We start from the raw sequence: 60,644 nt of genomic DNA on the forward strand, positions 1-60,644 counted from the left end.
TACTCTGCCCAGATCCATCAGAGCAATCAGTGTGTATGGCAGCTATAGCTTCGTGAAATGTATTTCTTTTTTTTTTTTTTTAAGTTTATTTATTTTGAGAGAGAGGGATCACAAGCAGGGGAGGGGCAGAGAGAGAGGGAGAGAGAGAGAATCCCAGGCCCCGTGCTTTCAGTGTGGAGAGCCTGATGTGGGGCTTGAACCCATGAATCGTGAGATCATGACCTGAGCTGAGACCAAGAGCCAGACACTCAAACCACTGAGCCACCCAGGTGCCCCTATTAAATGTATTTCTTTTAAAGAAAATTTTTTAACGTTTATTCATTTTTGAGAGACAGAGCGTGAGTGGGGGAAGGGCAGAGAGAGAGAGGGAGACACAGAATCCGAAGCAGGCTCCAGGCTCTGAGCTGTCTGCACAGAGCCCAACGCAGGGCTCGAACCCACAAACTGCGAGATCATGACCTGAGCTGAAGTTGGACGCTCAACCGACTGAGCCACCCAGGCGCCCCGAAATGAATTTCTTAAATAATGTCTTGAAAGTTGAAATTACTCCTAGGGGTAATCTATGGGTTGCATAATGGATGTTGTGTTAGCAGGCATGAAAATATTAATCTTGTATGTCTCTATGAGGGTGCTTGCGTGACCAGGTGCACTGTCAAGAAGCAGTTATATTTTGAAAAAAATCTTTTTTTCCTAAGTATGTCTGAATCTTGAGCTTAAAATATTCACTAACTCCCACTGTAACAGATATGCTGTCATCCAGGCTTTGTTCCATTTATAGAGCACAGGCAGGGTAGATTTAGCATAATTCCTAAGGGCCCTAGGGTTTGGGGGGATGGTCAATGAGCATTGGCTTCAACTGAAAGTCACCAGCTACCTTAGCCTCTAACGAGAAAGTCAGCCTGTCCTTTGAAGCTTTGAAGTTAGGCATTGACTTCTTTCTAGGGATGAAAGTCCTAGACAGCATTTTTCAATATAAGACTGTTTCATCCAAATTGAAATCTGTTCAGTGTGAGCACCTTCATGAGTCCTCTCGGTCAGATCTTCTGGATAATTCCGGCAGCTTCTGTGTCAGCACGTGCTGCCTCACCTTGCACTTGGATGTTACAGAGACAGCTTCCTTCCCAAAACCTCCTGAACCAACCTCTGCTAGCTCCTACCTCTTCTGCTGCTTCCTCACCTCCTCAGCCTTCCCAGAATCGAAGAGTCAGGGCCTTGCTCTGGGTGAGGCTTTGGCACACTTACCAGTTAAATTCACTGTCTTATATGGGCGTGGCTCGTGGTGCCTCAACTTACATGGTAGCATCAAAGATCACATATCACCATAACAAATATAATTATGAAAAAGTTTGAAACAGAGCAAGGATTACCAAAATGTGACACAGGGACACACAGTGAGCAGATGCTGTTGGCACTCATAGATGCTCGATGCAGTGTTGACACAATTCTTCCATTTGTAGAGGAGAAAGAAAGGGTCAATGTCAGTGAGGCATAATAAAACGGAACGCAATAAAATGAGGTATGCTTGTGTAGACTTAGGAAGGACATTGCTAGGTCATTGGATCATGCCTGTTTCAGCTTTATGAAAATGCCAAATACTTTGTTACAAACCAAATGTGTCAATTTGTATCTTCCCATAAGCAATATATGAGAGTTTTCCTTGGCTCTTCATTCCTTTGTTCCACATAATTATTTCTATTCTGTCGGTTGTACTGGCATCTCACCGTGCCTTGCTTTAATTTTTTTTTTTTTTCTTTTTTTATTGAACACTAACATAAGGAGAAGTAAATACAAACGTCATGAGTGTGTAGCTTGTGAGTTTTCACAAACTGGATCTCTGGTACCATCACCCAAACCAAATGGAATATTAACCAGTGTACTTTCTCATGCTGACTTCCAGTCACCTCCCACCCCTCTGTCCCTCAGAGTTAACCTGTTCTGACATCATAGTTTTCAAACTTCGTGGATAAATGGAATCATACACTGTATCCTTTTTTTGTGTCTAGTGCCTTTCTCTTAACATTCTGTTTCAGTGTCCTCAGGGTTGCTGCATTTACTTGAAACTCAATACATTTTCATTGCTGTGTGTTGTTCTCTGTTATTTGTAAATACCATATTCTGATACTGGCAGGCATTTGGTTTCGATCCTTTGATTATTATGAAGAGTGTTCCTGTGAGCACTGATGTCTTTGGGTGGACTTACGTATGCTTTTCTCTTGTGTAATGTATGCCTGTGGCGGAATTGCTGGTCATAGAGTATGGATATGGTCAGCTTTAGTAGGTAGTGACCAACTGTTTTCCAAAGTGGTTGCACCAATTTATATTTTCATCAGCTTGTTTAAGAATTCTAGTTGTTTCAGGGACGCCTGGGTGGCACAGTCGGTTAAGTGTCCAACTTCGGCTCAGGTCATGATCTCACAGTTGGTGAGTTCAAGCCCCGCATCGGGCTCTGTGCTGACAGTGCAGAGCCTGGAACCTGCTTCAGATTCTGTCTCCCTCTCTGCCCCTCCCCTACTCACGCTCTGTCTCTCTCTCTCTCTCTCTCTCTCTCAAAAATAAACATTAAAAAAAAAATTCTAGTTGTTTCACATCCTTACCGACATTTGGTATAATTGGGCTTTTTAATTTGTCATTCTGGCAAATGTATAGTGGTATCTAATTTTGGTTTCAATTGACATTCCCTGATGACTAATGAGAACCTTTTCGTGTGTTTATTGGAAAAAATGTATCCTTTGTAAAGTGTCTGCTTGAGTCAGTCAGATAATATTGGGTTGTATGACTTTCTTTTCTTAATACTGTAGATGGTGTCTTCAGATAAATACAAGTTCTGAATTTTAATATAAATTTGTCAACTTTGTTTTATTCCCTGTTCCTTGTATTCTTGTCTTCCACTATTCTTTATAATGTTTTATTTCTTAACCATAGTGATAGGTGCATATATTTTTGTTATTTTTAAATCTTTAATTAAAGATTAATTAAAGTCTGAAGTATTTAAATTTTTTTGTTGTTATTTTAAAGAAAGCACACGAGCAGAGGAGAGGGGCAGAGAGAAAGAGAGAGAGAGAGAGAGAGAGAGAGAGAGAGAGAGAGAATCTTAAGCAGGCTCCATGCTCAGCACAGAGCCCAAAAAGGGGCTCAATCCCAGAACCTGAGCCAAAATCAAGAGTCAGATGCTCTGGGGTGCTTGGATGGCTCAGTTGGTTCAGTGTCTAACTTCAGCTCAGGTCATGATCTCACTGCTCGTGGGTTCGAGCCCCGCGTCAGGCTCTATGCTGAAAGCTCAGAGCCTGGAGCCTGCTTCAGATTCTGTGTCTCCCTCTCTCTCTGCACCTTCTGCACCTCCCCACCCCCACCCCACCACCCCCCACTCATTCTCTGTCTCTCTCTCAAAAATAAATAAACATTTAAAAAATTAAATTGGTTCCTAAGACTTTTTGTCAATTAAAGACAATTGCTTTTAAGTATGCCCCAACTTTCTGGTATATCATGTTCTTGCGGCTTATTTTATACAGTTTCTGTTCTTGTCCTCAATTCACCATTTCCATTTATTCAAGGAGCCCTACTTTCTTTAAGCAGGAAATAGCATTTACAGATTACAGTCTGTATGGTGTAGGTGCTTGGTACTTTGGGGTTGGTCATAATTTCTTGGCTTTTTTTTTATTTTGTGAATAAAACTAGGTAATATAGATTTCTTTAAAGGAGAAGTACTTTGAGTTCAAATTGACATTTCTGATTCAGGTTTGGAATATGGAGCTTTACTTAATTTTGTGATTACATATCCCTCTTTTTTTCTTACACTGAAATTTGGTTGCTATTTCATTGTCATAATTACTTATTTGCTTTGCTATTTTAAATATGTATACATTTTTTCCAGTTCTGTTCATCTTTAGGGCATGTTCCCACTCAGTATGTGGGTATATTCATTTGTTTCATTTTGCTTTTTAGTTTTAGGGCTTGTTTTTAGTATTTTAATTTAATTTTACAATTATTTGAAACATCTACAAGGTTCCAAAGTCCAGTCTACAAAATAAGGTATATACAGAGAAATCTAGTTTCTGTTACTGTCCCCATACTTACTTTCCTCCCTCTCCCATAGACAAACTTATTTTGTGTTTCTAATATTTTTCCTTTAATTTAAGCAAATGTGTGTGTATGTGCACATGTATGTCTGTATACTCTTATTCTCCTTTTTCTTAGAAAATGGTACTGTAATATACATACTTATCTCCACCTTGCTTTTCTTACACACACACACACACACACACACACACACACACACACACACACACACACAGAGGAAATAAACCTTTAGCACTATATAAAGGTGTAACTCACTTCTATTTGAGTATCGTAGTACTCCATGGTGAGGATTTGGCATAATTCATGCAACAAATCCTCTGTCATGAAAATGTGAGTTGTTTTCAACATTTTGTTAATGTGCAGGTAGTGCTAAAGTGAATAGCTCTGTGTATATCTTTTCTTACTTTTGCCAGCGCATCTTTGAGACAGACTCTGAAAAGAGGACTTATTGGATCAAAGGGTAAATGCATATGTCATTTTACTAGATACTGCCAAATTGCCCTCTGTAGGGGTACTGTGCCTTCATCCATTTCCACCCACAATGTACCAGAGTGTCTATTATGCCGACCAACAGAGTATGCTATCGAGCCTCTGGTCTTTGCTAATAAATTGTGGTACACACGTCTATATATCCATGAACTCATCACCACAAGCGAGGTAATGAACATATCACTCCCAAAAGCTTTGAAGGCCCCCTTTGTAATACCTGTTTCCCATTACTCTTCCACCTTCCCCTTCCCGTCAAGCAATCACTAAACTGTTTTGTGTCACTGTATATTAGAATTTTGGATAAACAGAATAATAACAGTACGTATTTATAACAAAGACATTACCCTGGCCCGTGCACAAAAGCCTGCATCCTGGCCCCATCCGCAACCACAATAAAAGCCCGAACCAGTCACCCATCACTGAACTCCCAAACAATCTTTGGAGCTAGTTGGAGCCTACCTTGTTCCCCCCAGAAAGCCTGATGATATGACTAATCAATCTCTTCACACTCCCTTTATGTGTGTGTGGCAACATCAGTCTTGACATCCAAATAAAAGCTGGGGTGGGGGTCTGTCCTGCTCTAGAATGAGCACAACAATTAACTGGTGCTTTGACCAGGATGTATAGATGGTGGCCACCACCACTGAGATCTTTCTTCTGCTGCTCTGGCTTGCCGCCCACTCTCAAGCTTGCACACTGAATTGTTGTTTGCCAGCTCACATGCTCTTTGAGCTGTACTGCTGCCTGCTACCTCGCTTGCACTTTGACTTGAGCAATCCTTTGCTACATTTGCCAACTCCTATGAACGTCTGTCATATATGTAACCTACCAAAGTCCCAAGTTATAGCTGGCATTTAGGAACCTGTGTAAGGGACTGGGCCCTCCTTAAAATGACTCTGGGTCACATGTCTCTCAGCCTAGACCTCCTGGTGTGTCTCAGATTGAACTATGTTGCTTCTGTGGCATTAACTGTGACTGATGGTCAGTGGAAAGACTCTCACCCTGTCACGTACCATTGGCTGTAGTCTCCAGCAGACTCTGGCTTATGTTGGATAGACTACTCAGGGGGAAGACTGATGGCTGGTGCAACATATGAACGAAATAGCTGATTGCTCCTGTGGAAGAAGAAGGTGGCTATGTAGCAGGTTTGCTATTGCTGCATATGCCTGTGTCATCAAAAACGATCCTGATCCTGGGTCATAGGGAAAAACACTCAGTAAGCCCAGGGCTTAATTCAACCATTGCCATGGGAGAGTGCCCTAACACTGACAATTCGTATTTGGGACTCTTAAAAAGGAAGAAACAGAAATAGAAGCAGAGTGGAGAACCCCACCACCACCCTACCAAAGTATATATTCAGTAGCAAAAAAAAAAAAAAAAGGAAAAAAAAGGACGAAGTAAACCTGGATTATGTGGAGAGGAAGCAAAACACTGAAACAAGTCCATATTTTGATCCAGTTAGAAATCCAAATTTACTAAAAGAGTTTATACAAGAAAAAGAAGAGTGTTAATAGACTTTTACACCTTCACAACTTTAACATCTGCCGAAATGCACCAGCTGGCAATTTCTTATGTCCTTACTGCTAGGGTTCATTACACTTGGGGCTCCCTCTGAATTAAAACAGGGTACTTTATATAAGTTTAGGGGGGTTATTGAACATAACATAGAAGACAAAGAGGTATATACAGCAGCTTAACCATCAAAAGTTTGCCTTTTTAATTCCTCATGGTCATTGCTTCACTACCCTAAAATATCCCATAATGGGCATAGGTGTTCTAACCCAATAAGTAGTAAATTTAAATTGCCATTTATAATAATGGAAATCCACATAATTTTTCTCTCCAGTTAAGACAGTTAATACAGCTGTATTAGTTTCCTATTACTGTTGTGACAAATTACTGCAAACGTAGTGGCTAAAAACAATACGAGTTTACTATCTCTTCTGGACATGAGAAGTCCTAAATGACAGGCCTGCATCACCTCTGGAGGCTCCAGGAGAAAATCGTTTTCCTTTCTTTTTCTGTCTTCTGGTGGCTGTCCATAGTGTTCTGCTCATGGTCCCTCCCTTCTCCCTGACTGTCTTACCTCCCTCTCTTATAAAGGCCTAGAGATTGATTACATTGGGTCCATCCAGATAATCCAGGATAATCTTTCCATCTCAAGTCCTAATTTAATAACAGCTGCAAAGCTCCCTTTTGTGATATAGTATATTCACAGCTTCCAGGGATTAGGATGTGGACATCTGTAGGTGGCATTATTCTACCCATCACAATGATCCACTGTAAGTTAAAAAGGGCCGTCAAGGATTAAAACTCATTATATAAAAACTATTTAGAGAAGGGGCAATGCCCCTCCCCCATACTTCTCTGTTTTCTAATTTGGCCTGCTCTCAAACCAGGAAAATGGTGAAATACCTCAGCTTCAGCTCTGGACCCATCCACTAAGGCTCCCAAACCCAATATAATTGAAATGGCAGCCATCCAGGCAGCAACTGGTCAATATTTCACTGTTATACATTTGACTAATACGTTCTGTTTAGTGCCTGTTTCATTAGCCTCTGAGGTACACTTTGCCTTTACCTCCAGGGACATGATACACCTTAACCAGGCTACTCTTGGTGTACCTCAGTAGTCTTGACTTCATGCACAATCTTTCTAGGCAGGATCAACTGCATCCGGCTTTCTCCAGGAACACAAGTACGGCATCACATTGAAGCCATCCTCCAAGGAGACTCATTAGACACACATTCATGACACACAAATAGTCACAAAGGAGCTCAGGGAAAGGGAATGGGCCATTGTCTACACGTAATAGCAGACCCAGCTACCTCCATTAAGTTCCTAAAATTGTTTGGCAACCCACATGCTTCTCCATCCCTGACACTGTGAAGACACAGCTATTTATTTTCAGCACCCACAACGTTAAAACAAGCCAAATATCTTTTACGTCTCCTCGTGTTCTGGAGGCAACATATTCCCCATTTTACTTAAGTCCATTTACACTGTTACTTGCTGATCAGTGCAACTGAATGGGGTGCCAACCAATAAAAGACTCTAAAATCTGCTAAAATTCCAGTACAAGGGCACTTCCATTAAGTACCTGAAGAGAGTCTTCCACTGTTGAGTTTGAGCAACCTCTTCTCATGCCTTTTAGTTTCTGGACTACCATAATGACCGTAAGTTGCCCATTAGCTTGTGATGCAAGACACTGCCCTCCTTAGCCCCACACCACATACCATTGGAGTGGCAATTGCTGGTCACATCTGGGCTCTTTGGGAAATAGAGGCTCTCACAAAGAGTCTTTGACCCTTTCTGCCCAAATGGGTTGCATTGTGAAAAGAGCATTTACAGAATGTGGCACCATCAAGGCCTCCTTACTGTAATAGGAGCCAGGCTTGGGACCTCTGGCATACCCCCTGCAGCAGGGGTGGCCTCCTCATCCTCAGTTTCTTTCCAGATATGGTGCTGGAGGACGTCACCCCTTGTCTAGATCCCTTGACTACCTGGGGACCTGCTTAGGACTACCTGACTACACAGCAAAGTAAGTTTGTGCACTTCATGGATGTCACTATGATCACAGGTGTGCAGTTTGCTGGAGAGATGAGGCTTTTCATTACTTAACCCAAACGTTCATGATCAAAGACGGACCCAAGTGTCAGCACAATTAGCTAAACCTCAGGCAGTCATTTTAGGATTGAATGGCTTGGCTAACGATTGGACCCCAAATGCACATTTTTTATGGACTCTTGGGCCATTGACAAAGGTCTGGCCATCTGGTCCAGTCAATGCAGTAACAATACTTAACACATAGTTGTCCTCTTTGGGGTAATAAATTCTGGGAATCTCTTGCCTCACAGATACCCAAAATATAAATGAAGGTCACACATGTCTCTGTACATGCTAAAGCCACAAGATAAGGCCTCACCAAGACACTCTTTACACCCTTCAGAGTTCTGCATATTTATAGTGACTAAGGAATTTATTCACTTTTCAAAATACACCATACTGAGCTTCCTATAAGGCATTTATTGGGATTTTCACCTCCCTTACAGATCTCAGGCTCTTACCATTAAAAAAAAAAAATAGTATGGGGGCACCTGGGTGGCTCAGTCAGTTAAGACTCCGACTTCGGCTCAGGTCATGATCTCACTGTCCCCACGTCAGGCTCTGTGCTCAGCTCAGAGCCTGGAGCCTGCTTTAGATTCTGTCTCCCTCTCTCTCTCTCTCTGCCCCTCCCCTGCTCATACTCAGTCTCTCTCTCACACACAAAAATAAATAAAAGATTGTTTTAAAAAACAGTATGAGAATTCCCATGTACCCTTCACCCAGCTGCACTAATGTTCACATGTTATATGATGCATGCTATCACAACCCGGAAAATAACATCGATAGAATATGAAAACCCATTTTATAAACCTTACTCCAATTTCGCCAATTTTTCTGCCAATGTAATTTGCTGGTAACCTAATCCACAATCACACATTGCATTCAGTTGTCCTGTCTCAGTCTCCTCAAATCTGTGACAGTTTCTCAGTCTTTGTTTTAATGACCTTGACACTTTTGAAGAGAACTTCCAAGAACTTATAGAATGGCCCAGGTCTTAGGTTGAGGCTCTGCATTTTGGCAAGTGTACCACAGAAGTGATGTGCCATTTGAGAAGCATCTCATGGGAGGAGGGTGCGTGATATGGATATGATGATCTGTCTAATCACTGGCAACAGCAATGTTAACCTGCAATACTTGGTTAAGGTTTGGCTGTCTGCCTGGTTTCCTCATGGTAAATTTACTATCCATTCCCTTTGTAATTCTTAAGTATACTGTGAAGAGAGAATTTGAGACTATCCAAATACCTTGTTTCTCATCATACGTTAGCCCACTAATTTTAGCTTCAAACAATGCTTGTCGGCAACAATTTTTGCAGTGGTATTTGCCTAATGGCATTTTCCCCTATTTTTTTTTTCTGTTTATTCATTGAAATTCAACTTACGATTTTCCCTGTTTATTAACTTATTTATTTACATTAGTACAGATTCATATTTATTTATTTTGTTGCTCAAATTGTCCCAGCTTTGTTGATTGGGAGCTCTACCCAAATTAGGTCATGTGTACCTTCGATGCCTCTATTATTTTTTGACCACTTCTTTATTTTCTGGCACCCACAAGATGCTCCAGGCCCATCATGTATTTTCCTAGCCCTGCATTCAACATTTTTCTAAAGAACTCCGTTTCTTTTCATTAAAGATAGTATTTAGAAAACAAGATATAGATATCAGGTGTGATTGTTGCATCTGGGTATCATTCCTTTTAACAGATAGAGGTAGGAAACATGCATATGCATATTGACACACATTCACCCATATCCACATTTGTATATTCATTTCGCTAAGTATTAAAAACCATGAGTTACTACTGGTGTCTCTGATTCTAGTCTAACACCATGAGGTTCACTCTAGCTGCCCCCCTTTTCCTTATATGTAACCATATATTAAAATATAAAGCTCTAAGACAACTTTATCAGCCATCTTCCTGAAGTCTCCAATTATTTATGAGTTATAGTTTTTATAACAGATAGTTAAAATGGAATACTCTCTGTTTCATTTTTTGCGTGAGACTCTAGAGATGGAAAGCAATAGGTGTCAAAGTTTTAAGATTTGGTCATGTGATGTAATATTATACAGCCAGTAAAAATGGTGTTTACTAAACAAGTACCAAAACAAGGAAAACTTTTTATTTATATGACAGTGTGGTATAAGAATATGTGATTTGTTAAATTTTTCTCTATTATGTGCACATTCTATTTTCTAAACTAGAGCCTATTAAAACAAAAACACAGGGCACCTGGCTGACTCAGTCAGCTAAGTGTCTGACTCTTGATTTCAGCTCATGATCTCACAGTTCCTGGGATCAAGCCCTAAGTAGGGCTCTGTGCTGACAGCGTGGAGCCTACTTGGGACTCTTTCTCTTTTCTCTCTCTGCCTCTCTCCCACTTGAATGCACACACTCTCTCTTAAAATAAATAAACATTAAAAAAAAAAAAACAAAAAAACAGAGCCCTGCTATATGACACAGTCTCCCTGCCAAGGGTGGCACCTCAGCTCTTTTACCTGGTGCTTCTGATATTTACCTTTATATTCCTAATTAACATTCTTAGCCTGGTACTTCTTAATATTAGATATTACCTGCTGAATTCCATATGGGTTTTAGAATTCCCATGCCACACCCCCACTTCTCTTTCCCCCCGTAAGTTATTGCTTAAACCCAGCCATATACACATAATAATGATGCTAAACTGCTATGACAAGTGACACATGAAATTCAGTGTTTGAAGTAGAACTTTTTCCTGGATTTAATTGCCATGTTTTGTGAAAAATCCTTCCATGCATTTATCATTTCATTTTACTAAGAGTCCAACAATACTGTCCATGCCTATCAATAATGTTTCCCATATGGCCACATAATTAGTTTTATCTTTTCTCTCCTGAGACCTTTCCTATAGAGCCTTGTGCCCTGATCCAAAATGGAGTGATTTACTGACGTTTGACTGCTGTGAGTTTTTTTTAAATCTAGATGTCACTTTTGCATATTATACTAGGACTTTGCTTCAATAACCCCTTTAGGGGAGAGTAAGGGAGTCCTATGTTTTCACATACATTCTCATTACCTCCAGCTTGTACTCTACAAGCTTTATTTAGAAAAAAAAAAAGTGCAGATGCATTTGAAAATGATGTGTGTGGTTTTTTTTTTTCAGTCATAGCTAGAAGTGTCTTTATTCATACACACACTAGGTTGATGTTTGGGCATAGAATTTAGGTCAGTGTTGGTTTTTCTTAGGGTGCTGGAAGAACTGCTTCCGCCCGCGTCTCCCTCCTTCTAGGAAGCTCCTTGTTGGGAAGCTCGTTTTCATATTACCCCTGCACCTGTCATTGGAGCTGCTTTTTCTAACTGAAAGTTTTAGGATTTTGTCTTTATATCAGGTATTATAAAATGTTACTCTTAATGTAGTTCATAACTCATTTTGTAAGGAATCTCAGGATTCCTCCTTTCTATGGCTTAGAGAAGGGAAAAGAAACATTTATTAAGATTTGCTCTTCCAGGGACACCTGGCTGGCACAGTCAGTAGAGCATGCAACTCTTGATCTTGAGGTCCTGAGTTCGAGCCCTACGTTAGGTGTAGGTTACTTTAAATAAATAAATAAATAAATAAATAAATAAGAGTTGCTCTTCCAGGAAATGTGTTGAGTGTGAGCATATATGCTATTTCTTTTAATTATGAGATTCCACACAGTTTGCTTTTGTACATACCCATCACAGAATCACAGAAATGCCCATTTTATATGTGAAACTCTTCATGGAGAAAATGGAATGTTTCAGAATGTGAAGACCATTTGCTTCCGTCACACATTTCCTTAGAATTCTCCATCCCAAGGTTGATGGCACACAATAGCTCCCCTTTTATACAGAACTACTTCCTTGTCTGTGCTCACCTCTGTTTCCTTCTGCCTCTCCATGTGTCTGTTTCAGAGGGTGGTGGTGTTCAGTGATGTGACTGTAGATTTCTCCCAAGAGGAATGGAAGTGTCTGAACTCTGTGCAGAGAGCTTATACAGAGACACGATGTTGGAAAACTACAGTAACTTGGTCTCTGTGGGTAAGTACATCTGTCCTCTAAATTTCAAAATCTGCTCTTAAGAATCTGCTTCCTACATTGTGAGTTATTTAATTACCTTTCAAATAACCAGCTGAATTTCTGCTTTCTGTTCATAGAGTTTGAATTTTGTGAGATAGAAATAGGTGACATCATAGATTATGGTGGAAACATAATTTTATTCATTTTTCATGATATATGCTTTTCTCTGGTTGGTCCTTCTTATAATCCTATTTCTTTCTTGACCAAAGGACTGGATGAATTCTGGGATATCCCAGACCTTTTTTTCTCATGAGCAGGACTTTCCATTTCTAATCCAGCTGTAATCTTACTGGAGCAAGGGCAGGAGGCCTGGACAGATGACAGAGCACCAACCACAAGCCAGTGCTCAGTAAGTGAGGGAATATTGGAAATGTTGAAGGGGAGTATCAGGTAGCGATCCACCTGTAGTGAGGAAGTGACACCCTTGAGTCTGGAAGATGGTTTTTTTAGGCCTTGTGGAGACAGTGATGCATTGGGTCTCTTTTTGTTCTTCCTCTCCCTCGACATACCCAATCCAATTTACCTCCTTTTTTATCATCTAACACTTCTTCCTCACCCATGAAAGTAATTGTGTGTGTATTTTGTATTTAAATTCTTCTTGGCTTATTTATTTGTAATTTAGACTTGTATAAGTGATGCTCTTTATCACAAAATTGTGCGTGTGATGTGCATGTGGTGTTTGTGTGTATGTGTGGGGGGTGTGTGTGTGTGTATTATATTTCTATTTTGGCCTTCACTTAATGATCTGCCTATGTTTGCTTCTGTTTAACCAGTTTCACTTGTTTGCACATTCATTAATTTATTGTTTTAACCTATACATAATAAACTTGTAAATTGCACAAGGCAAACTCTTGGGTGCAAGACTTTCCAAAAATGTGTAAAATGTTAAGGATTTCATAGTTTAATAATGGCTGAGAATATGTACATAAATAACTTCTACAAGGTAGAATTTACCACAGGAGAATTTTCACATTAAGAGTCGAGAGGAGGCCAGGACTGGAGGAAATGAGTGGAAGTAAGTAAGAGTTGAAGTGAGTGCAATTGTCTGCAGTGAGGGCATTGGGAATATAGTCTTGCGTGGGGAGGAGAGAAGGGAGAGAAGATTGAAAAAAGGGAGGCCCAGGAGAGCACATTTTTTATTCAACAGGTATTTACTGGGTAACTATTGTATTCCAGGTCACAGCAGTGAACAAAATATTCAGAGTTCCCATTCCCTGAAAGTGTACATTTTAATTAGAGGAAATAAATAATAAACAATTGAATACATAACATATCAGATGGTGTTAAGTGCTGTGAAGATTTTTTTAAGCAAGGGTAATAGTGTGGTGTAATAAAGAATTTAACCTCGCCCAGAGACAGGTGTGTCTTTGCCATTGGCTTCTGGTGGGGAGAGGGGGAGGTAATTTCTAAGACTTTGGACTGTCATACCTGACTGTCTCTGGGTTGGGAGCTGCCCAAAAGTTCAACCCAAAAGTTTAACAATGTGATTTATTGTGGGGACTTTAAGTCATGCATTATCAGTTTGACCTCCAGAAGAGCTGTACACAGGTTAGCCACATGGAGAGTTGAACATAGAATCCAAATAAACGCTCTGGACAGCAAGGCTCTGGTGGCCTCCCTGGTTGGCAACACTATGTGCATATTGTCACAAACATTGCCAAGAGGAGTTAATGCTGTTTGTGATTCCACAAAGAGAAGCTCTGAGATTAGAACTCTCCTTGAGTGGGTTCTGTAAGTCCTGCTAGTGAATTATTGAAACTAAGGGTGGTTTTGAGGACCACCCCCACAAAATTTACAAATGGTGTCAGAAGTGAAGAGAGTCTTTTGGACTGTGTTGTAACTCTGCAGTTGGTGTCAGAAGTTGGAATTACTAGGATGACCCTGACAAAGTGAAATGTGTTGTTTGAGATGAGAAAGGATGAAGGATGAAAAATGATAAACTTTTGATTCCTGGGTGACCATAGGTTCGCCTATAGTATGGAACTACAGCTGTACTGCAGTCAGTTACAGGAGACGAATTATCAGTGGAATTTAGAAATGACGGATCTAAGTCTGAAGGAGTTGGCTCCCTGGATGCATAAAGAAATGCAAAGTAGCAAGAAATAAGCCAAATATATAGTCCCTTGGTTATCGTGGCCTGTAATAGTTAAAACAAAAGTAAAGAAGAATGTTGAGATAAGTCCTGATGCTGGGTCAGCCTTAAATTGTGGCAGGACCAAGCTACATCCTCTAGTCTCAGAGCTGCTATTGATGGGAAAAGTTAAAATGAAAATAAGAAAAGTGTGGGCCAAACTCAAAATCTGCTGGTCCAAGCTATAGCTGTTTACCTCAGGGCTGCTACCAAAGAGAAAGTTATGGTGACAACAGAAAATTGTGAAAGAGTGATTTTTTATGAGAAAGGGGAGAACTAGTAGTCCTGGTGGGGTAGAAACCTTTAAATAGTTGTTAAGAAATGAGATGACCAAAAACCATAAAATACCTAGGAATAAACCTAACCAAACAGGTGAAAAATCTATACACTGAAAACTATAGAAAGCTTATGAAAGAAATTGAAGACGACACAAAAAAAGTGGGAAAATATCCCATGCTCATGGATTGGAAGAACAAATATTATTAAAATGTCAATCCTACCCAAAGCAATCTACATATTCAATGCAATACCTATCAAAATAACACCAGCATTCCTCACAGAGCTAGAACAAATAATCCTAAAACTTGTATGGAACCAGAAAAGACCCCGAATAGCCAAAGCAATCTTGAAAAAGAAAACCAAAGCTGGAGGCATCACAATCCCAGACTTCAAGCTATACTACAAAGTTGTCATCATCAAGACAGTACGGTACTGGAACAAGAACAGACACTCAGATCAATGGAACAGAATAGAGAACCCAGAAATGGACCCACAGACGTACGGCCAACTAATCTTTGACAAAGTAGGAAAGAATATCCAATGGAATAAGGTCAGTCTCTTCAGCAAGTGGTGCTGGGAAAACTGGACAGCGACATGCAGAAGAATGAACCTGGACCACTTTCTTATACCATGCACAAAAATAAACTCAAAATGGATGGAAGACCTAAATGTAAGACAGGAAGCCATCAAAATCCTCGAGGAGAAAACAGGCAAAAACCTCTTTGATCTTGGCTGCAGCAACCCTTACTCAACACATCTCTGGAGGCAAGGGAAACAAAAGCAAAAATGAACTATTGGGACCTCAACAAAATAAAAGGCTTCTGCACAGCAAAGGAAACAATCAGCAAAACTAAAAGGCAATCAACGGAATGGGAGAAGATAATTGCAAACGACACATCAGATAAAGGGTTAATATCCAAAATTTATAGAGAACTTATCAAACTCAACACCCAAAAAGTAAATAATCCAATGAATAAATGGGCAAAAGACATGAATAGACACTTCTCCAAAGAAGACATCCAGATGGCCAACCGACACATGAAAAAATGCTCAACACCACTCATCATCAGGGAAATACAAATCAAAACCACAATGAGATACCACCTCACACCTGTCAGACTAGCTAACATTAACAGATGTTGGCGACAACAGGCAACAATAGATGTTGGCGAGGATGTGGAGGAGGAGGATATCTTTTGCACTGCTGGTGGGAATACAAACTGATGCAGCCACTCTGGAAACAGTATGGAGGTTCCTCAAAAAATTAGAAATAAAAGCCACCCTGGAAATAATATGAAGGTTCCTCAAAAATTTAAAAATAAAACTATCCTATGACCCAGCAATTGTACTACTAGGTGTTTACCCAAGGGATACAGGTATGCTGTTTCAAAGGGGCACATGCACCCCAATGTTTATAGCAGCACTATCAATAATAACCAAAGTATGGAAAGAGCCCAAATGTCCATTGATGAATGAATGGATAAAGAAGATGTGGTATATATATACAATTGAGTATTACTTGGCAATCAAAAAGAATGAAGTCTTGCCATTTGCAACACATGGATGGAACTAGAGGGTATTATGCTAAGTGAAATTAGAGAAAGACAAATATCATATGACTACCCTCATATGAGAACTTTAAGAGACAAAACAGATGAACATAAGGGAAGCGAAGCAAAAATAATATAAAAACAGGGAGGGGGACAAAACATAAGAGACTTTTAAATATAGAGAACAGAGGGTTGCTGGAGGGTCTGTAGGAGGTGGGATGGGCTAAATGAGTATGGGGCTTAAGGAATCTACTCCTGAAATCATTGCTGCACCATGTGCTGACTAACTTGGATGTAAATTACAAAAAATAAATAAATTATAGGAAGTAAAAAAATAAACAAACAGACATTAAAATAAATGAAAGAAAGGAGGGAAGGAAGAAAGAAAGGAAAAGAAAAGAAGGAAAGGAAGAAAAAGGGAGGGAGGAAGATCATTTTTCAGTAATATTCCTGTATATCAGGCAATGAAGAACAGTGATTCATGAGGTGAGGGACAGGAAGCAAAACCCTATTATTCCCCCCCATTTTACTGCCTTACGACAGATTATAGTACACCGCACAGAAAATAAGTGAGATAGAGCTTGACAGACTCCTTGAGTTGAGGCGATATCGCTGACACTCAGGGGTAATCAAGGCAACAACTGTCCAAAGGAGTACTAAAGAAGAAAGAGACCTAGAATGAGGGAATTCTAACATCTTCAGAGGTCACCTATGAGTATTCAGCAGAGTACTAATCACACATGGGAAATTACTGGATGCTAGCAAAACAAAACAAAAACCATTCAAAGTTTTGAAGGGAACCATGTGCAGCACTCACACAAGGCAAGGAACAATACCTGCTCCCACCAGTCAGATTGAAAGAGCTCACAATTCACTGGGTGTTGTATGGAAACCAATTTGACAATAAATTTCATATATTGAAAAAAAAAAAAGAAAAAAAAAAAAAAGAAAGAGCTCACAATTCATGATGTTTTGGTTAGGCTATTCAGCAATGTCTTGCTTTAATAGTGGGGATGGGACTGGTCAGTAAAAACAGTAGTAATGTTCTGGATTCTCCTAACAAATCATAAAAAGAAGACCTGAAAGGATCAAACTATTTTCAAGTAACTTAATTAATCCCAGAACAAAGCTCAAGAATATTTAGAGGAATACAAAATCCAGCGATCAAGGTAAAACACAATGTGTAGTGTTCAATCAAAGATTACTACACATGGAAAGAAGTGGGGGCGGGGGGACGGAGCACAATGATGAGAATTTTTTTAATCAAAATTAACCCAGAAATGACAATATTAGTATTAGCAGAAAATATTAAGCAAATGATAACTATATTCCAAATGTTCAAAACTTAAGTAGAGACAGACATACAATACATTTTTAGGTACTCAAATTCAATTTCCAGAGTTGTAAACTAAAATGTTTGAGTTGAAAAATACAATTGATGAAGTTAATGGCAGATTAGACACTGTAGATGAAAACATTAGTGAACCTGAAAGCAAAGAAATGGAAACTTATCTAATATGAAAGAGAAAGATTCTATTAAAAAAAAAGAGCATTAAAAAAAAAAAAAAAAAGAGGTTAGAGTGGGAGAGAGCCAAAGCATAAGAGACTCTTGAAAACTGAGAACAAACTGAGGGTTGATGGGGGGTGGGAGGGAGGGGAGGGTGGGTGATGGGTATTGAGGAGGGCACCTTTTGGGATGAGCACTGGGTGTTGTATGGAAACCAATTTGACAATAAATTTCATATATTGGAAAAAAATAAATAAATACATTCTAAAAAAAAAAGAGCATTAGTGAGCCATGAGATAACTTCAAGCAGCCTAAAATATGAGTATTTGGAGCCCCCCCCCCAAAAAAAAGGGTAGAAGCAGAAATTTTTTTGAATAATGACAATTTACAAAAATAGATCCAACAATCTTCATGAGCTGATAGCACAAGAAACACTTTTTTAAAAATCAGTATACATCATAATCAAATTGCTCAAAGGCATTATGAATATTTCAGGATTCAAGAGTTTTATTTTCTTTAGTCATAGGGTAAGTTTTAGTACAGCAAGCTAGTAAGAGTCTCTCAAATGATGTATCTTGTATTACAGTATCTGGAAATGTTCTCATACAAAACCTGACTGCTTGCTACTGGGTGGTTCTCAATGGCTTTAAAATAAGGCATAGTCTATGATCCACACAGAGCTTTAGAAAGAATCTGTTAGTACCACCACTCCAGCTTCTAACAGGGCATCAAAGTGGTAATCTCTTTTTGTCCACCAGGTTATCTATTTCAAATTAACAACCTATTTCAGCTTTGGCACTTCTGTTGGTTTCCATTTAGAATGTCTACTCAATATTGGCTAAACAGTCCTTATATACCTTCTCTTTTACAATAGGTAAGGGAAGTATTCCTAGACAAATATAATGTCCATTCTTGTCATACATTCAGGTAGAGGAGTTATAACCACTTAACATAAATTTTGTTCATTCAAATTTTCATCCAAACTTTCAAATTAATTCTATCAACTATTTCATCCTAATATTTTCTCAATCTAAATATCCCCAATAGGACTTCACCTAATGTAAAGATTTTCTAATGGCACATTGGGTTCCCATATCAGAGTCTCAGAACTAAGTTTCTTCTTCATCCATTGGGCATTGAACCCAGACATTTTCATGTGTCTTTGCACTTCCTTGGCCCTTTTGTCAATTCTATTTTTTTTAATGTTTATTTATTTTTGAGAGAGAGAGAGAGAGAGAGAGAGAGAGAGAGAGCATGAGAGGGGAAGGGGCAGCGAGAGAGGGAGACACAGAATCCGAAGCAGGCTCCAGGCTCTGAGCTGTCAGCACAGAGCACGACGCGGGGCTCGAACTCACAGACCGAGAGATCATGACCTAAGCCGAAGTCGATGCTCAACTGACTGAGCCACCCAGACTCCCATACTGATTAGTTTGATGTTCCCAGGCAATTCAAAGACAGGTTTCCCACTGTTATCTTTGCCTTGCAGTTTTTTAGGTTCTTTTGAAACAGGATAAATGCAGCAGATTTGTTAAGTGTCCTTCAGTGTTGAGAGACAGCACAGTCTTCTGCTAATCCACCCCACCTACAATACTGCTGCATTAAGACCTTTGTTTTGCTTCTGTCATTTTTCTGCTTTATTCTTATTTCTTAAAAATTGTTTAAAGATTTATACCCTGATATGAGTCCCTTGACTCTTAATTTTTACCTTTCCTCACTCTCCTATAACTCACTGTAATGATCTTAGCTATCTATTATTTCAGCATAATTTTTTCCTTTGGTAGCAGCCCTGTGACTGTACATCAGAATGGATGAAATACAAGCTTAGCCCAGATTGCAGATAACAATAACCAATGAATTGTGTATTTAGCTTGTTTCTTTTTTATTGTTTATTTATTTTTGAGGGAGAGAGAGAGCCCAAGTGGGGAGGGAGGGAGAGAGAGGGAGGGAGGGAGGGAGGGAGGGAAAATCCCAACCAGGCTCCATGCTGTCAGCACAGAGCCCAATGTGGAGGCTCAAACTCATGAACTGTGAGATCATGACCTGAGCTGAAATCAAGAGTCAGATGCTTAACCGAGTCGCCCAGGCATCCCTAGAGCTTGTTTATTTTTATTTTGTTTTTTCTTATGTATCCAGTGAGCCAACGCTTCAGGAGTTGAATCTATCATTTCTAAATTCCACTGGTAACTTTTACCTTAAGTAACTGATTGCAGCACAATTGCAGTTTTATACCATAGTAACTAGATGGTCACCCAGGAATCTAAGTTTAACCCCCTGCCCCTATAGACACTCTTGTCCTTCCTTTTTCCAAACAGTGCTTTTGCCATGTTTCAGTGAACTAGACTCAATGCTTGAAAAAGCATTCTGACACCACTTCTGACGCCAGTCATAGATCCCCAAGACCACCTCAGATTCAACGAGTCACTGGAATAACTCAGATTTCAGAAAAGTTATTGTACTCACATTCACCATTTATCACAATTTAAGATTAAATCAGCGAAGTGGTACATAGCAGGGGATCCAGGAGAGGTCAGGAATGAGCTCCTAATTGTCCTCTTTTGGTGGAGTCATGTGGACAGCACTTACATTTCCCAACAACAATGAATAACAGCACACATGGAGTATTGCCAGTCAGGCTCACCTGAGATTTTGTGTCCAAGGTTTTTACTCGGTTTTGGTCATGTAGGTGTTGCTAATTGCCATGTGGCTGCCCTCAGTCTCCAGCCCCTTCAGACCCAAGTTGACAGTGTATGGCCCAAGGCTTGCATCATAAATCATATTATTAGCATAGATTATCTTGTGTGGCCCACAGAAGGCCTCTAAGTAAACAAAGACAATCTTATCAGAGTGTATGCCAAGGCTTTAGAGGTTACCTACCAGAACCTGATCAGTGACCAAACCTTTCTTTAAAAGAGGTTAATCCTGGGGCACCCAGGTGGCTCAGTCGGTTAAGCGGCCGACTTCGGCTCAGGTCACGATCTCGCAGTCCATGAGTTCGAGCCCCGCGTCAGGCTCTGTGCTGACAGCTCAGAGCCTGGATCCTGTTCCAGATTCTGTGTCTCCCTCTCTCTGACCCTCCCCCATTCATGCTCTGTCTCTCTCTGTCTCAAAAATAAATAAAACGTTAAAAAAATTAAAAAAAAAAAAGAGGTTAATCCTTCATTGCACAAGGGCTTACAGTGATATGGTGATTTGTCCCAAAATTTAAGCTGGTATTTCATTGTTGGGGTACAAATGTAACCTAGTCTTCTATTTTTTACCACAAGACCACGTTGTTACCCATTCTATTCTTTTTCCATTTATCTGAACTTAAAGCTGACTTTACCCCTCAGTCTGTCACCACTGTAACCTTTGCTGAGCAATATTCCCTCCAGTAAGTTTATGTTTCATGGACTTCCCAAATAGTATTTTCATTGAGATTCCCACAACATATTTCAGCACAGCCACATAAGTCTTCTCTAACTCAATTCATACCTGACTTCTTTGACGTTTTTCTTTAGGTTATAACCAATCAAGATTTCTATCTTCTTTTACCCTACTTTCAGATAATTTCCAATATATTACTTAGCAAGCTCTCTGTACTCCTTTTACCTCAAAAAGATCATCTTATTATACTTAATTCTCACATTATCTTATGAGATACAATATTTCTCTCCTTTTAGATTATATAGTGTAGAATTATATAGTGTAGATTATATAGATAGAATACGTATAGAAATATAATTAACCTTCTTTCCTTCAATTTGGATGATCACCCAGGACAATATATATTTACCAAGCTTCCCAAATAATTCTGAGACATATATTCTCTCGAGAATCATTAATAATATCTTTTTCCTTAGCCATTTTCCTCATCTTTTTATTTGGACTTTCTTCCATCTCTTTTTCATTTTCTGAAATTCATAGCTATATTTTAGTAGTTTCTTACCCATTGACTATTAGAACCTTATTTGAAAACATTTTTGGTTTACCTGTACTTCTGCTACTATAGAACTTTTACTTCTCCCTGAATAGAAAAAAAGCAAATGTTTGATATTTATTTTATTTCAAATAAAGCATCAAAGTCTCTGACCAAGAAACCATCCTTAAGGAAAGAAATTAGTAATGTAAAAACATTTCAGTTGGACTAAAGGAAAGAATTAGAATGCCAAGCTCCAGTGTCAGAGATGTTTGGGAGATCAATTTAAAAGGCAAGGGTCACAACAGGAGGTGTATTTCAGCCAACTAATAATTGCACATGAAGTTGCACCTACTTTTAATCAGCATGTACCTCTTACTCTACACACAAAATAAATTGAAAACGAAGAGAAATCATATGAATGTAATGAATGTGGGAAAGCCTTTTAGTGGTAGCTCACAACTTACTCTACACCACAGGTTCATACTGGTGAGAAACCCTATGTATGTAAGGAATGTGGGAAGACCTTTAAGTTACAGCTCAGCATTTAATAAACATCAGAAAATACACATTGGTGAAAAATCTCATGAATGTAAGAAATATGGAAAATCTTTTCGCTTTGGCTCTGATCTTTTATGACATCAGATAATTCATACTGGTGAGAAACCTTATGAATGTAGACAGTGTGGCAAGGCTTTTAGTTGGATCTCATACTTTTCTCCACATCAAAGAATTCATACTAGTGAGAAACCTTATGAATTTAAGGAATGTGGAAAGGCTTTTAGAACTAGCTCATATCTTTCCCAACATCAGAAAATTCACACTGGTAAGAAAACATATGAATGTGAGGAATGTTGAAAGACATTTTCTTGGAGTTTCTATCTTACCAAACATCAGAGAACTCATGTTAGTGAGAAACCCTATGAATGTAATAAATGTGGGAAGGCTTTTAATAAGAACTCAAAACGTGTTCAGCATCAGATAATTCATACTGGTGAAAAAACTTATGAATGTAAACAGTGTGGAAAGGCCTTTACTAGGAGGTCAAGCCTTATTCAACATGAGACAATTCATACTGATGAGAAACCTTATGAATGTAAGGATTGTGGAAACACCTTTAGTTGTAGCTCAAACCCTTCTCAACATCAGAGATTTCACACTGGTAAGAAGCCCTATGATTGTAAAGAATGTGGGAAAGCCTTTAGTTATCACTCAAACTTCACTGTACATAAGAAAATGTACACACGTGAGAAACAGGATGGCTGCAAGAATTGTGGGAAGGCCTTCACTAGGAGTTAAAGCTTTATTCAACATCTGAGAATTCATAATGCTAATTAACCCAATAAATGGAAGAACTGTGTAGAAAATGTTTTCTTGGATCAGAATTTACACAACTGAAGAAAATTCAAGCAGTGGAAACATCCTAACAACCAATAAATGTTGAAAAACATCAATAGCCCCAACTTATCTGGCATTAGAAAATCCACATTTTTAAATTTATAATATTACTATAAATATTACAAAGTTCATATGTCAGGGTAACCCTGGGAATTTATCTCTACACAGTAATGTCTATAATTTTAATTTATATCTAACATTTGAAACCATTTCAAATTGTACCCCAAAATATAAGTTCCTAAATTATTTTCCCTCAATTTCTTATCTCAGCACCATGTAATTATTATTTATCTCAAATGTTTATATGGCCTCTTGTTAATATGTATATTCTTATTTATATTAGTCATATGCCTAGGGACCCTCTTTTTTTATTACTTTGGTCCTAAATATCTGTACTTGCTCTCATTATGTCATTACCTGAATTTAAAATTTTTAAATAACTGAAAGATTTATATCTCTTTGTTTTAAAAGAGAGCTTTATTTTCTTATATAAAAGTAATACCACAAAACTTCTGGAAACATAGAGAAACATAAGAAAAAATGCAACTTACAATTCTATCAACCAGAACAAACTACTGTCAAATAATTGGATCAAATCGTTCCAACTTTTGTTCTTAGGAAATATTAATATGCTATAACTATACTATCACTTGCCATTCGCATGCCAAAGAAATTTTCATGTCAGTAGTTTAAATCTTTCATTGTGTTTAAATGGCAACATAGGATTCCCCATAGAATTGTATTTACCAAATAAATTTGCTAATTTGCTCTCAATTTGGCAAGCTCATGAACAATGTATTATATCAACATTTTTCTAGATATGTCTTTGTATGCTTACCTTTTTATTTTAGAAAATTAATTTTTCTAAATGTACAAATATATTGTACTGTGAAAAAGGTTTAAACATGACAGATTCCTAAATTCCTGTTTCATGCCTACCCAAATCCCTGCACATTCTCCAAAGGTAACCACATAATTAGTTTAGTCTTCATTATTCCAAATCTTTTATCTCTGTAGAAATATATTAGTATGTTTTGTGATATTACATGAATGCATCATAAAATAGTGACAGAGCTCCTACCTTGTACCATGATTATGAATACCAAATGGGTTAATAAACCTAAAATGCTTAGAATAGTACCTGTTGCATAATAAATATTTGGTGTTAGCCATCATGATTATTATTTGTGGAAAGGAACTGAAACATGTTGTGTACCATGTTCAATCTTACATATTTCTTATGGTAGTTATTATATGATCAATGAGATATTAGGAAGTCTTTTTATCAGCAATTTTCACCATGGGAAATGTACTAATTCTGAAAAATTAAAACCTAAAAGCAAAATCGTAACCAAACCTGTAGAAACACTTTATTCAGACCTCATACATTACATAAAATGTATGTAATATATTCCATTCCATGCTAAAGGATTGGAAGAATATTGTTAAAATGTCTATACTACCCAAAGCAATGTACACACTTAATGCAATCCATATCAAAATACCAACAGTATTTTTCACAGCTCTAGAACAAACAATCCTAAAATGTGTGTGGAACCAGAAAAGACCCTGAAATAGCCAAGCAGTCTTGAAAAAGAAAAGCAAAGCTGGAGGTATCATAATTCCGGACTTCAAGTCATATCACAAAGCTGTAGTGACCAAAAGAGTATGGTACTGGCACAAAAACACATATACATCAATGGAACAGAATAGAAAACCCAGAAATAAATCCACAACTGTATGGTCAATTCAACTTTGACAAAGCAAGAAAGAATATAAAATGGTAAAAAGTCCCTTCAACAAATAGTGTTGGGAAAACTGGACAGCAACATGCAAAAAAAAAAAAAAAAAAAATTAAACTGGACCACTTTCTTACACCATACACAAAAATAAATTCCAAATGGGCTAAAGACATAAATGTGAGATGTGAAACCACAAAAATCTAGAGGAAAACACAGGTAGTAACCTGTTAAACATCAGCTATAGCAATTTCTTTCTAGATATGTCTCCTGAGGCAAGGGAAACAAAAGCAAAATTAAACTATTGGAACTTCATCAAAATGAAACACTTTGGCACAGCAAAGGAAACAATCAACAAAACTAAAAGGCAACCTATTGAATGGGGGAAGATACTTGCACATGACATGTCAGATAAAAGGTTAGTATCCAAAATATATAAAGATCTTATAAAATTCAACACCCCAAAAAAGAATAATCCAATTTAAAAATAGGCAGAAGACATGAATAGACATTTTTCCAAAGAATTACACATGGCTAACAGAAACCATCACTCATCATCAGGGACATACAAATCAAATCAACAATTAGAAAGCACCTCACCCCAGCCAGAATGGCTAAAATTAACAACACAAGAAACAACAGGTGTTGGCAAGAATGTGGAGAAAGGGGAACCCTCTTACACTGTTGGTGGGAATACAAACCGGAGCAGCTACTGTGGAAAAAGTATGCAGTTTTCTCAAAACGTAAAACAGAACTACCCTATAATCCAGAAATTGCACTACTAGGTATTTACCCAAAGGATACAAAAATACCGATTCTAAGAGATACATGCATCCCAATGTTTATAGCAGCATTATCCACAATAGCCAAATTATGGAAACAGCCCAAGCGTCCATCAATTGATGAACAGATAAAGAAGATCCATTGTATATATACAGAATGGAATATTAGCCATACCAAAGAATGAAATCTTGCCATTTACAATGACACGGATGGAGCTAGAGAGTATTAAGCTAAGTGAAATAAGTCAGTCAGAGAAAGAAAAATACCATATGATTTCATTCATATGCAGAATTTAAGAAACAAATCAGCAGAGGGGAAAAAAGACAGGCAAAATAAGAAACAGACTCTTAACTATAGAGAACAAGCATGGTTACCAGTGGGGAGGAGGGCAGGGGATGGGTTAAACAGGTGATGGGGATTAAGGAGTGTACTTGTGATGAGCACCGGGTGTTGTATTGAAGTGTTGAATCACTATACTGTACACCAGAATCTAATATGACACTTTATGTTAGCTAACTGGAATTTAAAGAAAAAGAAAAAGAAAAAAATTATGCCAGTCTGAAACCATACATCAGCACATCTATCAAAAGAGGAAAGGTGTACAAATTTGTCTCTATAATCAGTTCCAGACAGTAAAAATCAATATAGAGATCATGCTTTTGGATCAAAATTTTAGTAATAACACAAGTCTTCGACTTCCAGGCAAGCTGGTGAAGTAGGAGGATTGTAGGCTCACTCTGTCCCATGGATACACCTGGATAACACACACATCAGTGTAAATAATCCAAAAAATGACCCAAAGACTGGCAGAACAGACTCCACGCTAAATGTGGAGAAGAAGCCACATTGAAGAAAGTAGGAAAGGCAGAGGTGTGGTCAAGAGACAAAGCGGCCTGTGGGACTATCCACACGAGGGACACTGCAGGCACAGAGAATGGAGACGAGCAGACCCCATACCAGAAACCACAGACATGGGAGACCTGCACTGGGAAGACGCATCCCCATAACCTCTGGCTTTGGAAACCAGAGATGCCTAACTGTGACTTCTTATTATCTATGGGGCTTAGTATCTGGAACTTTAAAAATCAGTGGGCTTAGGTGTAGGAGAGCCACAGAATGAAAGGAAACTGAGTTGCCACCCTTAAAGAGACAGCACAACAAACAGCCCCTCTGAGACAGAATATACGGGCATCAGTATGAAAAATGCCTAGGCTGGTGGGAGGGAGATGTTTATTAATATAAGAGCAGGTGCTGAAGGGGCAGTGATCTTTAGGAGACTTCTCTAAGATAAAAGACCTGGTGGGCACCATTTCCCTCCCTTGCCCTCCGGCAGAGACAGACACCTCTGGGCACAGCTACAGGAACCAGCACAGTGTGAAGACTATCCACATAGCTTGCTAACAACAAGCCCTGCCCTGTGCTCTTCTGGCCCCTGTGCTCCACCTCCATCCTGGCCTCAACAGGAGTTTTTACAGGTAACTGCAGATCCTCTACCAAAGCAAGCCTGCATGGACCTTGCTGGCACTGTACACCCTGCCCCACATTCTCCTGCAGACCTGCCGCCTCTAATATACGTTGACAGGAGTCCATCCAAAGCGACGTCACGAGTCTGGCATTGTGCAAGCAGAACTGACAGAAGCCAGAACCACTCCAGAGTGCTGCTTGCTGTGAAGAGAAGGGATAATAACCACACACACCAGTCCGACTGAAAACCCAGCACTGAGCTGGGGACAGACATCAGGTCTGGCTGCAGGCCCTGCCCACCGATGAAAACTTCTCAGAGGAAAACACTGAGAAATCACCCTGCAGTTCTGTGCTACTGCAATTCTGGAAAACACCTGGTCTGACTCAACTCAAGCCCAAGTCAGCCACAGACTGGCCCACTAACAACACAAGGACCAAGCCCTGCCCTCAACAGGCAAAGAGAGCCCTTCAGATGACTGGACAGAAGGCAAACATAACTCAGCCACAACAGTAAGATTAACACAATACACACAGGAGACACCCCTGAAACGCCAGGTTCTGATGAAAAATGGACTTTGTACTGCAGGACACTACAAGACCTCTTCTTCACAAAGCCATGACTTTCAAGATCAGGAGTCATAGCTAACTTTCCTGACAGAGAGAGTTACATAAAATGAGGAGATTGAGGAATATGTCCCAAATTGACAGCAGGGGAGCTAAACAAAATGGTGATAAGTAATATGCCTGATAGAGAATTTAAAGTAATGGTCATGAAGTTACTTACTGGACCTGAGAAAATAATGGAAGATCTCAATGAGATCCTCAACAAAGAGAAATAAAACAATTTAAAATTTCTTAATATTTATTTATTTTGGGGGGGGGGGGAAGGCAGAGAGAGAGAGAGGGAGACACAGAATCTGAAACAGCTCCAGGCTCTGAGCTGTCAGTACAGAGCCCGACATGGGACTTGAACCCACCAACCGTGAGATCACGACCTGAGCTGAAGTCAGACGCTCAACTGACTGAGCCACCCAGGCGCCCCAGAAAACATTTTTTAAAAATCAGAGATAAAGAACTCAATAACTGAAATTGAAAATACACTAGAGGGAATGAATAGTAGACTAGAGGAAGCAGAAGAACAGATTAGTGACCTGGAGGACAGAGTAATGGAAAGCAATCAAGCTGAACAGGAAAGAAAGAAAAATGTAATAAAAAGTGAAAACAGACTTAGGGAACTTACTGACACCTTCAAGAGTAATAATATTCACATTGTAGGGATCCCAGAAGAGAGAGAGAAAACAGTACAAAATCTATCTAAAGAAATAAAAGCTGAAAACGTCCCGAATCTGGAGAACTGAAAACAGAAATCCAGATCCTGGAGTCGCAGGGCCCCCAACAAAATCAACACAGGGAGGTCCATAACAAGACACATAGTAATTAAAATGGCAAAAAGTAGGGGCACCTGGGTGGTGCAGTCGGTTGAGCATCTGACTTTGGCTCAGGTCATGATCTTGCGGTTGGTGAGGTGGAGCCCCATGTGTCTGTGCTGACAGCTCAGAGCCTGGAGCCTACTTCAGATTCTGTGTCTCCCTCTATCTTTGCCCTTCCCCCACTCATGCTCTGTCTCTCTCTGTCTCAAAAAAAAGTAAACATTAAAAAAATTTTTTTAATGGCAAAAAGTAGTGATAAAGAGAGAATTTTAAAAGTAGCAAGAGAAAAGAAAAAACAGTTACAAATAAGGGAAACCCCATAAGGCTATCAGCTGAATTTTCAGCAGAAACTTTGCAGACCAGAATGGAGGGGCATGATACAAAGCGCTGAAAGAAAATCCTATAACCAAGAATACTCTATCCAGCAAGGCTATCATTCAGAATAGAAGAAGAGATAAAGAGTTCCCCAAACAAAAGTTAAAGGAATTCATCACCACAAAACCAGCCCTATAAGAAATATTAAAGGAGACTCTTTGAGGGGAAAGGAAACACCATAAACAGAAGTAAGAAAAGTAAGAAGCACAAAAGCAGTAAAATTAAGTATATCTATAAAAATCAGTCAAGGGATTCACAAAATAAAAGGATGTAAAGAATGTACCATATACCTGAAACATAGGGCAGGTGGGGAGGGTAGGGGAAAAATATAGTGCTTTTAGAATGGGTTCAAACTTACACAACCATCAACTTTATATAGACTGGACATGCATACGATGTAATATACATACCTGATGGTAACCACAAATCAAAAACCAGCAATAGACATGCCAAAAAGTAAATAGAAAGAATCCAAATATATCAAAATATTCTAAGAAACAATAGAGGAAGGAAAGCTTCTAAATTCATTCTATGAATAAAACATTATCCTGTTACCAAAACCAGATAAAGACACCACAAAAAAAGAGAACTACAGGATAATATCGCTGATGAACATAGATGCAAAAGACCTCAACAAAACATTAGCAAACCAAATCCAATGCTACATTTTAAAAAATCATTCACCATAATCAAGTGGGATTTATTCCCGGCATACAAATGTGGTTCAATAGTTGTGAATCAATCACCATGATACATCACGTAAATAAGAGAAAGGATAAAAACTCTCATTAAGGTAGGTTTAGAGGGAACATACCTCAATATGATATAGGCCATAAATGGAAAACCCAAAGCTAACAGCATACTCAATGGCAAAACACTAAGAGCTTTTCCCCTAAGGTCAGGAATGAGACAAAGATGTCCACTCTCACCACTTTAAAAAAAATTTTCTTAATGTTTACTTATTTTTGAGAGAGAGAGAGAAAGAAAGAGAGAGAGAGTGGGGCGGGGTGGGCAGAGAGAGAGGGAGACACTGAATCTGAAACAGGCTCCAGGCTCTGAGCTGTCAGCACAGAGCCCTACATGGGGCTCAAGCCCACAAACCAAGAGATCATGGCCTGAGCTGAAGTCAGACGCTTAACTGAGTGTGCCACCCAGGTGCCTCTCACCACCTTTATTCAATATAGTACTGGAAGTCCTAGCCACAGCAATCAGATAAAAAATAAAAATAAAAAATAAATAAAAGTCATCCAAATAGACAAGGAAGAAATAAAAGTGTCACTATTTGCTGGTGACATAACAGTATATATAAAAAACCTGAAAGACTTCACCAAAAATCTACTAGAACAAATTAATTCAGTAAAATCGTAGGATACAAAATCAATATACAAAAATCTGTGGCATTTCTATACATTAAAAATGAAGCAGAAAGAAAAACTAAGAAAATAATCTCACTTACAATAGCACCCAAATAATAAAATACCTAGGAATAAACTTAACAAAGGAGATTAAAGACCTGTACTCTGAAAACATAAAACATTGATGAAAGAAAGTGAAGATGACACCAAAAAATGGGAAGAAATTCCATGCTCATCGACTGGAAATGCAAATATTGTGAAAATGTCTATAACACCCAAAGCATTCTACACATTTGATGCAATTCCTATCAAAATACCATCAGCTGGGGCGCCTGGGTGGCTCAGTTGGTTGAGCAACCGACTTCGGCTCAGGTCATGATCTCACAGTTTGTGAGTTCGAGCCCCGCGTCAGGCTCTGTGCTGACAGCTCAGAGCCTGGAGCCTGCTTCAGATTCTGTGTCTCCCCCTCTCTCTGCCCCTCCCCTGCGTATGCTCTGTGTCTCTCTGTCTCTCAATAATAAATAAATGTTTAAAAAAAAAATACCAACAGCATTTTTCACAAAACTACAACAAACATCCTAAAATTTGAATAGAACCACAAAAGACCCCAAATAGCCGAAGCAATCTTTAAAAAAGAACAAAACTGGGTGTACTACAATCCCAGATTTCAAGATATGCTACAAAGCTGTGGCAACAGAACGGTATGATACTGGCACAAACACAGGTACATAGATCAATGAAACACAATAGAAAGCCCACAAATAAACCCACAATCATGTGGTCAATTAATCTTCAATAAAGGAGGCAAGAATATGCAATGAGAAAGATAGTCTCTTCAATAAATGGTGCTGGGAAAACTGTACAGCTACATGCAAAAGAATAAAACTGGACCATTTTCTTACACCATGCACATTATTAAAATCAAGATGGAGTAAGGACCTAAATGTGAAACCAAAAACCATAAAAATCCTAGAGGAGAGCACAGGCAGTTATTTCTCTGACATCGACTGAAGCAACATTTTTCTAGATAGGTCTCCTGAAGCACGGGAAACAAAAGCAAAAAGAAACCATTGGTATTACATCAAAATGAAAAGCTTCCAGGGGCACCTGGGTGGCTCAGTCAGTTAAACGTCCGACTTCAGCTCAGGTCACGATCTCGCGGTCCGTGAGTTCGAGCCCCGTGTCGGGCTCTGGGCTGATGGCTCAGAGCCTGGAGCCTGCTTCCGATTCTGTGTCTCCCTCTCTCTCTGCCCCTCCCCCATTCATGCTCTGTCTCTCTCTGTCTCAAAAATAAATAAAACGTTAAAAAAAAAAAATGAAAAAAAAAATGAAAGGCTTCCAGGGCGCCTGGGTGGCTCAGTAGGTTGAATGTTTGACTCTTGATTTCGACTCAGGTCATGATCTCATGGTTCAGTTCATGAGTTCAAGCCCCACATCAGGCTCCCCACAGACAGTATGAAGCCTGCCTGGGATTCTCTCTCTCTCTCCTTCTCTCTGCCCCTCCCCTGCTCGCACTCTCTCTCAAAATAAAAAAAGAAAGAAAGGAAAGCTTCCACACAGCAAAGTAAAAAAATCCATGAAACTAAAAGGCAACCTACAGAATGGGAGAAGATATCTGAAATGACCTATTAAATGGTTAGTATCCAAAATATATAAAGAAATTATATAACTCAACACCAAACACACACACACACACACACACACACACACACACACACACACAAGCTTATTACAAAATGGGGGGAAAATGTGCAAAAGAATGGACAGACATTTCTCCAAAGACATACAAATGGCCAACAGACATTGAAAAGATGATCAGCATCAGTAATCAGGGAAATGCAAATCAAAACCACAATGAGATATCATTTCACCTCTGTCAGAATGGCTAAAATTAAAAACACAAGAAACAACAAGCGTTGGCAAGGATGTGGGGAAAAAGGAACGCTTGGTGCATTGTTGGTGGGAACGCAAACTGGCACAGCTACTGTGGAAAACAGTATGGAGGTTCCTTGAAAATTAGAATTACCCAGAGAAAATGAAAGTGCTAATTCAAAAAGATATATTCACTCCTATGTTTGTTGCAGCATTATTTACAATAGCCAAATTATGGAAGCAACCCGGGTGTCTATCCATAGATGAATGGATAAAGAAGATGTGATATATATACAATGGAATATTAAGCATAAAAAAAAGAATGAAATCTTGCCATTTGCAACATGGGTGGATCTAGAGGGTAAAATGCTAAGCGAAATAAGTCTGTCAGAGAAAGACAAATACCACATTTCACTCATATGTGTAACCTAAGAAACAAACAAAATGAACAAAGTAAATAGACAAACAGAAAAACAGACTTTTTTTTAATGTTTATTTATTTTTGAGAGAGAGAGAGAGAGACAGAATGTGAGCAGGGAGGTACAGAGAGAGAGGGAGACAGAATCCAAAGCAGGCTCCAGGCTCTGAGCTGTCAGCACAGAGCCCAATGCGGGGCCCGAACTCACAAACGGTGAGATCATGACCTGAGCCAAAGTCGGACGCCCAACCAACTGAGCCACCTAGGCACCCCCAAAACGGACTCTTAAATATAGATAAGTGATGGTTACCAGAGGGGAGGTGATGGGGGGAAGGGTGATATAGCCGAAGGTGATTAAGAGTATACTTATCATGATGAGCACTGAGTAATGTATAGAATTGCTGAATCAGTATTTTGTACATCTGAAACGAATGTAACAGTGTATGTTAATTATACTGGAAATTTTTTTAAGTCTTCACAACAATAAAATACTAAAATAAAAAAGCCACATGATCTCATTGTTGCAGAAAAAGCATTTGACAAATTCAATACCCCTTCATGATAAAAGCACTCAGAAAAATAGGAATAGAAGGAAACTACCTCCACATAATAGAAGTCATACATGAAAAACCACAGCAGGGGCGCCTGGGTGGCTCAGTCGGTTGAGCGTCCGACTTCAGCTCGGGTCATGATCTCACAGTCTGTGAGTTCGAGCCCCGCATCGGGCTCTGTGCTGACAGCCCAGAGCCCAGGGCCTGTTTCAGATTCTGTGTCTCCCTCTCTCTGACCCTCCCCCGTTCATGCTCTGTCTCTCTCTGTCTCAAAAATAAATAAACGTTAAAAAAAAATTTAAAAAAAAAACCACAGCAAACATAATAAGGGTAAAAGTATGAAAGCTTTTCTTCTTTTCTTTTTTTTAAAGATTTTTTTAAGTTTATTATTTGAGAGAGACAGAGACAGCGCAAGTGGAGGAGGGGCAGAAAGAGGGGGAGAGAAAATCCCAAGCAGGCTCTGCACTGCCAGCACAGAGCCCGACATGGGACTCAATCTCACAAAACCATGATATCATGACCTGAGCCAAAACCAAGAGTCAGATGCTTAACCAACTGTGCCACCCAGGTGCCCCCTGAACGCTTTTCTTCAAGGATCAGAATAAGGCAAGGGTGCCAACTCTCCTTAGATCTACTCAACATAGTAGTGGAGTACATAGTATGTAGTTCCAGCCAGAGAAATTAGACAAGAAGAAGATATAAAAGGCATCCAAATCAGAAAGGAAGAGCAGATATTCTTATACATAAAAAAGTCCTCAAGACTCCACACACACACACACACACACACACACACACAAAGTTGTTAGATCTAATGAATTCAGCATTGTACCAGGATACAAAGACAGCACACAAAAATCGGTTGCCATTTCTATACACAAACACAGATAATCTGAAAAGGAAATTACAAAAAAAAAAATCTATTAACAGCATCAAAAATAATGAAAGTCTTAGGGGCGCCTGGGCGGCTCAGTCAGTTAAATGTCCAACTTCAGCTCAGATCACAATCTTGCAATTCAGGAGTTGGAGCCCTACTTGGGCTCTATACTGACAGCTCAGAGCCTGGATCCTGCTTCTGATTGTGTGTGTGTGTGTGTGTGTGTGTCTATGCCCCTACCCGCCTCTCAAAAATAAATTTAAAAAATTCGGGGGAGTGACTGGGTGGCTCAGTTGAGTGTCCGACTTTGGCTCAGGTCATGGTCTTGCAGTTCACGGATTCAAGCCCCACGTCAGACTCTGAGCTGACAGCTCAGAGCCTGGAGCCCACTTTGGATTCTGTGTCTCCCTCTCTGACCCTCCCCTGCCTTTTTCCTCTACTTGCAGCCCCTGACAATCTCTTTTCTACTTTCTATGAGTTTGGCTTTTTTCTTTTTCCTAAAGATTCTACATGTAAGTGATACCATGCAGCATTTCTCTTTCTCTGTCTGGCTTATTTCACTTAGTATAATGCCCTTGAGGTTTATTCATGTTGTTGCAAATGACAGGATTTCCTTCTTTTATAAGACTGAGTAATATTCCATTGCATATATGGCTTTCCCATTTTCTCGTTCTGTTCATCCATTGATCGACACAGGTGGTTTCCATACGTTGGGTATTGTGAATAATGCTGCAATGAACATGGGGATACAAGTATCAGTTCAAGATAATGATTCTGTAACCACTGGAATATATACCCAATAGTGAAATTGCTGGCTCATACGGTAGTTCTACTTTTAATTTTTTGAGAAACCTCTGTACTATTTTCCATAGTGGCTGTACCAGTTTACATTCCCACCAACAGTGCACAGGGTGGCTATTTCTCCACATCCGTGGCAGCATTTATCCCCTGAGTTTTCTAATAGTAATCACCTTACAGGTATGATATCTCATTGTGTTTTGATTTGCATTTCCTTTATTATTAGTGATGTTGAGCATCTTTTTATGTATTGTTGGCCATTTGTATGTCTTCTTTGGGAATAGATCTATTCAGGTCATTAGCCCATTTTTTAATTGGGTTATCAGTGGGGGGGTTTGCTATTGAATTGTATGAGTTCCTTGTATATTTTGATATTAACCCCTTATTGGATATGCAGATATGTGGTTTGCAAATATTTTCTTACTCCACAAGTTGACCTCATTTTGTTGATGGTTCCCTTTGCTGAGCACCTTTTTAGTTCAATGTTCCACTTGTTTATTTTGGTTTGTTACCAAAATTTGACTTGCTGACAAATCTAAAAACTCATTGCTAATACTGATGTCAAGAGGTTACACCCCATGCTTTCTTCTATGAATTTTATAGTTTCAGGTCTTACATTCAATTCCTTAATCCATTTTGAGTTGATTTTGAGTAATTATTCTTAAATTAGGCCCTGCATAACTATCTTGTGAGGACTGTTCATTTTAACTTTGTTTTGGAACAGTAAAATGCTATAATAAAGTAGTAAAGGGGCTCCCAGCAATCAACTTCTGACCTGGCACACAGGGAAGATAAAAAAATAATTCAAATTCAAAAACTATCAACAACCCTGGTTTATGGAGTACTAGGGGCACTATGGTCAACACAAAGCTTCAAAGAGAATATGTTGTAACCTAGATAATTGAAAGAAACTTGAAAATACTTGTCCTGCCAAAACTCAATAGTTCTGCTTCCTATACTAGGAAAGTCACTGTGTGCAGTTCAACAAATGATCCCAGTCCTGGAAAAAGCTTTCGTAGATGTGCAGCACTGTGCACTCTTGTTCCAAACAACAGATCTTTCAGAAGAGCATGCCCTGCAATGGTGTGTTCATTACCAGAGAACAGACATGTATAAGCCATGGCCTAAAAAAAGATGCCCTCCAATGAAAACAAATATTCTCAGCCAGAAGTACCTATGCTTCAAGTTTTACACTTCGTATCACCCATCCTTATTTTCCAATTTCCCCAGGAAATAGGATGTGGTATAATAAACTCGGAAATCTTTCTCCAATTGTTTTCTTTTGTGTTAACCTACTTTAGGTGTACTTGAGGACAAACAGCCTAGCTTTACCAGATTTTTTAAAGAACTGACAACTATCCGGATCAATTGTTTCCTTTACCTTTCACAGATATCCTGAAAAGTCACTGTATCAGTCTGCCAGAGCTACCATAACTAATACCACTGACCAGGTGGCTTCAACAACAGAAATTTATGTTCTCATGGTTATGGAGGCTGAAAATTCAGGATCAAGGTGTCTATAGGCTTAGACACCTCCCTCCTTGCTTCCAAATGGCCACTCTCTCGCTGTGTCTTTGCATGTCCTTTTTTCTGTGTGTGCATATTCATGTTCTCTCTTCATCTTATAAGGACACTAGTCATGCTGGATTAGGTCCCAACCCTTATTACTTCATTTAGCATTAATCACCTCTTTAAAGGTCCTATTTCCAAATGTTGTCACACTGGGGGTTAGGATTTCGACATATGAATTTTAGAGGAAACAATCCATTCTACAATCGTCACTATTCCAACTCAAAATAAGAGGGAAAAGAAACTCAATTTTTAAATATTTTGGAAAGGGGCACACATAATAAACAGCACTCTCTTATAATCGTTGACGTTGTTTCCATGTCTATATCCAATCTCTTCTCATCTCCAAAAGGAAAACGTGCATATGGTAGGTGCTACAGAGACACCTGCTAAATGTAAAAGATTGTGAGATGGCAGGATATCTATACCTCCTTCTACTTCACACATGAGAAGATACAGAGAAATGAAAAAGATCATCAGAGTCTGACTCTGTAATAGGCACAGAGTCTGGTAGAAAATTATTTCATTTGTGCTGTGGAACTAAAGGAAATCAAAGTTGGGGTGTGCAGTAGATGACTAAAACAAAAAGACCACTTTTCAATATCTGTGGCCTGGGACAGAGGCTTGAAGATCATGAGGCAAAGAATTAGAAGGAGAAATGGAAGGCATTTTTTTTGTGAACCAAGACAACCAACTCAAGAAGTAACATGCATCATAAATGGGGCAACTGAATTATTATAGAATTTGATTAAACTCCATTAAAACATTAAAAATGTTGAGTTTAGAAATGGCAAAGATGTACTAGTGGGGCTAGAACAAGAGATGGAGATTTTGATAGTAAATAGGCTCTTTGGGAGGTATGTAACTCAAGCCATTTTATCTAATTTGCTCCTTCTGACTTATTTCTTAAGAAAAAATTTAGCAGCTTTTTTAAAATGAGAAACCAGGATCTTATTAAAGTGCGACAAGGAGGGGCACCTGGGTGGCTCAGTTGGTTGAGCATCCAATTTTGGCCCAGGTCGTGACCTCATGGTTAGGGAGTTCAAGCCCCGTATCGGGCTCTGGAGTCTGCTTCAGATTCTGTGTCTCCCTCTCTCTCTGGACCAACCCCCCCCCCCCCCCAGCTCACACTCTTTCTCTCTCAAAAATAAATTTTTAAAAAAAGTCCTTAGGGGTACCTGGGTGGTTCGGTCACTGGGCGTCCGACTTCAGCTAGGGTCATGATCTTGCGGTTCATGGGTTTGCGCCCCACATCGAGCTCTGTGCTGACAGCTCAGAGAGTGGAGCCTGCTTCAGATTCTGTGTCTCCCTCTCTCTCTGCTCCTTCCCTACTCACACTCTGTCTCTCTCTCAAAAATAAACTTAAAAAAAATTTTTTTTAAGCCCTTAAAGTGTGACAAGGAAACATTTAGATTGTGACTTATCGCCTCTTTTGGATCATCACTGCAAACAAGAATACATTTGTGTATTTGGTAGTGAAGCCCCTTTTCTCTCACCAATTACTGTGCTTTTCTGCATCATCTCCTATCTCTATCTAGACAAAGCTTACTGTGCTACAGGACAGGAGCTTTACTAGAGTTGTGGAATAGCAATTTGAAGAATGGCATGTTATTGCTCTCTTAGAACTTACATTCTTATTAAGGGCAACCTCCACCCCCATGTGGGGATACATACACACACACACGTGACAAGTGCTACAGGAAGAAAACCCACAAAATAGGATAAAGAACGGGGTAGCTTTCATTTGACATTATGAAGGACCATGTAAGCTGAAAAGGTCCTCATAGAAAATTTCTACAGATAAAAGAGTCCATTAAAAGATATGATGAACTGGTAAGAATTGAGGGAAATCCTTTGAAGATGGGAATAACATGAATGTGTACAATAGCTGTTGGAATCCCCAAAGGGCATCTACCAATCCTGGAGGTCTAGAGTTTCTATCATAAAAGACACATATCTGTCTGTATGGGACAACAGAAAAGGCCTGGGGCACACTTATGGTGAGTTGGTAGATAATAAAAACATAAAACTAAAAAACTCAAATGGTTTTATCCTTAGGGAAAGAGAGAAGCAGGATTAAGACAGAAATAAACAATGTTTGCTTTCACATTGGTTCTAAGTATCGGGAAGAAAATCTCCCCTGGGTATCTGTGGTCACATGCAGGCCCTCACATAGGTTTAAGAACCTAACAGTATTTGCAAGGTCTGGAAAACTGTAAGGCATGCTTTCTAACTTAAAAATTAGTCCACTGCTGGAGCACCTGGGTGATTCAGGCAGTTAAGCATCTGACTCTTGGTTTTGGCTCAAGCCATGATCTCATGGCTTTGTGAGTTCAAACCCCACATCGGGCTCTGAGCTAGCAATGTGGCGCCTGTTTGGGATTCTCTCTCTCCCCCTGTCTCTCTGCCCCTCCCTTACTTGTGCAGTCTTTGTCTCTCTCAAAATAAATAAACGTTAAAAAAAAAGAATTTTATATTAAAAAAAGAGTCTACTGCTAATGTCTTCAAGGCATGGCAGGAAACAAAAAAGTAAATCCTTTCTGGAGTATACAGTCGACTTAGATTTTTTTTAAAAAACCTGTAGGCAGATTCTAAGGTATATAGGGTAAAACAAAACAAAACCACACTAGGAAAGAAGATTACATAAGTGAGAGTAAACAAAACCAAAACTAAAAATACATGAGAAGCAGAACCATGAAGACTTCCAATATTAGAAGTATCAACAGATAGAACATAAAATGAGGGCTGCCTGGGTGGCTCAGTTGGCTGGATGTCCGACTTCAGTTCAGGTCATGATCTCACGGTTCATGGGGTTGAGCCCCACATTGGGCTCTGTGCTGACAGTTCTGAGCTTAGAGCTTGCTTTGGATTCTGTGTCTCCCTCTCTCTCTGCCCCTTTCCTACTCACACTCTGTCTCTCTCTCTCTCTCTCTCTCTCAAAAATAAATAAGCATTAAAAAAAATTCTTTTAATGTGAAATGATGTTAAAAAGGAAGAGTTCATTAAAAACATGAGAAACAGAAAGACAGTATCAAAATGACCAAGTACACTTACATTTAGAAAACAACCAAATAAAAATTTCTATAAAAATAACTCATAATATTACATTCCACAAATAGACTTAGCTATATAAGGAATTAATAAACTGCAAAACAGACTTAAAAATTATAGAGAATACATAAAAGGGGTAGGAATAGATTTAAAAATGAAGAAAAAAACCATAGAGGAGAGACTGAGAAGGCCCAATATATGTTTAACTGGAATTCCCAAAGAAAATAAATGAGAGAGGAAAAGGAATATGTGACTTAGTTTTCAACAGAATTGAAAGATATGAATCCCTATAGATTCCACAACTATGCTGAATCTGAATAAGAAAATAAAAATAATACAAAATCTAAATATGCCATGGTGGAACTATGATGCTATAAGGGTGAATAGGGGCACCTGGGTGGCTCAGGTGGTTGGGTGTCCACTCTTGATTTTGGCTCAGGTCATGATCTCACAGTTCATGGAATCGAGCCCCAAAGCAGGCTCTGTGCTGACAGTGCGGAGCCTGCTTGGGATTCTCTCTCCCTCTTTCTGCCCCTTCCCCACTCACACTCGCTCTCTCTCTCTCAAAATAAATAAACACTTTTAAAAAGACAATAAACAACAACCCCACAGAACATGCAGCACAGTGGTTACAGGCATGTATGTACATATGCAGGAAGAAAATATGTAAAATTAATGGTGATGGCTATTTCTAACAGGAGTTGTAGGAGTGAAATTAGAAAAGTGACAGTAAAGAACAGAAAAAGAAAAATAAGAGGGGCGCCTGGGTGGCTCATTTGGTTAAGCGTACAACTTCGGCTCAGGTCATGACCTCATGGTTTGTGAGTTCAAACCCCTCATTGGGCTCTCTGCTGTCAGCACAGAGCCCGCTTCAGATCCTCTGTCTCCTCTCTCTCTGTTCCTCTCTCCTTCTCTCAAAAATAAATATAAAAACAAAAAAAATATTAAAAATTAAGAAATAAAACTGTTAAAATGTTAATGCTATGTAGTAGCTATATGGTTGACATATTAGCCTTAAAGTCTTTTAAAATCTGCACAGAAAACAAACTATTAGGATATTCATTTGTTCAACCTTGGTGTGGGGAATACTTCTAAGACGGGAATATAAGAAACCACAAAGAAAAAGGTATGTGGTTAAATGGAATATAGATGCATGTGCATGTACACACAGGAAAATATACACAAAATGATACCAAAGACTGAAAAAATACTTTCAATAAATGATGTTCAAAATATTCCAAAACCTTCTACAACCTAAGAGTGAGAAGCTGAAATGAAAGCTATGCAAATGATACTGATCTGGCATTTGTTCTTAGGGTGCCATCCTAGAACACAGCTTTTCTTGATAGCAGTAATGTTGACATGCTCAACCTGGCAATCCTTTGCGCTGGGGTGGGGTGCTGTCCTGTGCATTGTAGGGTTAGCAGCAACCTGCCCTGTACACACTAGACGCCAGCAGCACCAAAAATTGTTAGACATTGTCAACCCTCCCTGAGGATAGAGGTCATCTGTTTGAGAAGCATTGCTCTAGCATTTTTAGCAGGATGTGAGTCTTGTAGAATGAGTGGCTAGGTTTCCTCAAGGTGTCACCTGTAAAATTATCTAGTAACATCTAAAAACAAAGTTCCATTACTATTTATTCTTCCATTAATTAGTGTCTTCAGATATTTTATCTTCTCGAATCAATTTCAGTGACATATTTATCTAGAAAATTATGCCTTCTCTCTAGATTTTTGAATTTATTGTAATAAATTATTATTACAGTAAAAAATATCTTTATGACATCTATCATGATCGCTCCTTTCTCACTCATAGTGTTGGACTGAGTTATGACCAGTGTTTTCTGATGTGACATGATAAAGTCTAGTCTAGCAAATTCAAATAGGTTTTGCCTATTGCTTTTTTTTTCCTTTCCTTATTTTAAACTACTTTTTTTTTTTTAATTTTAGAGAGAACATGCATAAGCAGAGGAGGGGGAGAGAGAGAGAGAGAGAGGGAATATCTTAAGTGCTGAGCATGGAGCCAGACACAGGGCTCAATCCCACAACCCTGAGATCATGACCTGAGCCAAAATCAAGAGTTGGTCACGCAACTGACTTAGCCATCCAGGTACCCCTATTGCTTTCTTTTTCATTAATCTATTTTAATTTTATTAGACCCTTCTATCTAATCATTTCAGGGTTGTCTTTAATTTTTTCCCTTTTCTTGAGTTAAACATATAATTACTTACTCAACAAATATTAATTCCCTATTCAAAGTGTTTAAGATACAGTATGAAAATGCTAAATAACTGTCCTTGACTTTTTAATATGATGCATGAACTACTGAAAACAGCTTTGACCACATTCTATATCTTGATATATCAGTGGTTCATTGTTACTCCCCTTAAGAATCTATTTTGGTTTTATTTTTAAAATAATTAAGCATACAGATGTTACTAAGTTTCTAAGAGCTTCAAAATTTTCAACATCCATAACTACTGCAGAAAATAAAAATTATACAACTTTTGCTTTTAAGGATTTGTTATAGAGGTTACTTCATAAAACATTTGGTTTAAAAGCTGTACTCTTAATTACACATTCACTACATCATGAGATTATTATTTTCCCAGTATGAACTCGCAGACACAGCAAAAAGGATCTGAATAATGGGCTGTTCATATTTATTACATTCTGAAGATAAGTTTTTTACATGCAGTAAGAGATCAAAGCTTTCATATGTTATTAAACAAAGTATTCTCCATTCATTTTAATAATAATTCTACCAGTGATAGTGATACTGTCAACATTTACTGGGGATTGTCAGACAACATATGAGATGAAATATTTAATTCCCTCCAATTTAAAAACGAGTAAAGAGGAACAGGGATATTAATTTACCTACTCATTGTCCCAGTAGTAAAAGAGTGGTAGAACTACAATATGTAATGTGGGGTTAAAAATTTTGTTTCAAGTTCAAATATAAATTCTAGTTAACATATAGTATAATACTGATTTCAGTAGAATTTAGTGATTCATCACTACATATGTACAACACCCAGTGCTCCCCACAAGTGCTCTCCTTAGTACCCATTACCTATCTAGTCCATCCCTCACCCACCTCCCTCCATCAACCCTCAGTTTATTCTCTATAGTTTTTATTTTATGGTTTGCTTCTCTCTTTAAAAAAATATTCTATGAAGAGTTCCCTCAAGTTTGTATCTTGAATTTAGACTTGTTCTCTCAGTCTAAACTGTGATGGATTTTCTACATTCAATTATTGACCCAAAATAAATTTTCTGATGCCTAGATATAAATAAGAAGCAAATGAGATTAGTATCTATTGGATTTTCTTCTAATAAATTTATTGTAACATAACTGATGCATTGCACGTTAAGTTTCCCTATATCAACTTATAAACTTGCTGATACTCAATTAGTTGTGAATCCTAATGAAAGGTTTTCTGTATTCCTAACATTCCTAGGTTTCTCACCATTATAAATTATGTGATATTTAATAGGTCTGAACTATGAAGAAAGACTTTCCTACATAGCTTACACAAAACTTTCTTGGGGCACCTGGGTGGCTCATTCAGTTAAGCATCCAACTCTTGGTTTTGGCTCAGGTCATGATCTCATGGTCCATGGGATTGAGCCCCACGTTGGGCTCTGTGCTGACAGAACAGAGCCTGCTTGGGATTCTCTCTTTCTCCCTCTCTCTGCCCTTCCCCTACTCGCTCTCTTTCTCTCTCTCAAAAATAAATAAGCTTAAAAAAATTCTTGCCAGTAGGTGAACAACTACCAGCCTTCCCACATTCTTCACTTGTCTGTTCTGGCTGGTATACAATCTCTGATGCAAAAGTTTGAGCTCTGGTTAAAGGTGTTCCCACAATGCTTACATTCATAAGATTTTTTTTTCTCCAATGTAAATTCTGTAATATTTAAGTTTTGAGCTAAGACTAATGGCCTTTTCACATTTCTTACATTCGTAGTATTTCTCACAGTATGCATTTTCTGATGTTGAGTAAAGTAGGAGCTCTGAATAAAAACTTTTCTAAATTACTTATATTCATAGGATTACTCTAAATATAAATAATCTGTTGAAAACCTGTGAGCCACCAAGGGAGACCTTTGACACTGCTTACATTCATAATCTTTTTTTTTTTTCTCCAATATGAAGTCTCTGATGTTGAGCAAGTTGGGAGCTCCAGATGAAGGCCTTACCACACTCTTCACATACACAGCATTTCTCACCAGCATGAATTCTCTGATGTCGAGTAAGATGTGATTGTTGAAAAAAGGCCTCACCACATTCCTTACATTTATAAGGTTTTCACCACTATGAATTCTCTGATGTTGAACAAGGTGTGAACCATGACTGAAGGCCTTCCCACAGTCCTTACACTCATAAGGTTTCTCACCAGTATGAGTTCTCTGATGCTGAGTACGTTCTGAGCCACAACTAAAAGTCTTTTCACAATCCTTACATTCATAAGGTTTCCCACCAGTATGAATTCTTAGATGTCGAACAAGATGTGACAGCTGAATAAAAGCCTTCCCACATTCCCTACATTTATAGGGTTTCTCACCAGTATGAATTTTCTGATGTCGAGCTAGTTGTGAGATATGTCTAAAAGTCTCCCCACATTCCTTACATTTATAAGGCTTTTCTCCAGTATGAATTCTCCTATGTTGTACAAGGTGTGAACCGTGACTGAAGGACTTCCCACAGTCCGTACACTCATAGGGCTTCTCACCAGCATGAGTTCTCTGATGTTGAGTAAGTTCTGAGCCACAACTAAAAGCCTTCTGACAGTCCTTACATTCATATGGCTTCTCGCCGGTATGAATTCTTAGATGTCGAATAAGGGATGATAGCTGAATAAAGGCCTTCCCACATTCCCTACATTAATAGAGTTTCTCACCAGTATGAATTTTCTGATGTCAATTAAGTTGTGGGCCATGACCAAAGGCCTTCCCACATTCCATACATTCATAGGGTTTCTCTCCAGTATGAATTCTCTAATGTCGAGTAAGTTGTGACCCACAACTAAAAGCTTTCCTACATTCCTTACATTCATAAGGTCTCTTGTTAGTATAAATTATCTGATACAGCTCTTGAGAATTCTTATGAAAAGCCTTATAAATATGTGCTGCTGGGTGCTGGCTGAATGTAGGCATTTTTTCATATTTCTCTTATCTGAAATATTCCTTCTCACTTCTGTTTTATTTCAGATAGGCCTCTGAAATTGGATCCATCAAGGTGGTTTTTTAATCTTTCCATTATATACCACTGAAATGATTCTTTATCAAAAGTGCTCTTTTTCGGAAATAACTCCTTAGTATCACACATGCACTGTAAATCTGAAAAATAACAGTAAAGTATACATATAATATATTCCTCTTCCATCAAAAATTAAACTTCTATGGCAGAAACTGGATAAGGGAAAATCATGTTCTAAAGAAGTAAATGGATGAAAACATTCTCAAATATTGAGGACAAGAGTCCAGGGAGAGGAATTAAAAAAAAAAAAAACAGTAAGATGCTAAGTAAGTCTACAAAAATGGAGGATAAATAGAAGTCCATGAATACTATATAGTCTATTTACAGGAACTTCCCAACTACTATATGCTTGTTTTATAATGTCTCTGACAGAAGTAAGGAAGAATTCAGTGAGGTTCCAGCAGTGACAAAGTAGAATGGGTAGATTTAGAGAAAATGATACACCACTGATGAGTTCCATGTGGAAATGACCAGCACACTATTAAAATACTTTCAAGTCCATTACTTTTATGTCTTAGTTTGTTACTTAACTAACCTGAGCCCCCAAACTCTCATTTGATAAAGAATAACTATTCTCATGGAACTGTGAGGATTAAGAAGACTACAGCTCCTTGGCATAATATAAGTCCTCAATAAGAAGTATCTATTAGGGGCACCTGGATTGCTCAGTCAGTTAAGAATCTGACTTCTTCTCAGGTCATAATCTCACCACTTGTGAATTCGAGCCCTTCATCGGGCTCTGTGCTGACAGCTCAGAGCCTGGAGCCTGCTTCAGATTCTGTGTCTCCGTCTCTCTCTGCCTCTCCCCAACTTGCACTCTGTCTCTCTCTCTCTTAAAAATAAACATTAAAAAAATATATATGTAGTATCTATATTAATTGTTATAACTATGGAAGAAGAGTTTGGCAGTTAAGAGAACTATGAAATGAATATTATTTAAACTCCTCTCTCATATAAACTACCACTCAGTAAGCAGCAATACTTTTTCCCAATCCAACACTTTGGTTCTCATTTTTGCTTACTCAGCTCTGATTCTCTAACCTATCATTATAACTTTCGAATCGATCTCCAACTCTGGTTCAATCCAACCTCCTGCTTATCCTATGCCTGCACCAAAATCACTGAACATAGGTGGAGAAGCACACAAAATGAAGATAAGTAGTCCATTTTCAATATAAGAACACAAATCTTAACTGCAGCCTCAGAGCTGACTGGCTATTTTATTACATTTCCTTGAGTAATTTAAATTAGTAGTGACACAGGATTTAAGGCATCAAAAGGAAGACAGCCCAGAAGGAGACACAAAGTTTTTTATGAGATCTTACCATGTTAGAGAATAAACTTCCAGATGATGAAGAGAGTAGAATAATCAAATAAATGATGAAAAATTACTACTTCATGCCAAATACAGGATTAAACTGAAGATGGACTAAAACTTTACTATACACACACACACACACACACACACACACACACGCACAAAATCTTTAAAACTTTTTGAGATAAAGATCTGTACCAAAATCCCATATTAAAAAATGGTAAAAGAATATTCACTAGTACTACTATTACTCAAACTACACTGAAGTTTCACTGTGATAAATTTTTCAAAATTTAAAGAGATAACTGTTAATATAATAAAGAGGAAGAAAGAATTATAAGGGGAAAAAAATGGAAAACTTTGCTAAAATAACAGAGTTGATTTACTCTACCAAGAATAAAGATATCCCACATATACATATGTATTATATTCATAATACATATACATACATAAAATATATAAAGTCACAATAATTTATACAATATGGAAATAGAAGTAAGACAAAGGTTAAGTGAAAACATTGCCTACTGAACAATATACTGTATACAGTTTGATACTCTCTAAGTATGTATGTGTGTGTGTATATACACCAAAACAATAAAGCATATTATCTGTGGATAGTTATATATGATCCAATGGAACAGGGAAGGATCTGTAAAATATGTATACATCCCAATGCACATGGAACATTCTCCAGAACAGATCACATTAGGCCACAAAACAAGTCCAAATAAATTTAAGAAGACTGAAATCATATCAAGCATGTTTTCCAACCATAAAGGTATGAAACTAGAAATAAATTAACAACAACAAAAAAACCCACTGGAAAAAAACACAAACACATGGAATCTAAATAACATGCTACTAAACAACCAATGGGTCAACTAAGCAATCAGAGGAGATGAAAAAAGACATGAAGACAAGTGAAAATGAAAACACAACAGTCCAAAATCTTTTTGTGAAAGCAGTTTTAACAGGGAACTTTTATAGTTATACAGGCCTACACCAATAAACAAGAAAATCTCTGAAAAACAATCTAAATTTACACTTACAGTAACCATAAAAAGAAAAACAAAGTTCAAGTTAGTAGAAGGAAATAATAAAAACCAGAGCAAAAATAAATAGACTAATAACAATACAAAAGCTCAATGAAACCAAAAGTTAGTGCTTTGAAAAGAAAATAAATATGATAAACCTTTAGCTAGACTACCAAGAAAAAAAGAGAGAGGACCCAAATAAATAAAATTAGAAATGAAAGAGGAAAAATAACACCACAGGAATACAAAGGACTTACAAGAGACTACTACTAAGCCAACAAATTGGACAACCTAGAAGAAATGTATAAAGTCCTGGAAACATACAATCTTCCAAAACTGAACCAAGAAAAAATACACAATCTGAACAGATTACTAGTAACAAAATTAAATTAGTAAAAAACAAACCACAAAAACCTCTCAACAAACAAAAGTCTAGGATCAGATGACTCCACAGGTGAATTCTACCAAACATTTAAAGAAGAGTTAATACCTATTCTCCTCAAACTATTCCAAGAAATAGAAAAGGAAGGAAAGCTTCCATTCTACAAGGCCATATTATCCTGATACCAAAACTGGACAAAGATATCACAAAAAAGAAAACTACAGGCCAATATCCCTGATGAACTTAGATACAAAATAAAAAAATATTAGCAGATTGCATTCTACAATAGATTAAAAGGATCATTCACCATGATCAAGTGGAATTTTATCCAGGGGTGGGTGCAAAGACATTTCCATAAAACACAAATCAATCAACATGATATACCACGTTATCAAAATAAAGAATAAAAATAATATGACCATGTTGACAAATGCAGAAAAAGTATTTGACAAAATTCAACATCTGTTCATGATAACTCTCAGCAAAGTGGGTTAGAGGGAACATACCTCAACATAAAGGCAATACATGATGAACCCAGAGCTGACATCATACTCAGTGGTAAAAAAACTGAGAGCTTTTCTTCTAACATGAGGAACAAGATAAGGATGTCCACTCCCACCACCGTTACTCAACATAGTATTGGAAATCCTAGCCATAGCAATCAGAAAAGGAAAAATTAAAAGTATCCAAATTGGTAAGGGAGAAGTTAAACTGTCCTTATTTGCAGATGACATAATACTATATATAGAAAACCCTGAAGACTCTATCAAGAAATTATTAGAAATAACAAATGAATCCAGTAAAGTTGCAGGGTACAAAATTAATATTCAGAAACTGCTTGCATTTCTATACATTCTATTAATAATGAGGTAGAAGAAACAGAAATTAAGAAAACAATTCTATTTATAATTACACCAAAAAGAATAAAATACCTAGGAACAAAACTTCACCAAAGAGGTGAGGTACCTGTACTCTGAAAACTAAAATAACACTGATGAAAGAAACTAAAGATCACAATAAATGGAAAGACATTCCATGCTCATGGGTTGGAAGAATTAATATTGTTAAAATGTCCATGCTACTCAAAGCAATCTACAGATTCAAAGCAATCAAATACCAAAACCCCATCAAAATACCAAAAGTATTACTCACAGATATAGAACAAATAATACAAAAATTTTACGGAACCCCCAAAGAAACCCAAATAGCCACAGGAATACTGAAAAAGAAGAACAAAATTGGAAGTATCAGAACCACATATTGCAAGATATACTACAAAGAGATATTAATCAAAACAGTATGGTACTAGCACAAAAATAGACACATAGAACAGAACAGAAGCTTAAAAATAAACCCACACTTTTATAGTCAATTAATCTACAACAAAGTAGGTAAGAATATACAATGAGGAAAAGACAGTCTCTTCAATAAATGGTGCTGGGAAAACTGGACAGCTACAATCCAAAGAATGAAATTGGACCACTTTGATACACCATATACAAAAATAAATTCAAATGGATTAAAGATCTAAATGTGAGACCTGAAACTATAAAATTCCTAGAAAAAAATATAGGCAGTAATCTGTTTGACATCAGCCTTAGCAACGTTTTTTTAGCTATGTCTCCTAAGACAAGGGAAACAAAGGCAAACTGAAACCAAAATAAAAAGCCTTTTGGGGCGCCTGGGTAGCTCAGTCAGTTAAGCATCCAACTTTGGCTCAGGTCATGATCTCGCAGTCCATGAGTTCGAGCCCCACGTCGAGCTCTGTGCTGACAGCTCAGAGCCTGGAGCCTGCTTTGGATTCTGTCCCTCTGTCTCTCTCTCTCTGTCTCTCTGTCTCTCTCTCTCTCTCTCTCTCTCTGCCCCTCCCCCACTCACACTCTGTCTCTCAAAAAAATGAATAAATGCTTTAAAAAATTTTTTTTAATAAAAAGCTTTTACACAGCAAGGAAAACCATCAACAAAATGAAAAGGCAGCCTACTGAATGGGAGAAGATATTTGCAAATGGCATATCTGATAAGAGTTAATATCCAAAAAAATGTAAAGAACATATACAACTCAATACCAAAAAAACAAAAGCAAACCTAAATTTAAAAATTAAATTAAAAAATGGGCAAAGGACCTGAATAGATATTTTCCCAAAGACATACAGATGACCAAAAGATACATGAAAAGATGCTCAACATCACCAATCATCAGGAAAATGCAAATCAAAACCACAATGAGATATCACCTTACCCCTGTCAGAATGGCTTGTGTTAAAAAGACAAGAAATAACAGTGTTAGTGAAGATGTGGAAGAAAGGAGCCCTTATGCTCTGTTGGCGGGAAAGTAAATTGGTGTAGCCACTGTGGAAAACAGTATGAAGATTCCTCCAAAAATTAAAAACAGAACTACCATACAATCTAGTTATTACACTGCTGGGTATTTACCCAAAGAAAATGAACACACTAATTCGAAAAGATACATGCACCCTTCATGTTTACTGCATCATTATTTACAATAGCCAAGATATGAAACCCACCCAAGTGTCCATCCATAGAGGAACGGATAAAGAAGATGTGGTGAACATACAATGGAATATTACTCAGCCACACCAAGAGTGAAATTTTGCCATCTGCAACAACATAGATGAACCTAGACGGTATTATACTAAGCAGAATAAGTCAGAAGGAAAAAAAAAAAATACCATATAATATCGCTTATACATGGAAAGTAAGAAACAAATGAATAAAGAAACAAAACATAGAAACATAGCAGACCAGACCCATAAATGTAGAGAACTGGTGGTTGCTGGGGGGCAGGGGGGAACATGGGTGGCTTAGACTTCCAGTGATGGAATGAGTAAGTTACAGGATGAGAGGCACAACATAGAGAACACAGTAATGTGGGGACAGACAGCAGCTGCACTTATGGTGAGCACAGCATAAGGGACAGATGTGTCAAATCACTACATTGTACACCTGATGTGGGGGGCCGGGCCCCGGTGCCAGGCTGAGACCGGGTCGAGCAATGTTCCCTGTTGACTCAAGCCAACCCGGTGGTTCCCCCTCCCATTCATGTGGGGGGCCGGGCCCCGGTGCCAGGCTGAGACCAGGTCGAGCAACGTTCCCTGTTGACTCAAGCCAACCCGGTGGTTCCCCCTCCCATTCCCCCACTTTCAAGGGCATACGAAAGCCTTGTCAAGGCCGAGAAAGTTAATTCCTGAAGCCTGTGGTCTGCAGGTGTTGGCAGTAATGCTACCTCCCTTTTTCTACCCCGAGTCAGATAGAAACAAACATGGGAATTGTGTTTTGCTAGCAATCTTATCAACAAGGTCTTGTGACCCGTCTAGAAAATGCACAAGAAACACAGAACTAAATGTTTTGGTGGGCAGTGATTATGTGAAACCTGTTTATTCTTAGAATGGCCTGACCCATAAGAGTCTGGATATAAAAGATTGTGTACAGCAACAATAAAGCCGTCACTTAGGCCATCAGCCCAGGGGACCCTCCTGTTCCCAAACTTTCTCTTCTCTCTTTTTTTCTTGCATTCCCCTACCCTCAGGACCCTGACCTCGGTGTTTGTCGTGCCGGTCGCGACAACCTGAAACTAACGTAATGGTGTGTGTCAACTACACATCAATAAAAAAATAATAATAATTTACTCACTTTAATTCCCTCAAGTTCTGAAATGAGGCTTGCATAAATTAAACATCAATACATTTTGGATAAGAGTGAATGAATAAAGCATGAATTACTGAAAAAAGGAGAAACTTCTCAAAAAGGATCAAGTCATTGAAAAAAAGGTAAAATAGGGGTTTTTAAGAAATATTGTTCAGAAGTAACAATACTTACACAAGTTTAAATGACAAGGGGAAGCTGGGAAAGAATTAGATTGCACATATAAGGAAAAGATTGCTGGTCATGGGGAAGGGAGAGAAACAAAGCTACTTTTCTATGACTCAGGCCTTCTCTCCCTTGTCAGGCCTCAGTCCTTGGAAGGGCACTTCCCAATAAAAATATCAAAGGTGGTAACTGCCGCCGGGCAAGGCCACCTGGGCTGCCAAGGCCTCTCTCTGTCAATGAGCTCTCACTCACCTGGGCAAGGTCCACCTGTCATGGCCTTTGTAACCATCCAAGGCTGCTTCTCTTGCTCCAATAAGGAGATCACATCTGGCTTAGATCTGGAAAGTCCTACTTCAAGAAAGGAAAAGAAATAGGATCAACCTACAGGTATGGCAGAATTCAAGTCCAGCTGTGGTCACTGAAGAAGACAACAAGAGTAACAAGGAGGGTGAAGGTCTCCTGAAGAACAGTGTGTGACAGAGACGTCTTCCCCAAAACCATAGAGTGCAGATTATTCCCTCAGTAGCAGGAAACAGAATTCAGACAATCCAGAAATCCACATGGAAAGGGGCAGAAATTCCACAAGGCAAATACCGAATGATCTGCAAGTAAACGTCCTTACCGACAGAGACCAGGTTGTGGTAGTTTTCCAACATCACGTCTCTGGATAAGTCCTTTTGTGCAGCACCCAGGTAGTTCCACTCTCCCTGGGTGAAGTCTATTGCCACGTCCTTGAATACTACCAACCCCTGAAAAAAGTCAATATATCCATCACTGATGAAGTTAAAGGCAATTTTTCAACATGGAAAGGGAAATGGAGAGTCATCAGAGAAAGGAGGAGACTCAGGCTGGGGCTACAGCACACGTCTGGCAGGTCGGGAGCCGCTACCCTCCCTCCCGCTCATTGGAGAAACAAGCCAGCTTCAGACGGAAGGGCTTGAAGTGAACAAATACTGTAAAATGGAGTTTCCCCAGTAAGTGAAGTAGCAGAAAATACGCAGCTTGACTAAGAAAAACTTGGGGCGCCTGGGTGGCGCAGTCGGTTAAGCGTCCGACTTCAGCCAGGTCACGATCTCGCGGTGAGTTCGAGCCCCGCGTCAGGCTCTGGGCTGATGGCTCGGAGCCTGGAGCCTGTTTCTGATTCTGTGTCTCCCTCTCTGTCTGCCCCTCCCCCGTTCATGCTCTGTCTCTCTCTGTCCCAAAAATAAATTAAAAACGTTGAAAAAAAAATTAAAAAAAAAAAAAAAAAAGAAAAAAAGAAAAACTTGTGGCCTCCATCCATCCTATGTGTACCTCAGACCATATTTCTCTCTTTGAAAGCACAATTTGCATGTGATATAATAATTTAAGAAAGAAACAGTCTAAGGACTATTTCATCATTATGTCGGGAGATCACAAGCATTTTTCTCCTGCTATATAAGATAAATCGTGTATCTTATAACTGACTTGACCATTCTTATATTTTATATTTTAGACACTTAGGTTTGCCCAAACTCTGAAGGAATTCATAGATGGAAAGTTATTATCTAGTTATACCATTATGACTAATTTAAAACCTCCCTGAAACAGATCAAAACTTTGTATCGACAAAGGATGTGGTTTGTCACAGCCTTATTAAGCCATGGTTTTGTGGCAGGCATCTTTAATATTTCCCTTGGGAAAATGTGCTCCATCCGCATTCCTGACTGAAAACTAACCACGTGAGAAAGGTCTAAGACTGTTCACGGTACACTCAAGAACAGGCTGGGGAGGAGAGGACTTAGGGAAGGCGCTCACAAGAGTGGGTCTGGGAGCAGATTCCTGGAGGACATCCCAGGAGCAACTTTCATGACAGACAATAAAAACATAGGACCTGATAGAAATACAGAAAGTGATCATTCCAACTCACATGAGTCACAGTTTTCAGAATTCCAAGAATGATCTGTCCTCTCAGTGACTGTCCTGAGAGGGCAGAGCTGAATACAAAGAAGGCAGGACAGACAGGCTTTCCTCAGAGAAGTCAAACCGTATATCACAAGGACCTGTTTTCCCCATCCCCACCTCCCACAGGCATGGTAACAAGAGCCCAGAGACTGCAGACGCTGCTACAGCAAGAATAACAATACTATTCAGGTGCTATAATAAAATGTCTCTATTCTAACCTACTAAAGGAGGTTTCCTGAACATTCAAGTTTCTAGACTTTTGTTTTTAACTCTCTTTAAAATCTCTCAGTGATTATTTTTATATAGTACCTATAACTTACCAGTGTTTTCACTAACAGGTTGGTCAGACTGTCCTAGGTCTCATTACAATATGTGGAAGTACCTCCTTTTGCCTTATTTTTAATTAACCATATACTTTAGAGATCATTTTATATTAATGCATTAAGAGCTCCTTTATTCTTGAGATATTAAATAATCCATCTTGGGGTACCTGGGTGGCTCAGTCGGTTAAGCGTCTCTCACTTCAGCTCAGGTCATGATGCCCCAGTCCGTGAGTTTGAGGCTTGCGTCAGGCTCTATGCTAATAGCAAAGAGCCTGCTCAGGATTCTCTCTCTCTCTCTCTCTCTCTCTCTCTCTCTCTCTCCCTCCCTCCCTCCCTCCCTCTCTCTCTGCCCTTCCCCCACTGGTCCATTTTCTCTCTCTCTCTCTCTCTCTCTCTCTCTCTCAAAACTAAACTTAAGGGGTGCCTGGTGGTTCAGTCGGTTGAGCGTCCGACTTCAGCTGGCGTCATGATCTCACGGCTCGAGTTCGAGCCCCACAATGGGCTCTGTGCTGACGGCTCAGAGCCTGGAGCCTGCTTCCGATTCTGTGTCTCCCTCTCTCTCTGCCCCTAACCCACTTGCATTCTGTCTCTGTCTCTCTCAAAAATAAATAAACATTAAAAAAAATTTTTTTTTAAAACTAAACTTAAAAAAAATAATCTGTCTTAAGAATGACCCACAATTTTTTAAACTGTTTATTTCTGAGAGAGAGACAAAACACAAGCAGGGGAGGAGCAGAAAGAGGGAGATACAGAATCCGAAGCAGGTTCCAGGCTCCAAGCTGTCAGCACAGAGCCTGACATGGGGCTTGAACTCACAAACTGTGAAATCATGACCTGAGCCAAAGCTGGATGCTTAACCAACTGAGCCACCCAGGCGTCCCATGACCCACAATGTTTTAACTAGCTGCCTAATAATCAATATTTAGATTATTTATAAACCATCACTATCTATTTTATATTTTATTTCACACGCACAAACAAATCTGTATGATAATATCCATGAGTCAAGTTGTAGGATGTGTAGTTCAAATTTTTACACAAAAATTGCTAAACTGCCTACTATAAAGGCCCTATTATCATGCATTAGTGCTGAGAGCTTCCTATATTCTGTCAACTCCTAATCCAAACCCATATGAAGAAAAGTTTTATGGGTTCACCTGGCAGAAGAGAAAGAATCCTCATTGAAAGCATGAGAATGAATAAAAACATAAAAGATGAATAAGTATAGGGGTAAATTTCAATGAATATTAACCAGGAAAAAAAATTCATATTTAAATACGTGTAGAATCGGGACGCCTGGGTGGCTCAGTTGGTTGAGCATCTGACTCTTGATTTCAGTTCAGGTGATGATCCCAGGGTCAGACCCCATGTTGGGCTCTGTGCTGAGTGTGGAGCCTGCTTAAGATTCTCTCTCTCCCTCTTCCCCTGTCCTCCACGCATGCACTCTCTCTCTAAAATAAAAAAAATTTTTAATTAAAAAAAGGTACATGTAGAATTAAAATCCATTACCAAGAAATACTGGAGGGGATGGAGAGACAGGATGAAGTTGGCAAATGCAGTTTTAAAAGTTCTAAAATTCTAGCACCACTGGGAAATTGTAAAAATAATAATTTGTATTACACTATAAAGCATCAATGATGCATTTTGCAATCTCTAGTGCAAAAACACTAAAACAAACATACATGAATGTATGATGGAAGGAAAAAAATGGAAAGATACAAAATTCAATTAACCCAAAATAAGACAAAAGAGAACATAAAGATGAACTAGGGGCACCTAGATGGCTCGGTCAGTTAAGCGTCTGACTCTGGATTTTGGCTCAGGTCATGATCTCACATAAGCTCAAGCCCCATATCAGGTTCTTGCCCTGGCAGCACAGAACCTGCTTCTGATTTTCCCTCTCTCTTTGTGCCTCCACTGCTCACTCTTTCTTTCTCTCAAAATAAATAAACTTAAAAAAAATGTACTAAGTGGAAAAAACAAATAACAACAAAACAGACATAAACCCAACTATGTAAGTAATTACATTTAATGTAAACTAACACAAACTAAGAAAAGACTAAACTTGTTGGAGCATATTTAATAACAAAATACAACTCCATGCTGTTTACAAAAGACACCCTTCAAATATGAGGTAGAAAAAGATTGAAAGTAAAAGAATAGAAAAAGACATAGCATGTGAATACTAACCAAAGGACAGCAGGTAGAACTACAGTAATATCAAACAAAATAGGCTTTATGTCTATTAGTTATTCTTGCCTTAAACAGGAATATTTCATCTTTATTATAGATGTCAACACAACAGGAAAATCAAAATTCTACGCCTCTATCTACTCAATAACACAACTTCAAAATATAGAAGGCAAAAACAGACAAGCAAACCAATAAGACAAAAATGCAAAGATAGTGAGAGCTTTAACACATCCCTCTCTACAGTTAACATAACAAGTAGGAAAAAATCAGTATTGGTTAAAGAATATCTGACTGATATAACTAACAAAGTTATTGTGACATATAGAATTCTACAATCAAATGACAGAATTCACATTCTTTTCAAATACACTGGAAATCTTTCCAAAATTGGCTATATCCTGTGCTATAAAGAAAGGCTACATAATTTTCAACAAGGAAATCATTCAAATGATACTCACTGACCTCACAGAACAAAGCTAAAAGTCTAACAAAATGCCACCAGAAAATCCCCAACTACCTGAATGTTGAACAATATATTTACGAATATCCATGAATCAAAGAAGAAATCAAACTACAAATTAGTATAGTTAACTGAAAAATACTGATGTATGACATATCAAAACTTGTGTGATGTGCTGAAAGTAGTGCACAGAGAGAAAGTTATAGCCTTAAAGAAGTCTTAAAGAAAATCTACAGCCTTCTTAAGGAAAAGAAGGCTAAAAATGAAGCGTTTAAGAGTTCATCTCAGAAAACTAGAAAAGGAAGAGCAAACCAAACCTAATGAAAAATTAATTATAATAAAGACAAGGGAGGCTATCAGTGAAACAGAAAGCAAAGGCAACAAAATCAAAATGTTGCTGCTTTACAAAGAGTGAAAAACATTTATAAGCCCCTAACAGGCCAACCAGCAACAACAAAATAAGAGAAACAGCGATGATAGCAGGGATAATAATCCTACAGATACTTAAAAACATGTATATTATTAACAAGTTTAATGCACGTAAAAAATGTATTTGAATGAAACGTGTAAGTTTCTCAATAAATGCAACTTATCAAAGCTACCACAAGTAGAAAATAGGACTATTCGGTGACATATTAAGGAAATCAGTCTTTTAAAATTCCCACAAAGAAAACTAAGGCCCAGATGACTTAACTGATGACTTCCTCCAAACATTTAAGAAGTGACGCCAATCTTAAATTCTTTCTAAGTGGTAAGTGTAATCTTAATACCAAAACCTAACAAGGAAGAAATGGCAACTACAGACCAATCTCTCCCATGAACAAAGCTGCAAAATCTTAAATAAAGTAGCAGTAATATATAAAAATCATACCTATATATCATACCCAAGTGGAGCTTATGTGAAAAATGTAAGAGATGTCTGACACTTGAAAATCAATGTACTTTGGGTGCCAGGCTGGTTCAGTCAGTGGAGCATGTGACTCCTGATCTTGAACTCAGGTCCTGAGTTCAAGCCCCATGTTGAGCATGAACTTACTTTATCAACGTTTTTTATTTATTTTTGGGACAGAGAGAGACAGAGCATGAACGGGGGAGGGGCAGAGAGAGAGAGGGAGACACAGAATCGGAAACAGGCTCCAGGCTCCGAGCCATCAGCCCAGAGCCTGACGCGGGGCTCGAACTCACGGACCGCGAGATCGTGACCTGGCTGAAGTCGGACGCTTAACCGACTGCGCCACCCAGGCGCCCCGAGCATGAACTTACTTTAAACAATAATAATAATACCTTAAAATAGTAATAATATTACTTAAAAATCAGTGTACCTCACCTCATTAATAGAAAAAAGAGAAAATTACATGATCCCCTGGATACTGGCAGAAATTCTGACAAAATCCAACATTTCGATAAAAACTGAGTAAACCAGAAATCAAAGGAAACACTATCATTAACCTGATAAGGCAAATCTTAAAATGCTCCCTCAAAAATCACAATTAAAGCTAAAAATCTGAATGCATTCCCCTTAAAATTACGAAAAAGACCTTTCAACTAGAGGTCTGATCCAGTACAACAGGGCAAGAAAAAAGAAATAAAACGCATAAGTACTAAAAAGGAAGAAATTAAACTCATTAGTCACAAATGACATGATTGTGTACATTAAAAAATCTTAAAGAATCTATAGATAAGCTACTAGAATTGAGTGATTTTATCAAGATTGATAAAAGGTCAACTTAAAAAGAATCCATAAATTTCCATAAATCAAGAACTAAACAGAAACACAAAATTTTAACTGACGTAACTTTCAACAGTATAAGAATAAATCAAATAGCTAGTTACAAATCAAAATAGTCTTAAGACCTCTAGATTAAAAAAGACACAATATTATTGAACGATATATATATCCCATGTTCATTGTTTAGAGGACTTATGAGTAGATGTAAATTCTCTCAAAAAACTTTGTAGATTCAAAGCAACCCCAATTTTTAAAAAAGTAATTTTTTAATGAAATTAGCAAATCAATTCTAATATTCTTATAGAAGTGCAAAGATCTGTGAATAGCCAAGGCAATCTCAAAGGAAACCTTTACAAAGGATTCACATTATCAGATATTGACAGTAACGGGGCAGGGGGGTATGATAACTGGAATGCTGGCAATATCCTTTTATTTTTTTCACCCTGTCTCAGTGCTGATTGCCAAGGCGTATTAGGGTTGCAAAAATTCATCAACTCGTGCAATCGTATGTACAGTATATTCGAATGAAGAAGACTAAGAATGCAATAAAAATGCAAGTAGAGGAAATCACCAATAGTAACAAATCAACACCATGAGTTGGAAGAAGCACTCCGAGGAACACTAAGAGCCGCTAATACAGCAGACGCCCAGATACGCGCAGGTTCCCGCACGTTCCGACCTCCCCCGCCCCCGCCCTCAGCACCGCGCAAGGAAAGAGCGGGCACAGCTCACGGAGCGGGAGGGCGGGCACACCAGCAAGGCACGCCCGCCGGTGCCCACTTGACCTCCGGGCGCCCCGCCCCTCTCCGTATCGCCCCCTCGTACGTCCACTCCCGCTCCCAGACACGCGCACAGTCACCGTCAGCCGCCCGCCAACACCCACTGTAACCGGAACCTGCACCCCACACCTGGCGTCAGGACAAGCGGACCGACACCACCTCCGAGAGCCGCCGCGCGGGGGGCGGCCGGCAGCAGCCAATCAGCGGCGGGAAGGCAGCAGCCAATCAGCGGCGGGAAGGCAGGTCTGGAGAAACGGCTTCCGAAGGGGGGGCCGCCGGGAAGTGTAGTCCTGGGCTCCGGGAGCAGAGGCCGCCGGGAGGCGTAGTCCTGGGCGGCAGGAGGTGCGTGGGGCTTGGAGCCTGGCTGACCCCGGGCGGCCGCAGTCTCCAGAGAGGCGCCTGTCTGCGGGACCAGGGAAGTTTTGTAGTTTCATAAGCGCCTACCCAGATTTTGGAAGTCTCCCCAGCCCCACGCCGGATGCACTGATCTTAGCTCTATACCTCGCCATCCCTCTTCTCCCTTCTTAACATGGTCAGCCTGTATACTCGCTTGTGTACACCTGTAACTTGCTGGCTGCTCTCTTGCTTTGGTTAAATACACTTCTGGTTATATAACGACCTTTGCCCACTGTGCATCTGTACCCTTGCTGTACAGCTCAATGTGGCTGTAAAAAAAAAAAAAGAGAAAGAAAAGAAACCACACTGACAGGGCTTACTTTAAATGAGAGGCAACAAATTGTTAGTGTTTTCCTGATGATTTCTTTATATTTTCATAATATTGGCAAATTGGATTTCACTAATGTTTTCTTGGTGTTAAATTTAGATTATTTTTAGCAGGAATACTACAAAAAATTCTAATGCACCTATATCAGGAGGCACATTGTCCCATTAAGACACTGTCAACTTTGATCATTTGGTTAAGGTAGTGCCTTTCAGATTTCTCCACTACACAATTACTAATAAGCATCTTGTGGGGAGACAGAATGTACAGAAAGTAGTTTCAGAATTGCTAACCCATGGCTTTGCAAAACAAAATCTACTATCGCTTTACATTTCTTTTAATTGCATTAATATAGCATGTAAATGCTTCCATTTTGATGTAGTACAAGGTCACATAGGTTGAATGTAATTTTGTGCTATTAAAACACATCTCATTTTGATTCCTGCTGAGAAACCATGAGGAAGGCCTGAAGCCTCTGTTCACATATCCAATTTGTTCACATATCCAAACTACTAGTGAGCATTGAAATAAATGGGACTATAATACTGGCCACAGTGAAGGGAGATTTGCAAGATGGCAGAATAGGAAGCCCCAGGCCTTCTTTGCCCATGAAAACATTTTTTAAAACTGTACATGGGCTAAAATAATTTTTTTTTAGTTTATTAATTTTGAGAGAGGGGTGCCTGAGTGGCTCAGTTGGTTGAGCATCTGACTTCAACTCAGGTCATGATCTCACAGTTCATGAGTTCCAGCCCCACAACGGACTGTCTGCTGTCTGCACAGAGCCTGTTTCAGATCCTCGGTTTCCCTCTTTCTCTGCCCCTCCCCCGCTCATTCTCTCTCTGTCTCTCTCTCTCTCTCTCAAAAAGGAATAAACATTTAAAAAAAATTTTTGAGGGGATCCTGGATGGCTCAGTTGGTTAAGCGTCTGGCTTCCACTCAGGCCATGATCTCACAGTTCACAAGTTCAAGCCCCACATCAAGCTTTTTGCTGACAGCTCAGAGCCTGGAACCTTATTCAGATTCTGTATCTTCCTCTCTCTGTGCCTCTCCCCCACTTGCGCTCTCTCTCTCTCAAAAATAAACAAAACATTTTTAATTAAAAATAAATAAATAAATAAATAAATAAATAATTTTTGAAAAAACAATTTTTTTGAGAGAGAGAGTAAGCGAGTGGGGAAGGGGCACAGAGAGAGAGGGAAAGAATACCAAGCAGGCTCCATGCTGTCAGCTCGGAGCCGGACATGGAGCTTGAACCCACGAATTGGGAGATCATGATCTGAGCCTAAACCAAGAGTCAGATACTCAACAGGCAGCCACCAGGTGCCCCTGAAATAATTTTATAGAAGCCCTGGAAAACAATGGACTACAGCAATCAAGCAAATGCCCAATCAACAAA

The 60,644-nt window shown here is 38.8% G+C and overlaps 1 long non-coding RNA gene and 2 pseudogenes across 1 annotated transcript; 1 reads left to right on the top strand and 2 right to left on the bottom strand.

Annotated features, from left to right (window-relative positions):
- Positions 1-1,336: 1,336 nt before the first annotated feature.
- LOC145713076 (uncharacterized) lies at positions 1,337-22,913 on the top strand (annotated as a pseudogene).
- An 8,952-nt stretch (positions 22,914-31,865) lies between these two features.
- On the bottom strand, positions 31,866-58,933 carry LOC144614012 (uncharacterized). Its single transcript, XR_013551551.2, has 4 exons — positions 58,654-58,933; positions 51,740-51,866; positions 51,370-51,468; positions 31,866-34,602 (listed from the first exon to the last, which is right to left on the bottom strand). It is a non-coding gene; the product is annotated as an uncharacterized LOC144614012 (long non-coding RNA).
- Positions 39,340-47,816, bottom strand: LOC145713073 (uncharacterized; annotated as a pseudogene).
- Positions 58,934-60,644: the final 1,711 nt, after the last annotated feature.

Source organism: Panthera onca, chromosome D4 (assembly GCF_046562875.1).
Source record: "Panthera onca isolate mPanOnc1 chromosome D4, mPanOnc1 haplotype 2, whole genome shotgun sequence".
Lineage (NCBI taxonomy): Eukaryota > Metazoa > Chordata > Mammalia > Carnivora > Felidae > Panthera > Panthera onca.